At 46.2% G+C, this 55,435-nt stretch overlaps 1 protein-coding gene across 5 annotated transcripts; it reads left to right on the top strand.

The window, feature by feature from the left end:
• Positions 1–15,715: 15,715 nt before the first annotated feature.
• Positions 15,716–50,042, top strand: FMO4 (flavin containing dimethylaniline monoxygenase 4). Of its 5 annotated transcripts, XM_090050136.1 has the most exons (11): positions 15,746–15,867; positions 27,915–28,130; positions 35,960–36,035; positions 37,674–37,811; positions 38,439–38,627; positions 39,511–39,673; positions 41,053–41,198; positions 41,718–41,917; positions 44,081–44,433; positions 45,481–45,553; positions 49,476–50,042. In XM_090050136.1, exons 4-11 carry the CDS (start codon positions 37,680–37,682, stop codon positions 49,906–49,908), a joined length of 1,689 nt encoding a protein of 562 aa, XP_089906262.1. In that variant the 5' UTR covers positions 15,746–15,867; positions 27,915–28,130; positions 35,960–36,035; positions 37,674–37,679; the 3' UTR covers positions 49,909–50,042. The 5 variants fall into 5 exon arrangements, with proteins under 5 accessions (XP_089906263.1, XP_089906260.1, XP_089906262.1 ...); XM_090050134.1 differs by lacking the exon at positions 27,915–28,130 and having other exon boundaries at positions 15,726–15,867; XM_090050137.1 differs by lacking the exons at positions 27,915–28,130; positions 35,960–36,035 and having other exon boundaries at positions 15,716–15,867.
• Positions 50,043–55,435: the final 5,393 nt, after the last annotated feature.

The raw sequence follows: 55,435 nt of genomic DNA, 5'->3' as shown, positions 1-55,435 counted from the left end.
AGATTAATACTTAACAAATGTTATTGAAAAGCTTTCATGGTGCAGCTGTAAGAATGATTTTAGGTGTGTGAAACGCACCTTCCTGTGATAGAGCAAGAGGCTCCAAGCCACATAAGTATACAAGTCAAGCCACCTCTTACCATTCTCTTGGATAGATTATTTGCACAAAGAGCAGGTATGTGATACCTGCCAGAAGGCCCTTTCCCCCAGTGAAGACATGAACATTCAAATGGCTGGCAGCTGAAATTGCACCAAAGTGGAAAAGTTTAAATCAAGACAGGAGGGCATTTTTATACATGCTCTGGGGGTGGGGAGTGAAAGGGGGTTACTTTAATTCGAGTGGCTCTGAGAGCTGCTTTAATTAAAGCGCCCACAGCTTCTCATGTATCAGCATCCCTGCATTTCAAAATGGCAGTGAGGGCACTTTAACTAAAGCCTGTCAAGCAAACTTCAATTAAGTGCCCCTGCCACCATTTTGAATTGTGGGGACACTGATACACAAGACACAGAGGCTACGGGTGGCATGCTGTAATTAATTACAGTGTGTTGGAGCAGTCTCCCCACACATCTACAGGCAGCCTGGATGACCTTGAGAGGCACGTAATATCTTAAATAAACGGTATGTTGTAGTTCAGCCACAAGGCATAGGCCATGATAAAGGAATTCTTGGGTGAAATTCTCTGTTTCCATTGTGCCAGAGGTCCAACTAGGGGAATTCAGAGCCCTGTATGCAGCTTATCTAATGACTCTATTATAGTATAATATGGAGAAAAGAAAACTAATTATGCCTTTGTCCATACTATTATCCTCATTGTTTATAATATTGCTTGGTGAAGTATTCTGTTGAAGGGGGACAGAGACTGGCCCTCAGTGACTGCACACTGAAATAACTCAAGCCAAATATGATACAGAAGACCATGTTAAGACAGTATCAGTCATCAGAAGACTGGCCTCCATTAAGTGCTGTCTGGAGGAGGTGTTTGAGCCCATTTGCCTTGTGGAAAGCAATGACTTTTGGGGACTCTGGAAGTTCACAGGAAGTGGGGTTCCATCCCCTGGGGCAGTAAATAGTTTAAATAGGAAAAATTCCAATTGCATGCCCTTGTCAAGTGATCAGAAGGGATTATTCCTCTGGTGAGACCCAAGGCATAGAGTCAATCAAGTTCAGCTGCTTTAAACAGAATGAGGGCAGTTTTACATTGTTGTCAGAAGTGTGATCACGCAAGCTAGGCCTACCCAAGTGGCTCTATTCCTGCCAACACAGGGAGCAAGAGCAGTGAAGCTGTGGCTGCATGGGCTTCTGTATGGACTAAACAAGTTCACCCAGGACATTTGTTCCTTGTTCAGGCCGCTGCTGTTACCCTGCTCTTGGAAGACGAGCTAAGTTAGAGCAAAGCTAAATTGGAGATGATCAAACACATGCTGTTGCAGGGCACCAAAGTGCCTGCTCCTTTAAGGGCAGAAACTGCCTAGAGAGAGGGCCCTAGCAGTCAGGCAGGAACCCCACAGGTGCAGGTTACTGTGGCAGCAGGCTAAGGAGGGAATTAGCCTGCACCTGCGGCTGCTCAGCTGACCAGAAGAGGCAGGGCCCTGGGCACATATAAACCCCAGGGCTGGGGTAGGAGAGGCAGTTCCCGGCCAGCAGCCAAAGGGGAAGGAGTGTCCGGGGAGGAATTGCCCAGAGATGCTGCAGCTGTTAGATATGCTGCAGTTAGGACTAATAGGGCTCCAGGATCTCCCCAGGTACCTTGCCAATGAGGCACCTAATACCGGGGAAGATGTTTGGCTGTTTTAAAGGGACAGAGCACACCCTGAACTTTTTGTGTTATGTTATAGCCCAGGGGCTCATATTTTGGTTGCTGTTTTATAAAGCCAGTGGATTGGACTGGGGCTATGGGGAAGGAGGAGGCCTCACTGGGGACTCCAGGACTAGGGGGCACAGAGACGAAGGGGGTGAGCAGACCCCAGCATCAGGAGGCGCAGAGAGAATCAAGGGGTGAATACCATCTGTGAGGCTTGGGGTGTGGTAAAGGGGTGGTTTTGGAGCCACACATCTAGCCCACAAGGCTGAAGGTGCCCTGTGAGGCAACCATTTTTTGTGCAAGACCCAAAAAGGGTCTAAGAACCCCCAGGGTTCAGCAGGGTCCATGAGGACTGTGCCTAATGTAAACTTGAGGGCAGCCTCTCTATTAATAATAATTACCAACAAGACATGGCAGGTGAGAAAGAGGGTGCCTATTGGGCAGGATTGGCACAGTCAAGGAGCCCTAAGGGTATCATGGCCATCCCTGGGTACCCATCCCATGACAATGCTTGTCACTGTGGTATAGATAGATTGTGGTATAGACAGATTGCTGGTGTCCAGTGCCATAGCAAGGGAGGGAGCAAGCAGGGTGACCACTCTTGGCGCTGAAGCAAAGGGGTGCCAACAGGCGCTGCCCAGCCAGGGCGGGCTGTGGGACAGAGCTGTAAGTGGCTCATTTGGGGAGATGTGGGGAAAGGCAGGTACCACTGCTGTGTGCACTCCTAGGCAAGCATGGGTGGGGCTGTGCCCCCCAGATCTGTGCAGAGGGCAAGGGCAGGCTGCCACTGTGGGCTTTGCCCCGGGCACTAAACTTCGTTGCTGCAGCACTGCTGGTGCCTTCTGAGTTTTCTTTAGGGGCATTAGAGCCCTGGATGAGTCCCCATGGTAGATGGTCTCCAGTCTACTGTATAGGGCCTAACCTTTGGCGTCTACATACTCCTAAGCCCTCTAAGTTTAAGCCACATCCAACACAGCTTCCAGTTCTGGCCCATCAGGTGCACTCCTGTGGTGCAGACTCCCAGGTGACACCTTCCATGAGATGGTGAGACCCAGTGATGCAGCTGCCCTAGGACCTAAGACCAGAACTCTCCTGTCAGGTTTCTCTAGTATCTGATGAACATTCTTTCCAAAACTCCAACCAATTTAACCTTTACAGACAGGTAACAGGTAAAGCAAGGAATTCTTAGGCCACCAGAGAGTTATACATTTATGGAAAATAACATGTCCCTGACCACAGTGCCCTTCACGCTCATTGGAATCCTGTGGGGTTAAGCCGTGTTCCAGGGGTGGGCTGAACCCTGGCCTTCCACTCCTCTAACTCTGTTACCACTTCTTGCTCTTTCTTTCCTGCCGGGGGTTTTCCATCCCAGGCAAGTTTGGTAACAGGTTCTCATTCAAAGTTAACAATTTTCATAGCTGTCCTCTGACTCACTTTCAGACTCTCAGACTTGCTCTGTCTACCCAGAAAACAGAATTTCTAATCCATTCTGATCATTACAGCTATAAATAGAGTTCCTAGTTCAGTAATTCTGCTTGTTTTCTACATGGACACACTCCTAAAACCATTGCAATAGATTATATTTAATGCATCAGAAGTCCCTGAGTTTCAGCCAGTCCCTATTGTGTAATGACACTCAGTAACTGCAATCTGCCTTACTAGCAACCAATTTATGCTAAAAAGCCTCCTTTTGTTAGGTAACTATTAACCTTATTTAACAGGTTGTGAAATATAGGCACAGAGGAGTTAAAATTTGCCAAATTAGTTTTAGACCAAAGGTGAGGATTTAAAAAACATGGCTTGCTGATCTCATACTTGTTCCAGCTGAAAGTATGAATGCTGGAACTCACTGGGAGTGTAGAAAAATAGCAGACTTTCTTGGATGAAATAACCTCTTGAAGAGCCCTGGAAAAAATAAATGGAAAGTGGGAGAGACAGGGGTCAGAACTGCTGTCTATGCACTATATTCACTGAGACTGGAACATGCCCAGATGATCTGGCCAAAAAGTAGGAATTCTTGTTTGCAGGACATTTTGGAGGAGTGGAAGACAGGACTGAAACTTGGTTTCTGTCCTGAATCTGCTTATAACCAAAAATGCTTTTATTTTCCTTTTGAAAAAGAAATTATAAGAAAATCTCATTAAGGAAATCCTAACGTGTTTCTGAAATAAAATATGCACCCTGCATCTCAGTGAACCTTTAACATTTCAGTTTTTTGATCAACTGCCTGAATCCTGTACTTGTGGTGCCAGTTAAAGCAGGGGCCTTCCTGAGGTTCAAGCACCCCCAGAAAACTTAGCAGAGAGCCTAGAAACCCTGATTTACCTGGCTGCTATGTAGCCACAGACTTTGGAAACACTGGTTCCTTGCTCCTGAGACAGTCTGCTGTCAGTTCAGGCAGGGTCTCATGGAAGTCCAGCCTGGGCTTCTGTGAAAGCTGTTCAAAACTGAGACATTTCAGACAACATATTCTGATTCTTAAAGAATTGGTATTTTCTATCAAAACGGGTTTCAGTCAGAAAATATCCAGTCAATTCTTATGTTCAGTCTTCCAAGGAAGGTGAAACTACTGCTCAAGTGCCTGCTGCAAAGCAAAGGAGTCTGTTGAGGATGAGATTGTAGGCTTGGCCCATGCAGCCATAACAGGTAAGTGCAAATCTTTGTGCAAATAATTATACAAGTCAAGCCACCTCTTACCATTCTCTTTGCCAGATTATGTGGCTTGGAGCCTCTTGCTCTGTCACAGGAAGGAGTGTTTCACACACCTAAAATTATTCTTACAGCTGCACCATGAAAGCTTTTCAATAACATTTGTTAAGTGTTAATCTCAAAACTAAAGCCTACCAATGTCATCTGTAGAGGTAACATCATCTCCATGACATACTTGGGCTGCTGTTAGCCTTGTTACTCCTGCTGTTCCACAGGAGCTCACATTCCATTTGAGCAAGTGACTGGAGCACACCCCTGGAGATGCAGCTTTGGCCTGGGCTGAAATCCTTTAGCTGTGGTCTCCCTGGAGCATCCTGCATTTCTCAGTAGTCAGAAAATACTGATACTGCTGTTCTGTCTGCCTTCTGGGTCAGTGTACAGTGAGGTAAAATAAGAACCCTGGTCTCTTGTTCACCCATGTCACTGATGCAGAAATCAGCGTGCTATTACACCAAGTAATCAACATCACCACCACCTGGTACGTATATGCACAAATGTCATATGTAAAACACAAAGACATTCCTGCTGCACCTTCTGCCTGACTTGAGACTAACACGGATAACCAGCTCTATGATTCTGTCAATCTATTATATGGCTCCAGATATAGCCGTCAAATTAATCCTGCTGAGTCAAACTCTCTAGGTCATGCTCAAACTTTTAATCTCATCCTATGTCTCCTGATCAATCGAAACCAAATGCTCTGTCTCACTTCAAGTGTTTAAATGGAACTCACTTTCCCTTTTCCAAAGCATCATGAATGTAAATGTCTCACTGAATGTGTTAAACAATATTCACTTTCTCTACGCTACTGTATTGATAGGAAACACACTGAGGATGGAAAGCCAAACCTGTTCAAATCTATAGTTAGAAGCATATGCAAGGAGACATCAGCCTTCATTGATTTCCCATTGCCTGAGGACTTTCCAAACTATCTGCACAGCTACAATTTCTTTGAATATCTGAAGCTGCATGCAAAGCATTTAACTTTGTGAAGCACATCTAGTTCAAGGTGAGCTATAGAACATAGTGCTTGGTTCATACAAGAATCCACTGGTGCTGTCAGCTAAAGTTTCTCCTTTATAGAAGCAATTGGGCTTGCGCTCACAGCAGCACATACCTTGGTTTTAATGAGTGCTGATGGCCCCACAGGGATCAGTTAGGTATTCAGTAGCATGATGATGTTTTATGACTCTAAACTTCATATCTTTTGTAACTTAAAAACACAAGATTATCATCTGCCTTCCTGAAATCTTCTGTCCTTAAAGGTCTCCAGGAGGGTTGGTTATGGCTGCAATGGTGCTAACCTCTGTAACACCAAAGTCCAAAGTCTTACCCCACATGAAAGAGATTTTTCTCTACTAACTCAACCCCCCAGTCTGAAAATCCAAGAACAAAACCAGCACTGACACCCTGCTTGTCTCCAGCCACACATCAGCACTAGATTCCTAGAACAGGAGGAGGGTGGGGGTTGTCATTTAGTAATATATTTGCCAATTTTCCTTGTTGTGAACCACTTGATGATGCCTCTGACACAAGCCTATAGGTTCTTGCTTTCTATCCAGGGCCCCTAAAAAATTTAGAAAATAATATTAATCTGCCCTGCGCTTCTTGTCATACGGCCCTCAATGGCTTGCCAAAACTCAGTAAGTGGTCCTCTGCCCAAAATAATTGCCCACCCCTGTCCAATTGACTCTTAAAGGAGTCCAGAGTAGATGCTTGCACTACCTCTGGCGGCAGTCTGTTCCAGGCCTTGGGGGTCAGACTGTAAAGAAATTCTTCTTTATGTCCAGTTTGAAACAGTCTTGGAGAAGTTTGTAACTGTTTGACCTTGTCATCCCATGAGGCGCTATGGTGAACAGGCATTCCCCCAGATCCTGATGTACACCCTTTATATACTTACAGGCAGCCACCAGGTCCCCCCTGAGCCTGTACTTTTCCATGCTGAAGACTCCCATAGCTCTCAGCCTCTCCTCATAAGGCCTGTTTTCCTGCCCTCTGATCATGCGTGTGGCTCTCCTCTGGACTCTCTCAAGCTTCTCCACATCCTTTTTAAATTGTGGAGGTCAGAACTGGATACATTACTCCAGATGTGACCTCACCAAGGCCAAGTACAGTGGGAGGATGACATCCTGGGATTTGCTAAAGAAACATCTATGGATGCAAGCCAGAGTTTTGCTCACTTTACCGGCTGCAACATTACATTGGCGGCTCATATTCATCTCATGGTCAGTCATGACCTCCAAGTCCCTTTTGGCCATGGTGCTAGCAAGCGTAGCACTGGCAAGCCTATAAATATGCTGTGGGTTTTTCTTCCCAAAATGGAGTACCTTGCATTTTTCAGCATTGAAGGCCATCAGGTTTTCATCTGCCCATTTTCTGACCCTATCAAGGTTGGCCTGGATTACCATCCTGTCCTCAGGTGGACGCTTTACCCCAAAGTTTGGTGTCATCAGCGAACCTGGCCAGTCCACTTCTGACACCAATGTCCACATCATTAATGAATATGTTGAAAAGAATAGGCCCAAGGACGGAGCATTGGGGGACCCCAATGGTCATGGCGCACCATGATAATTGACTTCTGTCAACTACCACTCTCTGGGTCCGACCTCGAAGCCAATTCCCCAGCCAGTGGAGTGTGATGTAGCCAAGGCTGCAGTTAGCCAGTTTTTCTATAAGACAATCATGGGATACCAGATCAAAAGCTTTTTTTAAAGTTGAGCTATATGACGTCAATCTCCTCTCCCTTGTCCAGGTGATATGTCACCTGGTTGTAGAAGGAGATGAGACTTGGTCAGGCAAGAGCTACCCACATCAAACCCATGCTGGCTATCCCTCAGGAAGTTGCCTTCAGCCAGTTTGTCAAGAATGGTCTCTTTGATAACTTTTTCCAAGATCTTCCCCAGGATAGAGGTCAGGCTGATGGGCCTGTAGTTCCCCAGATCTACTGTGCTCCCCTTCTTGAAGATAGACACCACATTGGCCTTCTTCCAATCTTTAGGCACTTCATCTGAGCACCACAAGTTCTCGAAGATCCGTGCCAGTGGCAGAACTATGATGCTTGCCAGGTCCTTAAGTACCCTGGGGTATAAGCTGTCTGGGCCAGCTGACTTGAAGGTGTCCAGCCTCTCAAGGTGTTCCTTCACATGGTCTACATTGAAGGGTAACAGTTCTCCCTCGCTCTGGCCTTCCCCTACCATACTGAGGAGGGCCATCCCTTGGAGCTGGTAAAAAACTGACGCAAAATACCCATTAAGCAGATGGGCTTTTTCCTGGGTGTCAGTTGTCAGTTAACCCATATGGTTTAGCAGGGGTCCAGTGTTACCCTTGCTTTTCCTCTGGCTCCCCACGTATCTAAAAAAGGACTTTTTATTGTCCTTGATATGTGTAGCCAGTTGGAGTTCAGAGTAGAGTGGAACAGAGATGCAAGCACATTGGTTTATGTGTGTCTTTAAGAATAGGTGGAGCAGGAATATTAGTGAGATGTAGAAAAAGCAGAGAAAGGGAAAAATGTAGCTAAATTTAAGACAAATTGTAGAGGTACCTCGCCTCGCATAGTTATGGCTTCCAAAGGGTTTCTTTTGTAGAGAAAAAGACTGATTTTCTAAATCAAATTGTACTTCTCCACTGTATTCTTTACTAACCAGTGAAATTCTTTGCATAAACAAAAGCAAATTGTCCCAAAGTACCGATAAAAGATTTCTCTTGAACCCATTCAGATGGTTTTGTCTCAAGAGAATTCAGGAGCATTGATACTCTGCACTATCAGATCCCACTGAAGTTGTCTACGGTGGAGGAAAAATAGGATCCTAGAGTTAAAAAATAAATTGAAAAGCCTTTTGTATCACCTCTTTGTGGATGTCACAATGACCTCCATTTGTGCTGAATATCACAGAACTGCAGGATGTCACTTCCCAGAAGCAAGCTACTTCCTAGAACTGTCCCTGTGGTTTTACAATTCGTAATTGCCCTTACCACAAACCTAGGTCTTAATGGCACAGTCTCAATTCTCTGAGGGAAGATATTTTCTTTTTAAGAGCAGGAAAAAACTGACATGCACTTGTTATTACTGGTTGAATTGGCAATAACCAGAATTCCCTCCAGTGGCTGTGCCCACACAAGCATGCACATGCATTTTGAGGAACTGCAAAAGGCGCCCCATGCACATGATCTGGTTCTCTGTACTGCATATTGGCAACATGGAGCCAAATTTAGATACCAGGAAATCCCAGTATCAAAAAAACAGCTCACTGAAAAAAGTGGGGCAGTGCATGTGGTGGCAGTGTACACTGCCCAAAACCAGAGCCTGGTGAGCCAGAACCACATTCCAGCTGCCAGCCAGGCTTTGTATGCCCAGGTCGCCACTGTTGGAGCTCCAGGAGACCCCCAGAACTCCAGATAAGGCTACTGGAGCCAGCCCGGGTGCTGGCCTCAGCCTCCCTTACCCCACCTGGGGCAACCTGCCACACACCAGAGCACACATGCAGAAGCATTCCCCAGGCACAACTAGCAAAAGCACAAATATGTGCTCCTGCTAGTTGTTCCCAAAGAAACACCCACATACGCTTGTCTGGATGTTCCCGATGAGGCTAAATAAGATAAGGCAGAACCCAGAAGGTTCACTGTTCCTTTCCTCATAGAGAAAGTCTCTCTGAAGTCCAAAGACAAGATATTCTGCAACCACAGTGTTGCCTTGTGATCTGATTTGGATCTTGCATCAACTTGTTTCATAATAGTTTTCGTCATTTGGGTAGTTCCTGATACGTGTTCTACCACTATTTTAAAGGAAACTTCATTGACTTTAACAAAGTCACTCAATAATTGCAGTTGGATTGTTTATTGGAACCACACACCAGAATCCATCTGTCATCAGGAAAAGCACCTGCAAGGCTCCAGAGCCAATCCAGTAGTTCTGCCAAAACGTAAGTGCTGCCTATTTGCATCACTTTCCATGTATGTTGGAACCCATAGTTAGGCAATGTAGATAGATCCAGAGAGAAGCAAAGAGACTATGCCTCCTAACTTTTAGTGTCTGGAGAGCCTAAGAATGAGACTCAGGTGTGCACACAGAACCATCTACACTTCCTAATTTTCAAACTCAGGTGTGCATGGAGTAGGCGTGACTAGCTGGAGCTTATCTCTTGGTGGTGCTTGCTTTGGAGGCCTACAGGCATTGTCTCAGGTGCTGTCTAGTCCAGCCTGATTTCAGTTTCACTTAAACTAAACCAAAATATGTCAATTGCAAACCCAAATAAATGTGGCTATCCACACGACCTTTTGTACTAGCTTCCTTAAGTTGGTTTTAAACTCATGACTTAAGTTACACATGTACAATTCTGTATGTACGCAAGCCCTCCATGTGAAATCTTTTTCTGTTTTCTAGGCCTGTGTCAGTTGCTTCTAGAGAGCGTCATGGTGAAATAGCCGAACAACAAGCAAAACAAGAGTTGCTGGTAAGCTCAGTTTGCATAAAGCAAAGGGCCTCGACTCGGGTCTCAAAATTCCTCAACTGTGGTAGGTAGTAAAAGGCAAACAAAAGTTTCTGCAGTTGTACCTTGAAACTATATTGGGGACAAGTCTGGGAAACCCTAAATCCCAGTGAGCACATCTATACTTTCATTAGTGCACAATAGTTAACTGTGCATTTAATTTAGTACTTGCTTAATGAAGTATTAACTGAAAGCACAGTAACTTGCTGTGGTGGTGGGAGATACCACAGGGCCTGGAAGTGCCGGGAAAATTTCTGATGCTTCCGAAGAAGGAAACAGGGATGCCTATGCTGTGGAGAACTTACCTCTAAGGCAGGCTGAGACGGAGAAGGAGCTGCACAAGCCAACATTTTGCCAGCTCTTAAAGCGGCTGTCAGTCAAGCTGGGTGGCGGCTAGCTGATGATCTCAGCTGAGGCTGCCGCTGTGGGAGATTTAAAAACCCCACTGGAAGGCGGCGGGGAGCGGGGAGCGGGACGGGAAGCCAGATGGGAGCATGCCGGGCAGGCCAAAACCTGGCATGCCAGCCAGAGTGTTCCTGTTGACACTGCCCCATGGCAAGGGAGTGGGGGCAATAACTGGCACCCAGCTAAGAATGGGCAGTTCCTGGTCCCAGAGCATTAGGGCTCCAAGGTGGCAATTTCCCCCTACAGTCAGGCGATTCAGCTTGGATCCTGAAGGCAGCATCTTAAGCCTCAGGGTTGACTTAGGAATCAGGGAGGCCAGGTGGACTGTCTCTGCCCACACTGTACTCACAGTTGTGGGGTGGACACTCTTTTGGGCTGGCACAGGTGCGTTAGCCCCAAGCTGGGGTGAGAGCACAAAGACCCAAATGGCTGGCAAGTGGACAGGGTGTAGGTGAGGCAGAGCTCTGAGGACCACTGCAACAAACCTGTGAGTATCCCATCTTTGGGTCAAGGGGAAAGGAACACTACTGAACGCCCTCCTTCTTTACATTTTTCCATCAAGTCATAGCAGGTGAGTTGGGGGACCCTGACCATGGGGCAGGACTATACTCTCCGTGCCAACTGGGGGCATCACACTTGTGCTACTGCACAGTAATACTGACGCATAGGTTTTTAGTGACACTTACTGTGCAGTAACCTAATATTACTGCACAGAAGCGTATTAGCACAGTTTTTGCCCAGCATGCTACTGCACTGTGTTATTAGGCTACTGTGCATTAAGCATCTTGTGTAGATGCACCCAATGTGTATTTAATTAGCCTGCATCTAATGTATTTGAGGTTCAGGCTAGGTATTTGAGACAGCTATGCAATTGTCCAGGAAATTTGGAATATTTACCCAAAGAAACCCAACCATGTTCACAGACAATATTCCTACAAACTGGAAAATAGGCTGAATTTCTATACCATTCCTTCTATTTTATCACGTAACAACAGTGACAATCTTGTCCCTTTCTTTTCTAATTCAATAAGGTTTGGTGTCTCCTTTAATGGTGTTCTGAAAAGAGATTGCCTTGTGTGTGTTGATGAACTTGACTCCTTCATTGGTTCAAAATCCAGCTTAGTGGCCCTGTTCTTCAAGTATTCAAAACTGGCCCTGGAAATTTTCTTTGGTTCATGCACCAAGTATCAGGATCACCTGACTGGACCAGGGAAATAGAAACTTGACAAGGGAACTTTCTGTAACTTCTTTAAAGAAAAGAAAGAGAAATGGAGTCATGGAAATTACTTTCACCTAGTCCGAGTTACTCTGGGTTGAGAGAGAGAGCCTGGCTAGTATTCACTGGCACTTACAATTTTTATAGTTTTGGAGGAAGGAAGGGGTTATGGATTCATCAGAATCTTCTTTCTTCTTCTAAGGCCTGGTCTCCTGCAGGAGGAGAAATGCTGGTCACAGAGGTTTGGTTTTGCCAACTCTGAAATCCACTGTAGTGGCATCCTTTTATTGATTCTCGGGGGTCCATTGTAGGAGGGCAGTGATTTTATTTTTATTGGACCTTTGGCAAATGGGCTCTTAGATTTCAGCTCTTTTTTCTCTGCCAGTCCCAGAGATATCCAGGAGGTGGCATCAGTGTATAACCAATGTATGTGATCCTTTCTTCTCAGAGGCTATGTGTTCTGTATTTCCAGGATTGTATTCCTTGATTAACTCCTACTACAAATTTTAATCCCCATCCCATTTTTAAGCAATGTCTTTCAGTATATCAAAGTTATACACTAATTGGATGCTTATATCATTCTAATATATTTCTAATATATTTGTCCTATGCCTTTCTGTCCTATGTTATTCAAATAATGTGCAGGATGTGAGAATCATTTAAAAAGAAAACCTTTTGGTCCCTCTAATTTCAGCTTATCTGCATTCTGTGTTCTCTGATTTTAAAGTCAAGTGCTTTGAGATCAGTAGCTGAAGTGCTCCATATAACAATCAAGTATTTATTATTATCTCTATTTGCTCCTACCACAAAATGGAATCCCTTCCCCCTTTTTGTGCAATTTCTTTCAAGATTTCAAAGTTATATTGTTGCTTATATTTCCCATTATGTGTTTTTTCCCTCTGTTTTACACGCTTCATACAATTTTCAAGATGGAAGAATTATTTAGAAAGAAAACTAATAAAACCCTCTTTGATCCCTCTAGTATCAGTGAACATAGACTGTCCATCCTTTGATTATATATAGAACATTTCACACCCTTTCGTATTTACACTAGAACCAGAAATATTATATAGAAGGAATGAAATTGATATCCCATCTATGGACAAACTGTACCTTTGAATTACAGCTTCCAATCTGGTGTGAAAGCAAGTAGGTTTGAGTTGTCTTGAGATCTGTCTATATCTAGCACCTTCCAGCTCTCCTGGTCTCACAGCAAGCTTAATAGTTTGTTTACTGCCCTTTGGCGGTAAGGTTGCAATAGGAACACAAGATGTTTGTCAGCTCATGATGGTCTCTGAAGGCAATTTGCAAGATGCCAAAATGTCATCCAGTCCCATGGCTCAGATTTCACTTATCTCAGCCACTATGAAAGTTTTGGATATAGATCAGATAACTTTAATCATGAACCTTGCTCCTTACCGTGTCAACAAGTCTCACTTACATAACTGCATAGAAGAGGCTCTTTCCTCTTTGGGAAAACTGTCCCCTCCCACATCCCTTAGCCTGCACCCGAATATCCCTCAAATTTGTACACATAGAATAACAGCAAGTGGCTCTTCTCACAGCTGCCCAGAAACATTTGTAAGAAATAGTAGATTCTACATGCAGATCAGAGGTAAAGGAAGGGAAAGAAAATAGATAAATCTGTATATTCAGCCCCATGTGCAAGATAATCAAGTCAGCATCACTTAGTAGGGAAGGAGTTAATTAGGACACTATCTTCATTGATATATGTAGTGGGTGGTTATTGGCTTGAAATACATTTAATTCACTTTAGAATTGCCTCAGCAACTGTGTTGATTCATAAATCAGTTGGAAACTAACCTTGTCTTTCTTCATGTGTAACTGAGTAGTTTAACTGGAAACTTAAATGTAACTGAGACTTGCATGTCATGTCTGCCTTTATGCTTCCTTTCTTCCGGTCAGCATGCCTGGAATGTATTTCAATCCAGACAGCTTTGATGTTTCTTTAATAGATACATCTCTATCACAATTGTAGGTTTAGGGGGTGCGTACACACGTATTAACTTTCTGACAGTTAAGCCAATTAACTTTTTAAAGTCAGCTTAACTGTCAGAGCGTGCAAACGTATGTGGAGCAGAGTTGACTTAAATCTGGTGTATTATCCTCCAAGGTGTATTGTCTTGAGTCACATTAGTTTAATTGACTTAGCTCGCAAGATGACTGCCACCATGTCAAGGAACTGTATAAGTGTATGCTCTTATGTTGCTTGACCTAAGTTGACCTAGTTAAGTCTCCTTATTTTAAGTTGAATTAGTATGTGTGTATTGCACATGTTCAGGCGGGTGCAGAAACATGGGCATGTGGATCCAGTTCAAAGGGGGAACAATTTAAAAGGGCAACAGAGGTTGCGTTCTAATCGTTATGTGTGAACAAGCTGGAAACAATACAAATGTAGCAAAACTACTCTAATTTTAACACTGGATAAAGCAGTGATATTACCTCAGTAGATGGCATTGGGGCAGGGTTCCGTTTTTAGATCAGTGCTTGAAAAACTATAATCAAAGCCTTTCATAAAAGAGCCATAAGATTGATCTGAGGTGTCTTAAGCATGCCTTCCTGCGGTAAACCAAGAAGCCCCAATCTGATTCATAGAAGTAGGGTTGGAAGGGACCTTGTAGATCTTCCAGTCTGATCCTCTGCCATGGGCAGGAGAGAAAACTGGGCTTAAATGACCGCAGCCAGGTAAACGTTAAGTTTCTTCTTAAAGACCCTCAGGGTAGGAGCCATCACTACTTCTCTTGGAAGTTCGTTCCAGATCCTAGCCACTCTGACATAGTTTATCAAAGAGAATCTTAATATGTGGCTTGATTACAGTCTCTAATTATCTATACAGGAAAAAGATACCAGATAGAGGCCCTTGCATACAACAGACAAAGACATAAGGGTTTCCCATGACTAGAAGATGAAGCTACAAAGTGGGAATAAGGTGCATATTTTTAATGGTGAGGATGAATACCCAGTGGAACAACTTCTCAAGCCTTAAGGTGCCTTCTTCCTTTAAAGTCTTTAATCAAGACCAGATGTCTTTCTAATATATAAGTTATAGTTCAGCCACAAGGTAGGGAGCATAATAAATAATTTTCTGGTAAAATTCTCTGCTTTGTGTTGTGATAGAGATCAGACTATGGACTAAAACCAACAAAGGACTTATTGGAGTCTGGCATCTCAAGTGGACTTCAGATGTGCAGTTTATCCAATAGCTATTACTTGTAAGTTACAGAAATAGTCCCTGGAGCCAGAACTGAAACTCAACACTCCCTCTTGTAAGCTGAGTGCTCTAACTACTAGCTAAGTGTGGCTGGCAGTAATAAGTCTAAACAATGCTAGGCAATAGAATCAAACTCAATCTTGCTACCTCTCCCTCTGAGGCAATTAAATTCCACTCTTTACTGCACACAGGCACATTTTCAACAGGAGATGTAAGTGGTTCCCACCCATATCCTCGCAGGCTGTTGTTAAGGTTGTTTTCAGAACACCTACCAGATTATTCTTCTCATAGGACTTCTGCAGAGGAGCATCTGGCTTCTGAATGCCAAACTAGCTTTGACAAGAGATATGTGCTAAGCTGTTCAGACTGGGGAAGTTCTGGATATGTGCAGAAGCAGAAGAGTAGGTGCCTCTGGAACTTTTGAAATTACATGGGGCAGGCACCTTATAATTTTCAGACAGGGGCTAGGGACAGACATTACACACAAACTGGTTTAAGTGATCAGAAACTAGTTTAAACCTGTATAACAGAACAGATGTTCAGTTCACATAAACTGGCTTGAAAATGGCTGAAGCTGGTTTGAGATAACCTGGCTGAATGTTGTATCAGAGGCCATGTGTAGACAAAACAGGGACCTTAAACTGAAGTGGTGGGTTTTAAAAAACACCACTTCAATTTAGAGCTGATTAAACCATCGTGTCACGCACACACCCCACTAACTTACCTGCCTCTCCAGCGGGGAGGGGAGGGCGAGCTGCCAGTGGGCGGAGGCTGCCTGCTACTGAAGATAGGAAGTGGCTTAGCTGCCAGTTAGTAAGGCAGCAGGTGTTGGCTGTTGGAGCTGAGTAGGTCAGCTGATCACCAGGGGGCGAGGCTGGGAAGGCTGAAGCAAGAAACAGTTCCCCTCTGGCAGCCTCAGGAGCAGGAGCTCTGTGGCGGAGAGCTGAGCAGCAGAGTTTACGCTGGCAGTTTGACGGCTGCAATGATGCAAGGGGAGGGAGAGAACCCCTGAGAGAGGTATGTGAGTAAGCCAGCATAGTTGTGGAGTTGTGATTATTACACTGGAGGACCGGGCGAGGCTGTAGGGGTGGAGGAGGCCTCAGCAGGAGCCCCCCCAGTAAGGTGGGGGAGTTCCTGGCACCAAGGAGGGTGCCGCGTGTGGGGTTGTCCCGACCCCAGCCCATTGGGGCGACTTGGGGAAGAGTCTAGCCGAGGTGTGGGCCCAGGAAGGCGGGCCTAAGCAGTGGGGGGTCCTGACCCCAGCCCAGCGTGGGCAGTACCGGGACAGGCCCCAATTGGAAGCCCCAATTGGGAAGAGCCCCAGTGGGGCGTAGGCCCAAGTTGGGCATAGAAGGCCCGAGTGTGGGCAGCGAGCGCGAGAGGCGCGAGCAAGGGCCCCGGTGGGGGCATAGAAGGCCCGAGTGCGGGCAGCGAGCGCGAGAGGTGCGGGCAGCGAGCGCGAGAGGCGCGAGCGAGGGCCCCGGTGGGGGCATAGAAGGCCCGAGTGCGGGCAGCGAGCGCGAGAGGCGCGAGCGAGGGCCCCGGTGGGGGCATAGAAGGCCCGAGTGCGGGCAGCGAGCGCGAGAGGCGCGAGCGAGGGCCCCGGTGGCGGCATAGAAGGCCCGAGTGCGGGCAGCGAGCGCGAGAGGCGCGAGCGAGGGCCCCGGTGGCGGCATAGAAGGCCCGAGTGCGGGCAGCGAGCGCGAGAGGTGCGGGCAGCGAGCGCGAGAGGTGCGGGCAGCGAGCGCGAGAGGCGCGAGCGAGGGCCCCGGTGGGGGCATAGAAGGCCCGAGTGCGGGCAGCGGGCGCGAGAGGTGCGGGCAGCGGGCGCGAGAGGCGCGGGCAGCGGGCGCCAGAGGGCCCCGGTGGGGGCATAGAAGGCCCGAGTGCGGGCAGCGGGCGCCAGAGGGCCCCGGTGGGGGCATAGAAGGCCCGAGTGCGGGCAGCGAGCGCCAGAGGCGCGGGCAGCGAGCGCCAGAGGGCCCCGGTGGGGGCATAGAAGGCCAGAGGCGCGGGCAGCGAGCGCCAGAGGGCCCCGGTGGGGGCATAGAAGGCCAGAGGCGCGGGCAGCGAGCGCCAGAGGGCCCCGGTGGGGGCATAGAAGGCCAGAGGCGCGGGCAGCGAGCGCCAGAGGGCCCCGGTGGGGGCATAGAAGGCCCGAGTGCGGGCAGCGAACATAAGGGAGGCAGGCCCGAGTGGGGCACTGCCTGAGAGATACGAAACCCTGAGAGGGGAGTAAGCCTGTTGGGCAGTCCGGGCAGGGCGAGAGGGGCACGATCAGAGAGAGCCGCTCCAGGAGGGGGCGCGTGTATTCAGTTGGCCCCGGGAGAAGACCAGCACCGGAAGAAAGGAGGAAATCCCGGCACAGTAAGACCAGCCCCATGCCTAGAAGGGTAGAAAGGCAGCCTCCTTCACTGAACTAACAAGATCAAAGATGTGGCGGGCAAGATGGAGGATGTGTTAGACCCAGATTTGGCACGGTAGGCAAGGACACTAGGGGAGGTCACGGCACCCCTAGGGGCGGTCCTGCCACACTTGGGCTCCAGGGAGGCTGGTGTTTCCCTCCATGGGAGTGGTGGCCCCCCACCAGGTGGCACCCACCTGCAAGCACCCAACTCAGGCAGTCCTCAAAGGAGTTTTAGTTTGCTGTGCATCAAGTCACTTAAGGCGCATTAAGCTACCAAATTTCCTAGAGCAACTGGAATTAATGCACAATACACCACTGAAGCACGCAAACACCAACACCATTAAAGTCATGCAAAAGCATTTAATCTGCTTTAAAGTGTCATGCGCACACGCCTCTCGTTTCATCTACACACAGCCAGACTTAACTGATTTGGCTCAAACCAGTTTATGCAATGTCTGTCCCAGACCCCTTGCTGGTTTAAATGAAATCAGACTTTCCCAGCATGCTCTCTGGGCTGGACTGGACAGGGCTCCCTGTTCCACAGTAGGGCTGGACCCTCCCCTCTGCTCCCTGGCTGCAGCTCCAGCAGTCTCTGCAGGCATCTGCCTGGATTCTGCTCCCCCTTACCCTCCCCACTCTCTGCTAAACAGGCATTCCCCCATCCCTCACAGTCATCTCTCAGCATTAGCTAGCAGACCACATGCTGGCTACCTCCGAGTTGTGGCACATGGGACAAAGGCAGAATCAACAGGTAGCTGGTAATGTCCCTCTGTTGTTTTCTTAATGGGCTGATAAACACTGAGTTAAGGGTGATAAACATTCCCTGCTGGGCTGCTCAGGAATGGGGGGAATCCCTCCCTAATCATAGCAACCTGCTGGGGCCTGGCCACATGCCCCCCCACCCCCAGCTCAGCTGTGTAGAAGGGAAGGGAGAGCTGCTCTAGTGCCCCCCTGGCTTCTAGCCTGAGCCACTGCAGGCATGTGCCTGCAGTTTTTCAGTCCAGAGAGGATGTCTGTGTGGTTACAAATGAGTTCAGCCTTGCCAGATTAGACTAACCTGCAAAGATTGAATCAATTCAGGCTCAGCTTTTTGAATGTCTGTCCCTAGCCACTGTGGTTTGGATTGCAGTGCTGGACTTAAGCTTGTTCATTTCACTTAAATCAGTCATTCCCAAATGAGAGGGTGTTATACTAAGTGGGACTGCAGCAGTTATGAGTAGGCCTCACAGAATCCTAAGGCCTAAAAGCCTCACAGGATATTAATATTCCAATAAGAAAAGAAATTGGTGTTAGAAATGTGGCAGCTTACCATGTCTGTTAATTCTGTGTAAGGGAAGACAGTAGAGAGAAGTAAGAATACCTTTGTCCATAGCATTGTCCTCACTGTTCATATTTATAATACTAATTCCTGAGGCATTCTTAGGAAGTTGGAAAAAGACACATCCCTTATGGCTGTGTTTACTGATATGATTCAACCCAATCCTCCCCTAATACAGGAGACAATGGTAAAGAGTGTGGGGATTGTTGCAGCTGGTGTCAGTGGACTGGCCTCCATTAAGTGCTGTCTGGAGGGAGGGCTTGAGCCCACCTATTTTAAGAAGTGATGATCTTGGGGGACTCTGGATGTTTGCAGTAAGTGGGGTTTCATCCTCTGGGGCTGTAAACTATATAAATAAGAAAATACCCAATGACATGTCCCTGTCAAATAATCAGAAGGGATTATTCCTCAGATGAGACCAAGAAGATAATCAAGTCCATTGAGAAACTGAATAAGGATGTGTTTATATTGCCATTAGAGGTGTGATCACAGCAGACATAGGTCTACCCAAGCAGCTCTATTGCTGCCCAGCACAGGGACTAAGTGAAGTGAAGCTGCAGCTGCATGCGTTTCTGTATGGGCTAAACAAGTTCAACCAGGGAGCATGTTCCTTGTGCCAGGGGCCAGCCTGCCCTGAAATGTATACTACTACTGTTGTATTGCTTCTCCTGTCCTAGAGCTAGCTAGGCTACATGGGGATGAACACATCTCTGATTGTGATATATACTTTGCTGGTGCATTCTGAGTTGCTTTTAGGGGCCTTAGAGCCCTAGATAAGTCCCCACAGTGGATGGTCTCCAATCTGCTGTATAGAAACCAACCTTTGAAGTCTACATGCTCTCAAGCCTACCAGGTTTAAGCCACATTCCAACACAGCTTCAGGAGTGCACCTGAGTGGCCAGAACTAGGAGTGCACACTCCCAGGTGGCACCCTCCACAGGATGATGAGGCATAATGATGCAGCTGCCTAGCATCAAGACCAGAGCTCACACCTCAGGTCTCTCTAGTTGCTGATGGCCAACTTTTGTCAGCTGCTCGGTGATCAACTTTACCTTTGGGAAGATGCAGTAGATAAAGCAATAAATGCTGGCTTTGGAAAGAGACTTGTTAGTCCCAGTCCTTTTTTCCACTCAGAGAAAACAAGAGAATTATAGATTCATTGAAAGTAACAAGGCCCTGAATACAACCCCCACCCTTGGCAACCTGAAATATGCTTTACTAGCAACCAGTGTGTAACCCATGCTGGCACACTAAGGCCAGGTGACGGACCGGATTTTGGATCCTCAGGGTGCCAGTAGCCCTGGGAGCCCCTCAGGCAGACTACTGACTGAGGGGTCCCATGAAAAGGTGTATCCCTCATCCTCACTGCACAGGAATTAGTTATGAACCCAATGAGCAAGTTATTCTTTATTATACACAACCAATTTATATACAGAAAAAATAAACAAAAAAATAATAACAATAGTTAATAATAAAACTAACAATTTAGATTAAATTTACAACTACAACATTAGGTGGATAATTCCAGCACACTAGGTGGTCCCACTTGAGTTAAACAACCTCGCTAATTAAATTCACCTTGCTATAACTCTTTACAACCATTTCTCCCCCATAACTCAGTTGATTTCTTCTGGTCACAGTCTACTTCCCATGACAATAAATGGCAATACAGCTGTAACTATGATCTGCCAGTAGATGGCAGAAGTGAGGCTTCTGCTGCTCTGGGAGAAACGGTCTCCTTCCTGCTAACACAGCAAAAGAGGGTCTGAATAGTGGCTGCAGGCAATAGGTTCCCTTTTGTTTCTTTCTGGAAATACACTTTCTGCAGACACTAGTGATTAGATGTCCCCTCACATGCCCATGCCGGTTTGTTTCTCACAATCCACTCACTCTTGGGGCTGTCTCTGCCTCCCAGCACATCCACCCACAGACAGGGGTTTTGCTCTGCAGGTCTCTGACTCTGCAGCTTGAGCCTTCCCAGCACAGACAGGAGTTTTCTTCTGCAGGTCTCCGACTCTGCTGCTTCTCCCAGCTCCAGCAAGCCTACCAGCTTGTTTAACAACCCCTCCCCACTCTTTCCCTGGCACCTGTATCCCTGGTTACACAGCTTCAAACCCGGTGGGGAAATCAGCTTCCCACAGGATGACCCAGGCTCTCACCTGTCCACATTGGCGACACATAGGCGGTGCACGCAGGTGCACATGCATCCCCTGAGATTGGCCGTGCACCCCCTAGAAACACCAGCTGCGAAATGGGAAGTGCCAGCGGAAGTGCACTTCTACTTTTGCCACTGGCTTGGCGATCAGCTGCTGGGGGACCCCCCTCCCATTGGTGCTCTGGTGTCCCCCCAGACTTGGGAGGCACCAGTCACCCATGCCTGTCCTGATGCCAGCTCCCTGGCAAGTTTCAGCTTGGTCTGTCCTGGCTGGAGGCTGAGTCTGTATCCCTTCTCCCCAGGACTGGAGTTGGCTCCTCCCCAGCTTCTTCTCTTTTTTTTCCTGCCCCCAGCTTTTTTATGGCTCAGTAGCAGCCAGTCAGAGGCCCTGGTTTGCAATGTAGGCTCTGGTCACAATAAAAAGCATGCACCATGTACTGCATTCCCTTCCACCTAGTAAAGCTTATGTGTACCCTCTGCAAAGTTTTTGCCACCCTTTTCTGGCAGAGCTCTTAAGGACAGCTCACCTATTTGGCTTGCAGCTAGGTGAACTTTACAACTGTTACAAATATATGCTTAAAACCCAATTATTAACCACCTTTAGAAGGTTGCAAAATTGAGGCACAGAGAAGTTAAAATTTGTTCATGGCCATAAGCCAAGCAAGTGTCAGACCAAGGGTTAAACATTTAGGAACCCTGACTTGCTGACCTCATGCTTGTTCCCTCAGATGACCCTCAATCCTGAGCACTTTCCCTGAGATATTATTAGAATTTGCAACACATGATCAGAGCTGTGTGATGATGATAATCTATTTTTCTTATTTCTGTGAAAGGAGTCCAAATAGTAAAAAGCTATCCTTTAATTCACAAGGAGTGTACAAAACAATTTTAAAAAACTAGCAGAGAGATCTTGAGTGGAACAGCCTTCTTGAATGGCCCTGGAAAGAATAAATGGAAGGTGGGAGAGAAAGGTGTCACTGCTGCCCTTTATACTGTGTCTGGGTGTTTTTTAGGTGAGAACACGTCTATCAGTCCGGCCATTAAGTAGGAATTCTGTTTTACGGAACATTTCAGAGGGGTGGAAAAAAATGTTCAATATTGGTTTCTGTCTGAAACAAATTAAAACATTTTCTTGGAACAAGAAGTCCTGAGAAAATCTCATTTAGGAAATACTAACATGTTTCTGAAACAATATGCATTCCCCAGATGTTCTATCAACTCAGTAAACCTGGGAAACTTTGGTTTTGCTGATTAACTGCCTGAAATCCTTGGGTTCATGGCACCAGTTAGTGTCAGGGCTTTCTTTAGACTCAAGCCCTCTGAGAACCTAGAAACCCTAATCTTGTTGGACCCTGGAGCCACAGACCTTGGACACACTGGTTCCTTGCCTCTGGGGCAGTCTACCAGCAACCTAGGCAGGAACCCTCAGAAGTCTAACCTGGGATTCTACAACCATTGATCAAACCCAAAAAGCTTCAAAGAAAATATTCTAATTCTTAAAAAACTGTCATTTTCTGGTACAACTTGGTTTCATCAGAAAATATCCAACCAGTTCTAATCTTCAGATCTTCCCAAGGAAGTTGGAAGACCTGCTCAAGTTTCTGCTACTGTGGCCTAATGCCTGTTGAGGATTAGTTTCATAGTTTCTAGGGTCAGAAGGGACCTGAACAGATCATCAAGTCTGACCCCCCTGCCCTGGGCAGAAACAAGTGCTGAGATCATAATACCCCAGCCAGATATCTACTTGACCTCCCCTTGAAGATCCCTAAGGTAGAGGAAATCACCACCTCCCTTGGGAGCCCATTCCAGAGCCTGGCAGCCCTAACCGTAAAGTAATCCCTCCTGATATCAAGCCTGAACCTGCTCTCAATCAATCTGTGGCTGTTATTCCCTGTTATCCCAGGTGGTGCCCGGGGGAACAGAGCCTCACCTATTTTCCGCTGGTCCCCCCGGTGAGTTTATAGATGGCCACCAGATCCCCTCTCAGCCTTCTCTTGTGGAGGCTGAATAGATTCAGGCCCTTAGCTTCTCTTCCTAGGGCCTGGCCTGCTGCCCCCTGACCATGACAGTGGCCCTCCTCTGGACCATCTCAAGGTTAGCCACATCCCTCTTGAAGTGCGACGTCCAGAACTAGATGCAATACTCCAACTGCAGCCTGACCAGTGCCACATAGAGGGGAAAGATCACTTCCCTGGACCTGCTTGTCATGCATCTGTAGATGCACAACAAGGTCTGATTAGCCTGACTGACCATTTCCTCACATTGGCAGCTCATGTCCATCCTGGAGTCAACAATGACTCCAAGATCCCTCCCGCTGTGCAGACGAGAAGGTGTTCCCCAGCCTATAGGTGTGTTGCTGGTTCCTTCTCCCTAGATGCAGCATCCTGCACTTCTCTGCATTGAATTGCATCCTATTCTCATCCGCCCACCCCTGTAACTTGTCTAGATCTAGCTGGATTCTGTCCCTCCCCTGCAGTGTGCCCACTTCTCTGCACATCTTTGTGTCATCAGCAAATCTGGACAGTGTGCTTTCCACAGCCACCTCTAAGTCACTGATGAAAATGTTGAACAGTGCGAGCCTGAGGACCGAGCCCTGGGGAACTCTACTGCCCACATCGCTTCAGGGTGAAAATGACCCATCCACCACCATTCTCTGGGTGCAACCATTTAACCAATTTGCCACCCATCTGACTCTGTAGGCATCAGTGCCACAGTTGCCTAGTTTTTTTTATGAGAATGGGGTGAGAAACAGTGTCGAAGGCCTTCTTGAAGTCCAGGTAGATGACATCCACCTCAACACCCATATCCAAGGACTTGGTGACCTGGTCATAAAAGGAAACAAAGTTAGTCAGGCAGGATCTGCCAGCAGTGAACCCATGTTGGTTCCCCTGAGCATCACCTCCCATGCTGGGCCCCCACAGATGTGTTCCTTGATAATTTTCTTAAAGGTCTTCCCAAGGACTGAGGCGAGACTAACTGACCTATAGTTACCCGGGTCCTCCTTTCTCCCCTTCTTGTAAATGGGTACCACATTTTCCAGTCCTCTGGGACCTGGAAAACCAGTTGATTGGCTTTGCCTCCACAGCTGTAACAGGATGGTACGGAAATGGATTCTTCAAGCCAGAGCAGAAAAGGTGTTTGGTGCAGGTGGAGTGTCAGGAGAGACCCAAATGAAGCATGGTCAGGACTGACAAGTATATTAGAAGGTGCCAAGTTATCCCCCATCAGTCTCAGAACAGTAACGACTGTGGATGGGAGATAGGGTACTGGCTATAGCTGACTTAGGTGACTGGTAGGGGGTACACAGGGGTGCATGTGCCCCCCCGATGGCCAATACTGATGCTGTCAATAGGGCTGGTGCCCCCACCCCCGGACAGGGACGCCACCATTGGCAGCTTCTGCGGATGCCCTGCCTAGATTCAGGAGGCACCAGTCACTCACGATAGCTGATATCACTTAGCTGTGCTCTCCCTGAAGCATACAGCATTTCTCACCCCAGGTACATTTCGGGACAGCGGTATTCTGCCTGTCTTCTGTCTAGAGAAAAACAACAAGAATGATCATGGGTCTAGCAAAAGTTTCAGTCTAGAGAGAAGACAACTCTGTGGAGACATGGTAACAGTCTTCAGATATGTAAAAGGATAGAGCAGAGACAAAGAGGAAGTCTGTTCTCCATGTTGGCTTAGAATGTAGCCGGAAGTAATGGGTTTATGGGGTTTTTAAAAGCACAATACACAAAGATCTAGCAGAAAGGCGGAAGTAACTTTTCAAGTAGATAGCCAAAACAACCCAGCTCCAGTCTGGGTGGCTTCAGCAGTGTCAGCAGCAAGCGGGGTTTGCCTGTGCCAGGGTTGAGCAGCTGGGAGCTGTGCTGGCAGCATTTTTCCTAGCGTCTCACTTCCTGGCTCAGATGCCAGAGCAGCTTCCAGCTGGAGGGGAGCTGCACCAGGTCCAGGAAACTAGGAACTGTGCTCACATTGCTACTACTGCTCCCTGCCCCTACCCCCGAGCCCCAACTCTTCTGCCTCACTTCAGGTGTTTGAATGGGATTCACTCTTCCTGTGCTACCTTGTTGATAGGAACACATTGAGGATGGAAAGCCAAGTCTGTATAAATCTGTGGTTAGCAACTCTTGCAAGGAGATATCAGCCTTCTCAGATTTCCCATTCCCTAATGATTTTCCAAACTACGTGCGCAACTCAAGTTCTTTGAATACCTCAAGTTGCATGCAAAGTAGTTTGAGCTTGTGAAGTACATTCAGTTCAAGGTGAGCTACAGAACTTAGTTCTTGTTTCACACAAATAGGTAAGAGTCTGCTCATGTTGCCAGCTAAATAGTTACTCCTTCAGGGAAGCAATCGGGGATCAAGTTCACACCAGCAAAGGATGTGGGTTTAACAACTGGTAATGGGCCAAGTGAGATCAATTACATATAAAGTAGCATTATTATTTATTAATCAAAACCAGTGACCTTATGTAATTTAGAATTAAAAGCTCAGGCATGCCATCTGTATCCCTGAAGCCTTCTGTCCCTTGGAAGTCTCTGGAGAGTTGGTTGTAGAGGGAGAACTGCTGACTTTCACAACACCTGTTGTACTTTAAGGTCTGTCCCTCTTCAAAAGAAACACTTCTCTACTAAAGCAAATCCCATCATCTACCTAGTTTGAGAGCCCAAGAATAAGACCAACACTGGCATCCTGCTGATCTCCAAACCATACCACCTCTAGATTACTAAAATGGCCTATGGAGTGTTACCTCTCAGCTCCATGTTCTTGGGGAACCCTGACAGGACGCAGCCTGTCTGACTCGCAAAGAATCCCCCCCCCCCCCACACCACCACCTTACCCAAACAAAAACTGATTAAGATGCAGTGGGAGATGTACCTAAAACCCTCTGGATAAGGGTGACAAGAGTCATTCTGCCCTAGGTCTCATTTGCATCCAAGATGGAACCAGATGACAACTCATTTACATGGGAGATGGAGAACAGAAAGCCTGAAGCAGAGACCACAGTGAATTCTGGGATAAGAGAAGCAGGGGAGCACTGCATGATGGGGAATCTGTGCTCCAAATGCTAATCAAGCCACATTTACACACACCCAGCTCAGCATTTATCAGACCAGTTCTAATCTGGATTTACAAAGGACTTCCCCCCGACACACACTCTCACATCTCTGAGCAGAAGTAAAGTTTAGTAGGCATCTCAGGCCATACATTCCCCAGTCCCACTATGGGAGGCCTATTTAAACTTGACTAACTAAAACTCGGTTGCTGGGTTAGGGAATGCTGAGGCAAAGAGACTGAGTCAGAGGGGGTATGGGCAACATTTGAACAATGCTAAAGGGCTCATCACAGCATCCAGCCCATTGGAGCCCTGACCACAGGTGTTGTCATACTTTTCCCAGGATGACTGGTGGAAGTCCTCCCCCCTACAAAGGTTATGAACACTCCAATAATTGCCTTAAGTCTGTTAAAAGACTATAGTAAGATCTGGAAAAGTCATGCTAACCTGAGGCTTGTTCACAACAAGTAAAAAACCAAAACCCTGATGCTACAAGCTATGTGTTGTTTCTGAAGAAACCATGAGATATCCCATCAGTATATCTGCTATCTGTAGCAGGGCACTAAGGTGCCTGCTACTCTTGGGAGCAATGATGAAGGAGCCCAAGTGCTGGTCGCAAGGGCAACCGGAGGGAGCCAGTGACTCATACCTGTCAGTGGTCAGCTGACTGGAAGGGGCAGGGCCTGGCTCCCATTTAAACTCCAGGACTGAGTCCAGGGAGGCAGTTCCCTGTGGGCAGCCAGAGAGGAAGGAGTTCTGCCAGACTGAGCTAAGAGGAGAGGCTAGACTGCAGCTATGGCCTGAGACTGGGGAAAGATAGAGCAACCCTGGTGTGGCAGGAAGAATGATGTTGTTGCTGATTGGCAGAGGTTTATGTTATAGCCCAGGGGCTTGAGTTTTCTGTTTGCTGTTTACGTCTGGAGGTTTGGGTGAGGCTATTAGGGTGTGGAGGAGGCCTCATTTTTTGGGGACCCACTCTGGAGTGGGAACCCTGGTGCCAGTGAGGGTGCAGCTTTTGGGGGCACAGACCCTGGCACCAGTGAGGGCACAGCTTTTGGGATGAGATGAACCCTGGCACTGGAAGGACAAGCTTAAAAAGGGACGCCTGGTGTGCCCGGGGTGGGAGGTACAAGAATATATATATCCCAGCAAGATAAGCATCCAAATGTGTTTTGAGGGTATTCAAAGTGGGTGCTTGAACTGCCCTGGGTGGCAGTCTGTTCTACACCTCGGGGGCTGGGACAGTGAAAAAGTTCTTTCTTATGTCCAGTCTGAATGGGTCACGGTGAAGTTTGTGACCGTTTGATCTTGTCATCCCTTGGGGCACTCTGGTGAATGGAGGGTCAGGCCATTCTAGGAGAGACCCCAACATACCCAATAGAATAGGCAGTCTCCCCCTCTCATAATAAGTTCTAACAAGACGTGGCAGGAGAGATTAGAGCGGGACAGAAGGATTCCAAGGACACCCCACATAAAGTGTGGATGACTAGGAGGATGGTGCTGGGGAGGGAGTCTTGTTACACCATCCATAGGAATTTCAAGCTGGCTCCTAAGTGTCTGGTTACTCCTTAACCTTATGTTTTCCTGATTATCGACCAGTTTCTTGAGATGTTCCAAACCAGATAACCTCTTGTCAATAGAAAAGACAATTATTTTCACTATTGAGAATGCTTGGAAGAAGCTGAACGGAGGGTATAAAAATCTGTAAAAAGCAGCAGTGTGTGTGTGCGCGCTTCAAGAGAAGAAGTCTCTCACACACCACCTGCTGTTGTTCTTGGGACGCTGGAAGAACAAATAGTCTCCCTTCAAGGATCATGCTGAGAACTTTACCCATCAGCTTGCAATCCGAATGCCTTGGACTGGTGAGATCCCAGCCCTCTCTCTCTTTTCTCTCTAGGCATAAATTTCTGAACCTGAACTTCATTAGTTAAGCTTGAGCTGAGTTTTCCCAAATACTTAGTGAAACCAGAGTAATACTGTAATTGTTTGTGTTTGTTTTTCCTTTGCATGTCTGTTACTACTAGTGTTATTATATATTTCATATACTTAGCAATAAATAACTTTATAATCAAACTGGTAGTAACTAGGTATATTTTTCCTTCTCCTTCCCCACTTGCTCTGCAGCAATGCTTCTTTTACCTAAGCTAAAGATCCCTGCGAAGCCCAAAAATACTGTGGGGTCTGCTCATCAAGAAACTAAAGATTGGGACGTGCTGAGTTTGAAACACACAAGCGGATCAGCTTGCACAGGCTGATTGACCCAGTTTGGCTCAGATGTGCCCTAATGAACTGAATGCTGGCCCATGAGGGTGTCAGCTGGACACCCAGCCAGATTCAGAGGTATTCTGTTTACCTGTGTGCCTGTGTCTGACTGCAATTTATTGTTGTTCTGATGAACTGATTCTTGGCATATGAAGGTGTCAGCCTGTCCATGCTGATCAACCCGGCCAGGTCAGGCATGTCACGTTAATCTGTGTGTGTATGTTTCTGTGTAAGACTGATTTGGTGACTGGAGGAACCCAGCCCCGTTGAAACTGAGTCCTGCACGATAGCTCCATTGTGGGGGAGGACTTGCAGAAGGGAGATATACAGCTCCATATAGAAACACAAGCAGCACATTGATAGAATTACCAAGATCCTAGAAACGTGTCCCTAATAAATGAGCATGGGCAAATCTGGTAACAGGAGATGTTATAAGTGTTGATAGTAAGTTCCCCAGGGATTGGCAAGAGCCACTTCCACGTATGGAGGCAACATTGGGTGCCCTAAAATCAGACGTGAATTTAACTGCCTTAGGTGCAGGCCAACTAAACTTCATCTTTTGATAGGAAACTAGTAATTGTCCAGACATTTGAAATATTTGTCCAAACCCAGCCATGTTCAAGTACAATATTCATGTGAATCAGAAAACAGAGGCTGAATTTCAGTACCACCCCCTCTATTTTATCAGTCAACCACAATGACATCTTGCACTTTTTTTTTCCATTATGATTTGGTTTCTTCTTTTGAGGTTCTGAAAACAGCTTGCCTTTTCTACATTGATGACATTGCCTCCCTCATTGGTCCAAAACCCAATGTACTGGCCCTGTTCTTGAAGAATCCAAAACTGGCCCTGGAAATTTTATTTGGTCCATGTACCTCCTATTAATATTGTTTAACTGGGATGGAGCCAGGAATGCCATCCTGACCCAGTGGGATTGAATGCTGAAGCTAATGAGAACAGAAAATGTAGAAGGAATATTTGGAATAAATTAAGAAGTGTTTACTATAATGCTGGGTGTTGTGGAGAGTGATTGGAATGGTTGCTTGTGGGTGGAATTATCAGAGAGAAGACTATATAAGCAAAATATTCCAAGCACACACAAGATCTGGACAGCTTGCACATATGTAAGAGAAAATAATTGAGATATAAAATAAATTGGTTCTAGGATAACAAGTTGGCAATATGCCATAAAGGACAGAATAATGGAGAGCTATGTTCTAGGCTTGACTATTTCTGGCCTGCTGGGTGAAGCTGGATGCAGTGCATGCTGCCTCAGTTTCCCCATCTGTAAAATGTAAATCATTAAATCGTCTTGTTTTTGAGAGAGTGCTTTGAGATTAGTAGGTGATAGTTCCATATAAGAACCAGCTATTTATTAATAGTTTAAGTAAAAAATAAAGTGATTATTATTATTAACAGTAATAAATAGGGTTTTTTTCCTCTTGTGCTTTGGGTCAAAAGCTTCTCACCATTTGATTATTTTATAATACCTCCCCATAGAGCTTGGTTAGCAGACAGGAAAACTGAGCCACTGAAAGACCGAAATTGGAAGACTGAAAGGGACTTCTGTGTTGCAATTGCTTACCACTGTTGCCTGTAATTTAAAGGCATGCAACCCCAAAGCAGAGCCCAGATTCCTGTGGTTAATGCTTAATCCCCATATGCAGTGCATGCAGAGAACTGAGATCCTCATAATGGGATCCCCCAAAGCCAGCCTACTCTGTTTCCTACTGTCAACATGCTCAGCATTCAACTGCCTGGAAGTAGCTCCTAAGGAAAGACCCAGGGCTCTGTCCAAGATAGCCGGGAAGTAGGCAGTCATCCTGGAGCCTGGCATTGTAGGGTCTTCGTACACGCTATGTTTTTTGCCCTTTCTTGCACTGTAACAGTGTGACTGTTTGCATGAGTGGTGTAAACGAATAAGTTAATTTAATGAGATTGCTGGCTTAACATTACTGTTGGGATTTGGTGCATGCTAGCCTCAAGGTCCCCGCAGATCTTTTAACTAAAGTTTCTTTCAGCATGGCTGCCCTATCTCTCCTGCCACAACTTGATATACCAAAAGAAGGAGGGAGGCTTGCTGGCCTAAAATACTTTTGACCTTTCGTTGGCTATGATTTCTCTGCACACACTGTTCTGTTTTTGTGGGGTCACTGATAGACCAAGGCAATGTCTGGCTTGGATTTGGTTCTGTATATATTATCATACAGTGGATTGCTGGTCCCCTGTACCCAGCCTCTGCTTCCTGGGAAGAGATGGCTTAACTGTCTCTAACAGTGGGGATCCCTGTATCAGGTTTACCCCTATTTATCCTAATATTATCCTTAGGTGGGCTGCAAAACAATGGTGTGACTTCATGCAGCCTTAGTCCGAGTAATGGGTGATGCCCACCTTACCAGCTTCCGTAATTGGCCGAGTAGCTGTTCACTCCAGGAGTAGTGTTCCCCTATCTCACCTGCCACAACTTTGAATATTCCCAGCGGGGGATCGACTATCCAGGGTCCCTCTTTGGTGCACTCTCTGCCCAACAATCACTTGCAGGGCTCCACCACCCCTACACCATGACCTCACGCCACCTCTATAGATTCCTCTGTCTTCTTGGTCACGTCCCCTCTCTCCTATAGCTATGGTGCCTCTTGGTTTTCTTCTCGTCCAAAGTACCAGCCCTGGAGCCTGCTTCACTTACCCCTTTGTGGGTCTTCTATGTTCAGGGTCCTGATCATGGAACCTACCCCCATCCAGAGCAAACTCCTGCCCTCAGGATCAACTCACCCCATGACACCCTACGGGCTTTGCTCCATTTACTCTATATACCTAAGCCCATCCTCCCTGTCAACCACTTCACCTGGGTAAATGAAAAGAAAGAACACAAAAGAAAACCACAAGACACCTCATCTATCACTTCACTAGGAATTTGGATAGTCCTCCTCCCTGGTTCCTTACAACAGGGTACCGGGAGCCTAGTTCCCCTATAGTCTAGCTAGGGGATACCCTCCCCTGCTTAAATCTCATCCTCAAATCCTCCTACTTGGGTTGTTGCTTTTGTCGGGACATTTCCATCAGTGCCGCCTCCTCTTCCTCCCAACCGTTCCCGATACTCCCACCTGCTGTACTGTGGGTCTCCGCAAACCCTTCTCCACTGCTCCTGTTGCTGCTGCCGTTGCAGATTGCAGGGGCTGCTTCTGGTTTGCTTCCAGTACTAGTGACCTGTTCTCTGCCGCCACTGCTGTGTCTAGGATCAGGAACCTCTTCTGATTTCTCATCCGATACTCCTCCCCTCCTGAGGGGTTCCCAGAGTGAGTCCTGAGGCCACACACTCCTCCGGTCCATTCTCCCCTCTCTCTTACTTCCACCATCCACCATTTTTATTCTCACTGTCTGGTGATTGCTGGTGACATCACCGGCCGGCCTCAGCTGAATTAAGACGTGACTAATGAGCTGCGCAGGCTTCTCTTCTTGTTTCTACTGCACCGCAGCTCCTGCTGTAGGTAAGTGGTTTTTTCTTATTTTAATTTTTCCGTTTGTCACCTCTCCCTCTTGTTTACTCTGTTCCCCATAACTTTCTTTTCTTATTTGGGGTCCTTCCTTCTGTTCTCTCCTGGGACAAATAGGTTTCTGGTTTCTCACAGATCCCCAGTCCTGCAACTCCACCACTCACGGTTAGTTGTCTTTGGACTCTGTAGGTTTTCTGGGATTGACTAACTGGTAGCCCTCTGAGCCCTGCCACAGCATCGTTTTTCTTCTGGATTAAAATAAGTAGAGAGACTCCTCTGAGCCTCAAAAGGAGAGAGTTCCCTACTCTCCTCTTTTGCATCTGCTGGGACATAGCCCAAGCATTTTTCCTGTTCACTCCTTCCAGTTCTCTCCCTGTCTTTCTCTCTCTCTTGCAGTTGTTTCTGGGTGCATTTTTAAACTATTCTCCGTTACGCACCCAGCTAACTGGAACTGACAGGAGCTGATAAGTCTCAACGTCTGTGAACTCCCCAGGTCCTGTTCTTTTCCTTCGTGTCTAGAAAATGTAAGTGTTTGTGCTCAGAGCAACTTCTTTGGCAGTCCTTATAGTGTTTGGGGCCCTTTTCCCAGGTAGCCGGAACATCTTTAGGGTGGGCAATGTGATTCTTGCTGCCACAGGTGGGTTTTCTGAACCCTTTAAAAGTCTTTCTGGCTCATTAAAGTAAAACTCCTCCAATGTTGGTATATAGTTTGGCTCACCACAAATTAAAGCATTGCACCCATGGATTCATTGCATGCAAACACAAAAGCACTCAAAGATGTGTAATGAGACCTTTGTCCACCAGATGGCACTGTGACTTTTTTGTAGTTCACCCCTTCAAATTTCTTCCACTTTTGAATTGCTTCTGCTTTTTTTTTTCCTTGTGCCATTTGCAAGCTCTGTGCTCCCACAGCAACATGGCATGGCATGGGGTGATGGGTCCCAGACCAGGGGGGCTAGCACTGGACTGTCCCACTCTTCTGCAGCACTGGCCAGGGACTGGGCTTAATTCATTTGAAAACCAAGTATGTGCAAACACTGGTGTGTGATGCTCCAAAACAAACAAGTTTAAATTTTATAAACCTATTTGATTTAAAGAGGATTAAACTCTGTGGTGTGTACAGGTGCCCATAGAGTCGTGATGACCCGAGAAGTCAGGAATCGGCAAGGTCAGGAAGCAGGGGTCTCAATAAATTCATAGGCCAGAAGAGGAGTAGCAGACAAGGTCAAGAACCAGAAGCAGTGCTTCTGACTGCAGCCATAAATCTGGCGGGGTCAGGAGCCATCAACTCAGAAAGTGAGGATCTGGGAGTCAGGAACAGAGAGTCAGTGGGCAGGAAACAGAAACCAGGAAAAAGCATTCAGGCAAGGCCCAGGAGCCAGAAAACCATGAAAGCAGGCAGCCATGCCCATGCAGGCAACTGAGACCAGATAGAAATAATTAGGCCACTGGCAGCCAAGGCCACTCAGGGAACCAGAGCTAACAGCACTTGCAGGATTCTGAGGACATGGCCAGGGAGACTTGCATGGCTCTGAAGAAGCTATTCAACCTTCCCATTTCAAAAGCTTATTTCAGAAAATATACCTTTCACTATCAGATAAAGACATAAAGGTATATAATTGTTCCATTTTTCTATTTTAGAAGAAGAGGTTCTGTATGAAAACAAACAGTTACAGGCAGTATTATAACTTAATGTACTTATATTAACACAGTCACAAATAACCCCTCCTTTTTTTAAATAAATGTTTACCTTGCTGTGGTAAAATTGTGTGTGCTTTTCCCACTAGGTAAGCCCTCAGGAATAAAAATCAAATAATACAGGAAGCAAAAGAGTTTGTATATGCCTATATAAAGTAAAAATAATAAATATATACTAAACTTTTAAAATAAAGTCACATGGAAGCAAATAAAAATGCAGTCAGGTGAGTGTGTGCAAAGTTCAGAGGAGATAAATGAAAAAGCTGTAACTGGACTTTAGTCTCTCCTCATTTCATTTTTAACAAGAAACACTTCATACTGCATCTAGTCAAATGTACACTGAAGCAAAAAGGTGAGTTTCTTTGCTTAAGACTTTATTTCAGGCTGCAGTTTCATACTTTAAACAATGTCCTGCTGTGCCTTCTACCATTGTGACACTCAGACTCATGAGTGACTGGTGCCTCCTGAATCTGGAGGGGTACCCACAGAAGCTGCCAATGGTGGTGGCCCTGTCAAGAGGGCACCAGCCCTACCAACAGTATCAGTGTCGGCCATTGGGGCACGTGCAGCCCCGTACACCCCCTACCAATTGCCTATGCTCAGTCTCTTGGCCTTAACTTCATGTATATTCATTACCAGAGAGAATTCTCCTTTGCCAAATTAAAAAACCTCATAGCAGGAAATATTATCTTTGATTGAAAACAATCTACTGCACATAAGCATCATCTATAAATTGATTTCATCACATGCTGTTTGTGTATTTCCATATGCCTACCTTTTGCTATTACTTCTAAGTGTTTATAGGAATTTTTATGCATTAATGTTTACTGTCTTAAAATAAAGTTTGATGATATACTTTTTAAAACAAAACATATCCAGCTAATGTAGAATAAAAAATTAGGGGGCAGTATTTTCAAAGCCCTTAAGGGAGGTAAGAACCAGAGTCTGATTTTTTTTCAGAATTTTGAAACATACCCATATACCAATATTTTTTCCATGGTGCATTTTGCTTTTTATTTTGGTTGCCTTATCTTTGTTTATATACTGTATTTACTTTAATCCAAAACAGGTCTTTTTGCCCTTAACAGCATGTTGGAGAAAGCTTCCTCTTGGATTCGAGTACTGGCCCAGAGAAGGTGGCAGCTCAGCTCTGGCTTCAGGCCCAGGGCTAAAGCTGGAGCTGAGGCGCCACCTTTCCTAGACCAGGGTTAGTGTGGGGGCGGGGGGGTGTGCGGTGGGGGAGGAGGCAGGAGACCTTCCTGTGAGGTTTAGGAAGAGTGCAGGAGAAACCATGCTGCCTCACACCCCCACCATCCCCACTCCTTACCTTCTGCTCCAGCTCCAGCCATGACCTGGCTGGGTGCAGAGCTGCCACCATCTGCTTCTGCCTGGCCAGGCTGGGGTCATCACCACTTACTTTCCCAGAGCTGGAGTGGAGCAGAGCAGAGCCTGGAGGGGCAGGGAGTGAGGGGCGGGGGGCAGGCCCAGGCAAAAGGTATGGGGTGGGGGGAAGGAGTGAAGTTAGACAGGTATCAGGATCAAGCACAGGTCAAGCATGAAGGGGTTAAGAGGCAGGCGGCAAGGAGCAGCCCCTCACCCCCGACCTCCGTTTTCCCTGCTACATCAGTAGAGGGATGAATTTAAGACAACCCTCCAATAATTAGATTCTATATATAGAAAATTGTAACAAATTTATAATTTTCCATGCATAGAATCTAATTATTGGTGATATTGTCTTAAATTCCAAGCCATTTGGATTCAGGTAAATACAGCATTCTCAAATGTTTCATTTTTTGCCAAGTTTAATCTTAACTCTAAATTTCATTGAGTTTCTACCTTTTCTTAGGGTTGGGATGATGATATTGCTATGATGATCTATGGAGGTATGTGAGAGGCAAGAATTGTTGTGGGTGGTATCTTTTATTGGACTACCTGGATGATCTTCAGAGGCCTGAGGAAGGGTACTGTAAATCTGGTATATTCTAGGTGAGTCCTCTGACTCAAGACTATGAAGGGTGTGCTCTCTCACACTTTCTCACAAGAAATAAAAAGCTAAAAGAAAACAAAATCCAAGATTTGTTTTTCTTCATTGGAACTAAAACAAGTATCAAATTCTAAACATTTTTCATTAAATGGATTTGCTGTGTTTCCATGCAGTCCTTATCTGAAGCTTTACTTTAACAACTTCTGCCCATTAAATAAATATACAAACAGGATGTATGGATAAATAAAAACATAATAAGGGGTAAAATTTGTACTAATATATGGGGTATATGAATGTATTATTGGGTTACATGTGTCCAGTCCTTGGCATTGTCTGAAAGAATGTGGTCCTCAGAGGGACAGGGGACCAAAAATGTTACAGGAGTGGTTAAAGATGTCTTCCTCTCTGCCTGTTACTGCTCTTTGCCACTAAGCCTTTCTTGAGGTTACTTCTGTGCTCCTTGACCTTCTAAACTGAAACAAGTGTAGGTGCATATACCTTTAACATGCAGGCCCACTTCCATTAGAGAACCTGAGGAATCATCTCTTCTGAGAGAACAAAGACGATATAAATTCCCCAAGACAAGTCCAGCCTTTCTTTCCTAAGAACAAGGTTTATTTAGGGATTAAAAATAGTAGGAAAATATACAGAGATGAACTTCAGCGACTGTCTCGAGAAGCCTAAGGTCTAATATTATCTCAGGAAGGTCTAATTCTACTTTCATTCACAGGAAGTATTTTTATTCTCTGATTCCTACTGGTCCCAGTTTGCAGCCTGCCCATCTGTCCTAGCCCACTTCCTCCTGGGTGAGTGAAAATGCTCTGCTTTCTATTAGAAAGCCAAGATCATATTGACTTCCTTTTTTATTTTAGCTAAGCATAACTTAGTATAGCTTAGCTTAGCATACCTTATTGTCAAGGCAGGTAAAGCATTCTTGGAGATTCCAATCAATTTGTTAAGAAAAGGCTTCTGTACACATGCAGGGAGGCTGCTCTGATGCACTGTTATTCCAGTGCATCAGAGCAGTCTCAATTAACCAAGGTTCAATTAATCGAGTCTGCTGGAGCACAGAAATTACTGTGCTCCAGGGACTCCAGCATCATGTGAATCAGCATCCTCGTGCTGAAAAAAAATGGCAGCACAGCACTTTTTTTCTGGTATCTCTGAGTGTTCTGAAGTATTGAGTTTTCTATCTTTTCCCATCCAATGGTTAAATTCTGCAGTTTTCCTCCAATGTACAATATACTGTATATTAACTGTTCTCACTCAGCAGAAACAACACATTTTGATAAAAAGGTTATTAAATCAACCCAGAACGTGCCAGTCCTATCCACAACTTGAGTCACCACCCATCCAACATGGCAGAAGCAGCCCTGGGCAAATGCTGGCATCGGTTGTGGATGCACCCGGGAGGTTCTGGATGGAGATCAGGTCATCCACCCAGGGCCACAGCCAATGCTGACATTTCAGCACTGGGTGGAAGCAATCCCACCCACCCACCCACCCAGTTTGGCAGAAACAGTCCCACACAACCACTCAGCACCACATGGGGGCTGGAGCCAGAACTATTGGCTGCCCACAGGCCAGATCCTATGAGTTGCCAGTTGCCCATCCACAGGTCAAATACAATTAGCTGGTGAGCTGGATCTGGCCCCTGGGCTGTATTTTGCCCAACCCTGCCTTAAAAAGTGCCTAGTTCTAAATCCAGCTCCCCTGAAGAACTACTTCTCCCTCTTATGTGAGAGAATGTCTTTTATGCCTGTTGGAGTGACTTTTTTTTTTCTGTGTCATCATGCTTGTTCCTTTCATGGTAAAACCCTGTTTTTTAGGTTAACTGGAAATAGGAGATAAAATCTTCAAGCTTCATAGATCTGGCATTCTCTCTCAAATATTTACTGAAATGTGGGTTATCATGGCATTCTTTCCCTTCCTGTGTTTTCTGACAGCACCATCCTAAACAGACGGGCAAAATGCTGACCCCAGTAAAATCACTAGGAGTTTTTTCATGGAATGTAGTGGGGCAAGAAATCCTAGTTTGTCATAGTGCCTATATTTGTTTTGAAGAATATAATATTAAGCCAACCAGGACCGAATACTTTGAAGTTTGGAAAGGTACAAGTGCCTGGCATTGAGATCACTGATGAAAAGTAGAACAGGCATTTTCACTCATTCCTAAAATATTATACCTGTCTGGAAAAATCCATGCAGGTGTGCCCATGATTAGGAAATTCTGCCCTGGAGAATCTATTATTGCACCATACCAGTGACTGGTTAAGTACAGCAATAAAAATACCCAGTTTAACTGACAGTTCATTGGGTTACCTAAATGCCAGGCCCTTATTTCTGGGCTGTGTTATTACATTTCAGCATAAGCTCTTACAAGACATGTACCAAAATGCTTGAGAGGTTAATTCTGGGACCTATCTGACTCTAACTTGATAAAGGAAACCATGGTACAGAGAGTTGCAATCATAGGAGCTGGCGTCAGCGGACTGGCCTCCATTAAGTGCTGTCTGGATGAGGGGCTACAACCCACCTGCTTTGAGAGAAGCGATGACATCGGGGGACTCTGGAAGTTCTCAGTGAGTGAGACTTGCTTATCTAGTGACTTTTAAGATTGCTTTTATTTTAGATCTGGCTCCATATTGCCCTGAATGTTGGCATAATTTATATCTGAAGTGTAGAAGAAATTGTAGCCATAGTCCTAGGGACAGAAGGTGCACTGGATTCAGTGGGCTTCTTTGACTCGATGGGGATGAGAAGATGGAGATCTTTAGAATTTCCAAATCTATTCACCCCATATGAAACCAGTGCATGCACAAGAGCTCTGGACTCCAGGTGTCTCCACTCCTCCATTAACAGAGTGAAGGTGACTGAAGATTTGTCTACATAAGGAAATTGGCTGGAATAGGTACTGTAGAATAAGCTGCTCTGTGATAACTATTCCAAAATAGCTTGTATAGTACACTTTTACTATGGAATAAAAGCAGCCCCAAAGGGAGTTATTCCAGAATAGCTATAGTGACTTAGATTCACACCCTACCTTAATCTGAAGTAACAAGATCTCAGACAGGAAGGAAGTGGAAATGTGTCTATTCTGCATATGAGTTTTGCAGCTAGGCCATTTTAACTCTGCTTTGATAACTCAGGTCAAGCAAATTCTTCAACTTTAGCCACTTTTTGAAAATATCCTTGTGTATTTTATGCAGGAAACAACGAAATCTGCGAGGATCAGTGTCTATAGATCTGTGATAACAAACACCTCCAAGGAAATGTGCTGTTTTAGTGATTTCCCCTTCCCAGAAAATTTCCCCAACTATCTACACCACTCCAGGCTCTTGGACTACTTTCGAATGTATGCTGAGCACTTTGACCTTCTCAAGTATATACACTTCAAGGTAAGAAGAAAGTTGAAGTTTTGTGTGTATCTGCTTTAGGGCAGTCAGTAAAAAGAAACAATGAAAAAAGTAACTGATAGCTGCAGTTAACAGGCCAAAACCTCAGATGTGACTGAGGGCATGAAGAGATGAACAGTTAAGTGTGGAGCAAAGCGGGTCAGGGCTTTATGGCACATCAGCTGCTCTCTGATGGCTGCCTGCGTGTACACACTTCACACTATTTTACGTGGAAGCTATACTGTAGTAATGTGCCTTTCTTTCACTACTGGCTACCATAACTTAGCTTTCATTTTTCACAAAAGAAGAGCAAATACTCGGGAAATTACCACAGGGTAGCAGAAGTGAGATAAAGTCCTGGCTCTTTTTACCCTGAAATAAACTGTATAACCACAGGCATGCCACAGATTAAGCCCCCCAATCTGCCATGTGCCACAAACAGGGGCTGCCCATGTGATTTGTTGGTCATGCATGGCCTGTGCTACATTTGATGCAGAACCCAAAAGAATGGGAACAAAGATTAATGCTATCTTTGTACTCCCATAGGTATGCTAGAAATAGTCAAGCCACCCCCCGAAGCAAATTAAAGAGGCTTGGGGGTGCTCTAACTTATGCTGGTTGACAATACGCTACGCTCTCAGCACATAACCTAGCTTACTTTATTGAGGGAGCTTCTCAGCCTCCTGGCATTACTTCCTGATTGCAAAGCAGCCAAAGCTGGAGATGCTTATCTGGTATAGCATATTTACAGGTTAAATAATTGTTTGCCCCTCTGAGTATACCACAGATCACAAGCACTACAAATCAAAAGGTTCACAGGAACAAGTTTTTTTTTAAATAATAAAATAGTCCATAATGGTGTTTCTTTCTTGTGGTTTAAAATAAGACCACAGTTCACAGCATAAGGAAATGCCCAGATTTCTCTGCCAGTGGCCAGTGGGAAATTGTCACTGAAGTAAATGGGAAACAGAAGTCCTCCATCTTTGATGCTGTTATGGTTTGCACTGGTCATTATACAGAGCCACATTTGCCACTGGATTCTTTTCCTGGTAAGTCCTGCATTTCCAGCTCAGCATATTATGTATAACCATATAAAATATAGGGAGAAATTCAGCCCTGGTCAGAGTGCTCTGAAATTCATCCTTGCACATCATTAGTCAATAAAATAATTTCATCTGTGGGATTGGAATACTGCAACATATGGACTTCCCTACTATGCACTGGTGAGTTCTTCATACTGCTCACTGAAGACGGTCATTATAAGTAAAGGGATACTTTATTCCCAAGGTCCTTCAGCTTTTCCTTTCCTAATGCATATTTCCTACTTACTAATTATACTTCCAACAGACACTATGGTGAGCCATAATTGTGATGGTGATGTATGCAATGTGGGGGGAGGGAAAACACAAACTGATACAAAATGCCTGAGAAGTCACCAGTATGACATAGTGTGGTAGAGCCAAGATGAAGCTTTTCAGGTCTACTGAAGAAAAGGATAAGGCTTTGTAACTCACGAAAAAAATAACTCATTCCCTATGTGTCCCTTTCCATCTTGAATGCCTGGTGTCACTTTGGGATGCCACCCTCTACCCTCATAGCTCTCCCCTTGGATGCCTTTATGGTCTCCAGTCCAAATCTTATGGCGAAAGTAAATTTTGCTTCCCATGGGTATAGTTTTCTTCTGGTGAACAGGGAAAGTAAAGAATGATGTTACATGCTGAGTATTGTTGGCAATGATCTAGTGAAGATGGGGGGCACTGTCTTAATGCCTAAAATGCTGTTATGGTTGTAAAAAGCAACTGACTACATTTTTATAAAACGTTGAAAATTTAAAGATCCAGATTTTCAGCTGTTGTTGTAAAGTAGCATATCTATTAAATTCAGTGGAGTGATGCTGATTTACACCAAAAAAATACTGTGGAAAATGAAGATGGAAAGCACTAATATATGAGCTAGGGTGATTCACTGTTGTTAATTGCCTTTTAAGTTATATATAATTCCAGTATCCCCACCAACCCCCAGGTCAGACCTGAAGCTTCTCAGCAAGAAGCAAGCCTAAGTAAAAATTAAATATGTTAGAAAAGCTGCAAATTAAGTATGTAATATTAAGTTTAATGAGATTTTAAAATCATCAACCACTATAGGGCCAGTAGGACAGGGTATCTGACCCTTTCAGTGCATGTGGGGTGTGATGCATCACGTAGTCAGGTGAATGGAAAGACTTCCATTGACTTCAAGTGTACTTGCACTGACAGCTCACAGCCTGACTGCGCTGTCTGAAGAATGACTATTCACAAAACAGAAAAACTAGAGGGACTCAAAGGAAATGAAGGACCAGTAACAACGCTGTCAATAGAATTGTTTCAGTTGAACAAATATATGCCTCTAGTGACAGGAGGTGTCCCCTGTTGTTTTTTTTTTCTTCAAGGAATAAGAGATCGCTTTAAAGGCCAGTACCTTCACAGCTGGGAGTACAAAGACTCGGATGATTTCAAAGGGAAAAGAATCCTTGTGGTCGGTACTGGGGATTCTGGAGGGGATATTGCTGTGGAGCTCAGTCGTGTGGCTGCTCAGGTATAATTATGTGGTGTTACAAGAGTTTAGGCATATGCATTCTTGAAGCAGGCATGGTGTCATCATAGTGTTCACATACTAGTTATATCTGGTATTTTGTGGCCCACAAATAACCCCATTACTCAGGTATTTACTTTGCAGGAAACATGCCTGAGGAGGGATGCTGGAGGATATAATGGGGTTAAACAAACCAGTAAATTAAGATATGTCAAGGTTGGGTATTACCCAGAATCTGTAAAGTATGCAGTGCCTCAAGTCAAGTCACAGTTATGCAAATCAGTTTAGCAGATTAAATAGTCGGTTTGCATATACTGGAAGTTAAAAAGACCTCCTCGACCAAACTGTTCATCTGGACACTGCTTTCTTTTCCCAACCACATTCTTTGATATTCAGATTAATTCTCTACTATCGCCACACAAAAGATCTCTTCATGTCAAAGCAGCAAGTTGACAGCAGTAGAAACAAGAAAGAAACCAGATCCCGGAGCAAGAGACTTCCCAATCCTTAATTATTTTGCAGGTGTTTCTCAGTACCAGAAGTGGCACATGGGTGATTAGTCGTGTTTCAAACCAGGGCTTCCCTCTTGACATGGTATTCACCACACGCTTTGTCAACTGTGTTGAATGGTTGCTCCCATCAGCCCTCGGGAGCAGGATCAAGAGAAAGAAACTCAGCACATGGTTTAACCATGAAAACTATAGCTTGCTTCAGAAAAAAAGGTGCTTTCTTAATGGTTATTATTTGTTTATTTGTTTGAGGGAGTTGGGAGACATTTTTGTTTGTTTCTTTTTTTTTAATAGATTGATTGGTTTTGGGGTGGGGGTTTTGAGGTGGTGAGGGTATATATCTCCTATTTCATTTTGGAAATTATTATTGAGTATCAAAAGCCTACATCACCTTTCTTACAGAAATTGTGCTTTGGTATTTAACACACTTTCCAGCAGCAGCAAATTTTCCTATTTCATCCCATGATAAATGTTCATGCAAATTGATTATTACTTGTAAAACTGATGACAGCTCCTTTGGAAGAACAGCATAATAGAAATCCCATCAGGATCTATATTTTGAAGATCAAGAACAGTAAGCTGTGACAGGCAGGAGACTGGGATAGCTTGAAAACCTGATTAAAGCAGGTCATGTTCTGGGTTGGCCAAGTCACCCCCTAGTGGCCACCTGACTTGCTCACACCTCTGGCCTCTCAAGGTCTCTCCTTGTTCCCTTTCCTGCCATATCTTGATGTTATAATTGGACTGGCAGGCTGCCCCTAGAGGTCAGGGGGTTTGCTTCAGGTCCTAGAGCCTTGTCTGGGCTGAGGCCCCCTAGCATTGGCCCAGTACTCTGGCTGGGTCCCTCCATCTGAGGTTGACTGTTCCAGGACCCTAGACTCCCAGGCCCCAAGTCCAGCCTTGTCTTTTGTGGGCTCTGGGCCCCTCAGTCCTGGTCTTACCCTTTGTGGGCTCTGGACTTGTGCCATCAGTCTTTCTACCACAAACTATAGTCCTGGGCTGACTGCAGCTGAGAGCAGTGCTCCACCCAGCCACTACTTGCAGCTTCCATGCTTCCTGGCGTTCACAACTGGGCCATGGCCATCTTGGTCTTAGCCCACTTATGCTGCTTGCCCTCCCTTCGAAGTATTTAGGACCCAGGGTGCTCCTGGCACCCTTCTTGGTGGTCTTCTCCCCCCCTACAGCTTCAATCCAGTTTTCCAGATCAAACTTCAACACAACAAAAAAATGAGCCTCCATTCCAAAACAAAAGGTCCCGTCCCCCCACCTCAACTCCAGGTCAACATCACACTGTGGTAGTGAGCTGCAACGTAAGGCCAAAATATTTAGCTCTGCTGCCTTGGCACAGGGAGTTCCTTGCAGCTCCCCACAATGTGGAGTCCTTCCTTCTTGGCTGGTTAGGCGCCCCCCTCTTCCCAGGCCTCAGCCACAGTCCTCGTTTTATAAGGCATCTTATACCCCTAGTACTTTTGCCCCAGGCCTGTCAGTCACTGACTACACTGTGCTGGCTGCACCTGGGGCGGGCAGCCATTTCACCAAAGGGCCCTCTGCCACTATTAGTTCCATTCAGGGGCTGGAACCAGCCAGCTGCTCCCTGGCTCGCTGTCTCCTTCAGTGATGGGATAGGGGCCCCATTACACTGATAAAGACACTTTTAGCATCTAGGCCACTGTGTCAGATTCAGCCTACATGAAGGACAGTAACTTCAGTTCATTACATCTTCAGTGCTGTTTGGTGGTCTACAGGAAATTAATTTCTGGCTTTGATCATTCTTCAAGTGAAAAGCTATCCACATGACAAGCACCATTGTAAGGCTACTTGCTGTTAAGTCTATGTAATATGCAGAAGATGGAGTCTGGCCACTTTACCATTCCCCCAGGAGGGTACAGGTGCATATAAAGCCCCAGGGCTGTTTTTTTTCATTGACCACCTGACCCATACCCACCTGTGTGAGAATCACTTGCTCTACTTGTCTCATCCCTACTGGAGCATGCTCCTACAGAGATCATAGCAAGCTGCTATAAATGAAAGCAGGTCTTAGGCTAAGAATCAGGAACCTGTGTCAACTCCTTTACAATTTCTCACCCAATTGAACGTAAAACATTTCTTGGTACAAGATAGAATGCAGCCTATAAAAGCTAGTCCCAGCAAACGCTGAATAAAGAATCTAGATTCTTTTGTCTTATTGTTATCCACAGAATGCATATTTCCCCATTTACATACTTCACAGCTAAAAACACTAATAGTCCCATGTCTGCTTCCCCACCATTAATGCTTCATTGTAAAGTAACCACATTTTCAGCACTGCTTTACTTTTTTGTACCAGGAGGTAGCTAACATTATGTTCAATCTATTTCCCTTCTTTCTGCATGCAAGTCAAGAGCTACATTTGATTGTGAATGATGAGCTGCCAAGCTGCATTCTCTGTGGTGCTGTCGTGGTAAAACCAAATGTGAAGGAATTTACTGAAGCCTCAGCTATCTTTGAAGATGGGACTGTCACGGACAACATAGATGTGGTGGTCTTTGCCACAGGATTCACTGTCTCTTTTCCTTTCCTTGAAGAGTCAGTTCATAATGTCTGCAAAAGCAAGACCTCCCTTTACAAATATGTCTTCCCACCCCAACTGGAGAAGCCAACACTGGCTGTCCTTGGCTTTATACAGCTAACAGGCTCCATCATGGTAGGAACGGAACTCCAGGCTCGCTGGGTCACAAGAGTTTTTAAAGGTAGGGAGACCAACGTATGAACAAAAATATCCAATGTGTTGACCTTTAAAAATGTCAGCTCAATTTGTAGCAGTGACCAAAAAAGCCAGTAAAATGTTGGACATAATTGAGAAAGAATTGGAAACAAAACAGAGAACATCATCATGACACTATAGAAAACCATGGTGTGCCCACATCTTGAATACTATGTGCGGTTCTGGCCCATATCTGAAAAAGAATGTAGTAGAATTAGAAAATGTACAGAGAAAGACAGCCAAAATGATTAGGGTCCTGGAGCAGCTGCCATACTAGGAGAGACTGAGGGTATAGAATAATGGTTAGAATGAGATATCTAGTTCAATGTTCTCCCTTTATAGCATCCCTCCTGCCACTATTGGAGACAGAATACTGAGTGAGATGGACCACTGGTCTGACCCAGTATGGTACTACTTATGTTCTTATATGAAATTCTATACTGTCCTGTGGCATTAGTGCCAGAATCCACTCATGGATAGAAGGGCATACTGTAGACCTGGACTGTACAACACTGGCAACTCGTAGGGGATGCATGCAGGTGTCCTTACTTGAGCAAAACTCTCTTTAATATCACTGAATATTTCAGGCCAGTACAGGCAAAGTATGATCAAAATCTGGCCTTCTGGCACAGGGTAGATTTCTTGGCTGTCTTATTTGACTGTGTACATCTGTGCAGAGTGGGGCCAAAAGGACCTGTCCCATACTTTAAAAGAACTCAAGTCCCACAATATGGCACTTGTAGAGTATAATTTCTCGTAAAAAAGATCACATTAGCTCCAGTGGGAAACAAGTGGTTTCATAACTTAAAGCCAGTTGATGAAGATTCTCCTAGCTCTGGATTTTAATGAACCTGTGCTTCTTGACCCCCAGCTGAGGCTGACTCTTTGTAGCAAGCCCAACTTGTGCTGACTATATCTCAGCTCATAAGTCATTGAGGAAGGAGCTTAGTGCGCCACCTGGTTTGAGGACTGAGAGAAAGCTGCCTTCCCTTCCAAGTGATGGTACATTCCCTGGATTCTCTTTTGTTTTCAGGGTCAAATAAGCTCCCTCAAGTCAGCAGAATGATGACTGATGTTTCCAAAGAAAAGGAACTTTTAATGAAACGGTATGAAATGTTACCTATTATTTTTCATGTTATGGCTGTGATGCTCCCTCCATAGTATCAACGCTGAATGGGGAAAGGAAGCCCCTAAGAATAATTCTATCAGGCTTAAGTACCTCTAAGGGACCCTACTGTTCCAGAATCTCAGCATCTTGCAATCTTTTAATGCATCTATCGCCAAGTTGCCCCTGTGGGGTAAGGAAATGCTGTTTTACAGATGGAAGATGGAGACATTAGGCAGCTGTGTGACTTTCCAAGGTGACCTAGGAACTTTGTCTTGAAATCAGATCTCCCAAAACCTCAACTAGGGGTCTAGTAACATGTTCACTTGCAGCAGTCACAAATCATTGGAATGTTGTGAAGTATTAATGTCATTATGTGTCAGGAAACATATGACTTGATACAGTCTTGAGATAATCTTCACCTGAAAGGAAGTAACATGTGTTTGATCACATTTTAACTGCACTTAATAGGTGTTAAGTTGACCATTTGACACTACCTTAAGATCCTTAATGTTGTGGCAGCATTCATCACAATAACTCAGTAGCTAGATTAAACAAAACCCTTTTTGCTCCATTTTTTTCCCTTTTCCCTGTATCAGTTTGAGTTTTAGCTTATTCAGCTACAGAATTAAACAGCAGTTTCAGAGAGGCAGAAAAAAAGCCTGCCGTAATATAGCAATGTACAACCGGAGATCATAGAATGTCACTCACCAGTGTTCCCAGAGTTGTGCTGAATCCAGGGGGCGGGTTTGCAGGGGGGGCTTTTAAAACATTTATTTGGTTTCATTTTTGTGGGTTTTGACCTTCCTCGAGCTTTGCTTAGAAACACAGCTGAAACAAATAGGGTTTCACACAGCTTCAAAACCACAGAGAAATGGCACTGGTTAGGTACAACAGCCCCAGGCTTACTCAAAAGGATCACAAACCTCTGTGCAAAATCCAGACTGAGTCTTTAGCTGTAGCAGAACAAAAGCAGAGCTGTGCACCTGCTGGGATTTCACTATGTTTCTTTCATGCAACAAAAAATGCTGAATAAAGTTACTTTTCCTCCTGGACAGTGGCACCATCTTGTGGCCAGATACAAAATGGCCTTTACTTTTCCTGCATGGGAAAGTTCATAACAGCAGTGTCAGCCCCTGACTGCAAAGCTAAAAGAGTTCTGTTTTCAAGCTTTTCTGGTGAGACCTATACTAGAACAGAGCATCATTTTACATTAGTATCTGTTAAAGCCAAACAGACCAGTATTGCAAGTGAGAAGATACTGGCAGAAGGGGCTATCTGATAACTACCATGTCCATTTATTAACCCTGTCTTAGTTCAAGAGGGTTTCATCAGCTGAAACTAGTTTAGTTCCAGAGGAGTGTCTTTGGATGACCATGGTGGAACTGTAGGAAAAAACACCTCAGCTCTTGTGCACCTTTCCTCTAGACAGAGAAGCTGCAGATGGTGTGAACTATACCTCCTAGGGGAAGTAGCAGAGAAAATATAAGAAAAGAGCTTGAGTGGTTCCAGAGAAAGCCAAAAAGTACAGAACTGTCCATACAGTTGAAATGATCTATAAAGAGGTTTTTAAATTATTTTTCTGTTCAATAAAAACTCTAATCTCTGACCTGCAGAACCCAGGACCTCAACAGTTGTCTTCCTGTAACAGGGGGCCTTCCTGGGGCTGGTCAGTTATTGGCCCGCCAGCCTGTCTCTGGGCTAACCACCCACCATCTTCACCTGTCATGCCTTGGTGATAATAATTAGGATGTTAACCAGGCAGGAGGCTGCCCATTTACTTGCCGGGTGCTAAAGGCATTATATACAGCTCCAACCTTCCCTTACTGTGTCCCATGCCTCTCAGATTGCATCCCAGGCAGCTAATTCATTTGTAGCATTCTCCCTCTCAAGCTGTGGCTCCCTTTCTAGGACCTTTGGCCTCACAGGCCCTGGCCCTGCCTGCATCAGGCCAGTCGGACCCCAGGCCTCTGGCTCTGAGTGTCCATCGGCTGGTGGGCCCCTGGCTCTTTTGACCCCTCCAGCCCAGGTCCTGGCCTCAGCATTGACCAGTTCAAGGGTCCATACAGTCAGGTCTGAGTAGCTTGCTTTCTCTTCCTCACAACTCAGCTATATCAGCTGAGCCTCAGCCCTCTCAGTGTTTACTAAGCTCAGGGCTTCCTGCCCATACCAACTCATGTCAGGCTCCCAGCCCATAACAACTCTGTTCTGAGCTCCCTGCTCATAACAACTCAGCTCTGGGGGGCTGGGGGTTATAAGACGCCCCTTACTCGCCTTTCACTGAGGAGACAACTGGCCTGGCATTTCTTGGGACTACCCTGCCACAGATAGCCCACCAGACCATCCTGCCCCAACAGGGTGTGGTTTTCAGTCATACCCAGGACCTGGAACCTCCTCCTTCCCCATAGCTCCAGCTCATATACGTCCAAGCATATGCCATGATGTTGTGAGCAGCAGCTCCAGACAGCTGTTACTTTTTTCGGCTGCCAGCACAAACTGCTGGTTCAGCCCTGAGGGCCTGGGTCTAAAATGGAGGTTGCTCCTCCCCCTCCTCCAATCCCAAGGCCCTCCTGTGCTCTTGTGACTGCCTCATTACTCTCACACACACCTGCTGGCTGCCCTACTGTCTGCTTCAAACTCTTAAAGTGGCAGGCATCAACAGTGCCCTGCCACACTTCCCTTTACTGGCTGCCACACTTCCCTTTGGTGAGGTCATGGAGGGCAGGGGGGCAAGGCAATGGGGGACACAGAGCTGGGTCTAGATAATTGAAGGAAAGGATAATTATAAATATGGAGGTATATGAATAATGGGGCTAACATGCAAAATAGGTTTGCCAAAGGATAGCATACCAGGTTAATCTGATAGCTATCTATCGTAAGAGCAGTATATCTAATCTACCTGGACTTCAGTAAGGCAACTGCTATGGTGACACGTGGCAAATTATCAGTGAAGCTGGGGAACACAAGGACTAAGGCTAAGGAACTTGCTAAACGAGAGGTCAGCAGGAACTACCAGGCTGGAGGGAGTTTACTAGTGGAGTGCCTTGAGGAACCCTTCTGGGACTGATCTTGTTAAATATTTTCATAAATTATCCTGGCACAAAAAAATGAGAGGTTGCTAATTGCACAAAGATGGGAGGTGTCATCAATTGAGAGGAGGATCAGCATGATGCCCTTGAGAACCAGAGTAAGAAAAATAGGATGTAATGTAATAGTACAAAATGGAACATGGCATGTTTGGGAAAAACTTCAGCTAGGAGCTAATAGCTTATCTGCTGAAAACACCAGAGGATAAAAAGGATTTTTGTATAGTGCTTGATCACTGACTACAGGCCACCAAAGGGATGTGGTCATGGACCCATAATTTTTCAAAATCTCCTCTCCTGTGGGGGACTTCCTGTGCCTCACCATATTCATTCACCTTTTCTCAGTCTGTTGTATGTTTGCTGCACCTTATTAGAGATAATGAAGTAGCCAAAATTATTAGCGATAACATGGCTAAAACTCAGTTAATTAATTTTATTATATTGTAGCTATAATGATCCATATGTAAAGCAAGATTTGTTTGGCAGTACTTTTATTGGATTAACTATAGAGTTGAGAAAGATGGGGGGGGACTCTAAATTTTGTTTTGTATTTTTTTCCCCTAGTGTCTATCTTAAGCTGTATCTGCTTCTTGTTTCTCCAGTTCATTTTGGTGAAGACCATAAATTTGGTTTTAAATGTGGTGTTATAATATTTTAGGAGCTGTTTCTCAGTGTAGGCTACTTTCTAGTTTGCCCTTTTGAGTACTTGCTCCAGCTTGGAGCTTCAAATGAATCAGGATATTTCAATGGTATATTTTATCTTTATGTGGAAAGATGATGTGCTAATAACAATATAGGAATATTCTTTTATTTCTTTGCTCTTGTTTCCTAATCAAGGGGTTTTTCCAGAGATTACAACAACATAAGATCAAGTTTTATTGTTTACATGGATGAAATTGCATCATGTATTGGTGTAAAGCCCAACGTACTGCTGCTGTTCCTGACAGATCCAAAGCTGGCTCTGGAGGTCTTCTTTGGCCCATGCACATCCTACCAATACCGTCTAGTAGGACCAGGAAAATGGGGAGGAGCCAGAAATGCCATCCTGACTCAGTGGCAGCGGGTGCTGACACCTCTGAGGACACGAGTTGTCAATGATTCTCCCAGTCAGTCCTCAGCTTTAGGCTGGTTTACACTTCTTGGTCTGCCTGCATTTCTTGGCACTATTTTCCTTATTTTCAAATATTCCCCTCCGTTGTGGTTCCCTGGAGTAAGTCTTAATGGTGACATTTCCTTTTGGGCAAGAGACTTTATGAAAGGAGGGCTCTGATTTCCTAGTGAGAGTTCTAAGATGGTCAAAACTATTGACCAGCTCCAAGAAGCATTTAGATTCCTCCAGCCAAGCAAATCTTTGATGAAGCCCACTGTTTACCTTGACATAATAAATGAGGAAATGAAAACCTAGTTTCAACCAGCTTGCTTCTTGCTTCAAATCTGTATTAACATTTTAGCCAAAATTCCCTTTACACTCGAGACTACCTATCTACCCACATGCCACCAGTAGTAATTTGTAGGGCTATGTGAAGCTTCAGTCCCTGATTCGATTCAACAGAGATTCGGCCCCTCTCTTCCCCTGAACTCTGCTGCTTACAGTCCACGGGGCCAGCCTGCCCCCTTTTGCCACAAGTCCTAGGCTTATGTCCTTCTAATTCCCCCCCTTTTTGCTCATGTGGCTCCCCAGCTACACACAGGGGTTTCCACTTTGCCTAATTTCATAGTAGTATGGGGTCAGAAGGGACCTGAATAGATCATCTAGTCTGACCCCCTGCCACTGGCAGGAGCATGCGCTGGGATCACGCAACCCCAGACAAATGTTCATCCAACCTCTTTTTGAATTTACCCAAGGTAGGATCGAGGACCACTTCCCTAAGAAGTTGGTTCCAGATCCTAGCCACCCTAACAGTGAAATAGTGCCTCCTAATCTCTAACCTGAACCTATTCCCCAGAAGCTTCTGGCCATTGTTCCTCATCACCCCAGATGCTGTTGGGAGGAATAGGGCCCTTCTTATTTGCTGCTGAGCTCCCCTAATGAGTTTGTAGGCAGTCACCAAATCCCACCTCAGCCTCCGCTTGCTGAGGCTGAAAAGGTTCAGGTCCCTCAGCCTCTCATAGGGCCTGCCTGTTGTCCTTCAACCAAGTGGGTGGCCCTCCTCTGAACCCTCTCAAGGCAGGCCACATCCTTCTTAAAGTGTGGTGCCCAGAACTGGACACAGTACTCCAATTGTGGCCTGACCAATGTTGCATAGAGGGGGGGAGTATCACCTCTCTGGACTGGCTTGAGATGCATCTTTGGATGCACGGCAAGGTGCGGTTGGCTTTGCTGGCTGTGGTCTGGCATTGACGGCTCATGTTCATCTTGGAGTCAATAATGACTCCAGGATCCCTTTCTGCCTCTGTGCTCACAAGGCGGGAGCTCCCCAGCTTGTATGTATGCTGTGGATTCCTTCTCCCCAGGTGCAGCACCCTGCATTTATCTACATTGAACCCCATTCTATTATCATCTGCCCACTTCTGTAGTCTGTCTAAATCTAATTACAGCTTCTGTCTCCCTTCAAGCGTGCCTATGTCTCCCCACATCTTGGTGTCGTCAGCAAACTTGGACAACATGTTTTCTACCCCCTCGTCCAAGTCGCCAATGAAGATGTTGAACAGCGTAGGCCCCAGGACCGAGCCCTGGGGGACCCCACTATTCACATCCCACCAGGTCAAGTATGACCCATCCACCACCACTCTCTGGGTGCGCCCTATCAGCCAATTTTTGACCCATCCAACTGTGCAGGCATCAATGGCACAGTCGCTTAATTTATTAATGAGAATGGGGTGAGAAACAGTGTCAAAGGCCTTCTTAAAGTCCAGAAAGACTATGTCCACGGCGACACCATCATCCAGGGATTTAGTTACCTGGTCATAAAAGGCCATAAAAGGCCATCAGGTTGGTCTGACAGGACCTGCAATTGATAAACCCATGTTGTTATCCCCTGAGCATGACCTCCCTTGCTGGCAAGCCTCTGCTCCTCTGCTGCAGCCCCATACAGAAGGCTTAGCGTGCTGTACTCCAGCACCGTACCTAGCCTCCTGGCAGCCCTGTGCAAACTTTTCGTATCGGGCCCCTCTTCACCAGAGATAATGATAATATTAATCAAAAAATTACCTTACTGTCAGGGCCCCAGTGGCCTCCTGGTTTGCCCATGCCTGTGTCTGGCCCTGCTGTACTCTTCCTTTATAGTGAAAGGGGCTTCTGGCTCCATGTCACACTGTGCATTGCACTGACTTCAGGTTAGCAAAACATGGGACAAGCTTACCCAGGATGTGCCCTCTGCTCTAGGACACAATGACTAGCACAACTAAGGGGGTGTTGAACATGAAGCATGCTATGGAGAGAATTCATGGTTCACATTGGGTTAAATCAGCAGTGATGAAGGGGCCAAAATACAGATTTGGTGTTTCCAACTTAAGGGGTGTGATGCCACATGTGATTCCAACTTAAGAGGATGAGAAACCAGGCACCAGATCCTGCCCTGGGAAGGTAAGTGATCCAGGGATCCCTGTGCCTTTGGCTTGCTGAGTGTTTAGTGGGCTGTGTGTGTTTTGGGCATGTACTCTGAGAAGCTGGAAGTGTTGCTAGCTGAATGATTACTGAGTGGTTGCTGGGTGATTGCTGCCTGTGCCTGACAAAAGCCCTAATGATGGAGCAGATCCAGTCCAGGCCCAGAAGCATTTAAAAGAAGGCTCCCTGAATTACCATGGAACAGGCAAGAGAGCTATAGGAGGAAGTGATGAGACTCCAAAGCATCCTATGCCATGAGAAGTTCATCGATTCAATGCTGGAAGAGATCTCCAGGATTGTGGAAGGACTGCCAAAGGCAGCGCTAGAAAAGGAAGAGGATATGGACTCTGAGGGAAGTGAAAGCTGGAGGGTTGTGACTTCTGGCAGCAGGTAGAAATCTTCATCTCTGCCTGTAGCAGTTAACCTGGAGAACAGATATGGAGCCCTAGGAACAGAGAGTAAGAAGCACGTTCTATTGGTGGAGGACGACAGGCCTGCCCTTCTCAAGGTAGGAAGGATCTAGACAACCACCACCAAAAAGAAATGATGGATGGTAGCGGTTGGAGACTCCCTGGTGGTTGGATGCAGAGGACAGAGGCATCCATCTACTGGCCTGACCTGTTGTCTCAGGAGGTCTGGTGCTTGCCTGGAGCATGAATCCCAGATGTCACAGGATTACCAAGACTCATCTGGCCCTCTAATTACTACCCCATTCTGCTCATTCATGTGGGCACCAATGATACTTCTAGGGGAGACCCTGAGCAGATCAAAAGTGACTACAGGGCTCTGGATGAAAGGGTGAAGGGGACAGGAGCTTAGGTGGTGTTCTCAATTCATCTGGTTAAGGGAAAGGGCTCAGGCAGGAACGGGTGCATCCTGCAGATCAATGCATGGCTGCACAAGCGGTGTCACCAGCAGGGCTTTGGCTTCTTTGACCATGGGAGGTGTTTCAAGAAAAAGGATTGCTAGGAAGAGATGGGATCCATCTGACAAAGAGACGAAAGAGCATTGTGGAAGGGCACTGCGTGTGCCTGCCACTTTAAGGCCCTGGAGCTTGCAGCCACCAGGTGCCTAATGAACGCAGCCATTTTAGGTTCAGGGCTGCCCATATAAACAGCGCAGTTTGGCTGCTAGAGGTGAGGCAACAAAATTGCCTGGTTAGAGGGCTGCTGAGTTTCATCTGGAGGTAAGGGAGGAACTGTAAGGGATGGTAAGGAGGCTCCTGGTCCTGGGTATGACCTAGAATTACACCCTGCTGGGAGCGGGTGGCCTGGTTGGGGCTCCCAGTGGTGCAGGAGCCCCCAGGAAATGCCAGACCAGTGATCACCCCAATGAAAGGTGGGTCGGGGCACCTTAACCCCTAGTCCTCACCTTCGGGTGGGTTGTGTTCCATCGGAGGTAGTTGCAGGGTGCAAGCCCTGAGGAGGAGAGTAGGGAGCCAGGGCCAGGTACAGCCAAGGCTGTCTGAGCCCTGTGGGGGTTCGAGACACCGAGAGGGAGAGTTGGAGGCCAGGTGTGGCCAAGCCCGCCTGAGCCCTGTAGGTGTGAGACCCCAAGTGGGAGAATTGGAGCAGGCATGACTGCGGCCACCTGAGCCCACCTGAGGAGGGAGGCCCTGAGACCCTGAGAAAAGGGAACGTTATGAGCAATGAGAAGCCCCAGTGTGAGGGGGCCGTGATGAGAAGCCCCAGTGAGGAAGAGGCAGAGATCTGGAGACAGCGCTGAAGAGCCCTGGTGGGAGGGTGATGTGGAGTCCAGTGAAGGGAGAATGGGGGTTTGGTTAGAGAGAGCAAAAGCTGAGTCCTGACCCCAGTAAGTCTTCCGCTGTTGGGAGGCAGGGTGTGAGTCGAAAATAACACCAGTAGTAGCACTACAATCTGCTGCCCAGGGGGGAGTGAGAGTCCCTGTGAGACCCTGAGGCACCAGTTGTGGTGTGAGTCACCCTGGTCCCCATGTCCGTGAAGGAGGACGCAGAGAGGGGGACCCTGGGAAAAGAGTAAGGGCCATACATTGAGGCCTGTCAGAGCTTCCCCTGACTGGCCTTGGCGGGAGCCAGGACCAGGAGAGTCAGAAGGGCTAGGGGGTCCACCGAGAGGGACGCCCAAGAGCCAGGGGCCTCGGGTCATGACTGGCCTGGGGGTGGAACAGGGCTAGAGGAGCCAAAGGTCCCACTGAGGGGACCACACCTGAAGGGGAACTGGTTGGAGGGAGATATGTGGCCCCGTATGATGGTGGCAGAGTCTGCCTGAAGGGAAGAACTCAGGTGGAGTCCTACTGGAGGATTCTGGGGCCCATTGTGTGGGACTGGTGTGTATGAGAACATCAGGATGTCATCTGGGCCCAGAGAGGGTGGACCCCTGGAGGGAGTGAGGGGCTTGAGACTCCTGACCTGATTGAAAGAGTACCCTTGACTGGCCCATGCTGGGGCCGGGGCCAGGACCAGGACCAGACCGGTCAAAAGGGCCAGGGGCCCACTGCGAGGGATGACTAAGAGCCAAGGGCCAGGAGTTCCAACTGGCCTGGAGGTGGGCCAGGGCTGGTAGCCAAAGGCCCCAGGAGAGGACCACACCTGAGAGGAAAAAATGGTATTAGGGAGCTACATAGCCTGTATGAAGGCAGAGGAGGCCACCTGATGAGAGGATTCTAGGTTGGGGTTCAACCAGGAGGATTTTGGGGCCTATTGTGGGGCCAGTGATGATGAGAACACCTAGATGCCATCTGCAAGGTCTGGGCTGCGGTGTAGGGGAGGATTGGAGCCGCAGATAGCGCCCCCTGGCATCGGGGCAGAAAATGGGCAGCCTCCTGCTTAACCATCTAATTAATCAATTAAGATCAAAGCATGGCAGGCGAGAAAGCGGGGGGTTAGCCCAAGAACAGGTGGGCAGGCCACATTGAGATGGGCCCCGAGAAGGCCCCCCACCGTTACAAGTATCTTCTCAGACAGGCTCGCTAATTTAGTGAGGAGGGCTTTAAACTAGGTTTGTTGGGGGATGGAGGCCAAAGCCCTGAGGTAAGTGAGGAAGCGGGTGACCTGGAGGAGGTACAAGCAGAAGTAGGTAACAGGGGAGGTGTTCTCATTCTTCCTGAGAATTAGAGCAATTGGCTAGTTACTGCAGGTATCTACACAAATGCATGGAGCCTGGGAAACAAGCAGGAAGAACTGAAAGTCCTCACACAGTCACAGAACTATGACACGACTGGAATAACAGAGATGTGGTGGGATAGCTCACATGACTGCAGCACTGTCATG

This window comes from Crocodylus siamensis, chromosome 5, assembly GCF_052110815.1.
Source record: "Crocodylus siamensis isolate JL-2025a chromosome 5, ASM5211081v1, whole genome shotgun sequence".
Lineage (NCBI taxonomy): Eukaryota > Metazoa > Chordata > Crocodylia > Crocodylidae > Crocodylus > Crocodylus siamensis.
Note: the sequence above shows the minus strand (reverse complement) of the source record. Positions and strands in the feature narration are given on the sequence as shown.

Excerpts from the sequence above, each read along its gene's own strand:
- FMO4 (XM_090050137.1), top strand. The coding sequence starts at position 37,680 with ATGGTACAGAGAGTTGCAATCATAGGAGCTGGCGTCAGCGGACTGGCC. Across the intron at positions 41,918-44,080 it reads AGCTTGCTTCAGAAAAAAAG|TCAAGAGCTACATTTGATTG; the intron begins GTGCTTTCTTAA and ends TCTGCATGCAAG. Across the intron at positions 45,554-49,475 it reads AAGGAACTTTTAATGAAACG|GGGTTTTTCCAGAGATTACA; the intron begins GTATGAAATGTT and ends TTCCTAATCAAG.